Source organism: Elaeis guineensis, chromosome 9, assembly GCF_000442705.2.
Source record: "Elaeis guineensis isolate ETL-2024a chromosome 9, EG11, whole genome shotgun sequence".
Lineage (NCBI taxonomy): Eukaryota > Viridiplantae > Streptophyta > Magnoliopsida > Arecales > Arecaceae > Elaeis > Elaeis guineensis.
In genome coordinates, this window is record NC_026001.2 from 13,152,792 (window position 1) to 13,224,514 (window position 71,723).

General features: G+C 34.9%; 6 protein-coding genes and 1 non-coding gene across 10 annotated transcripts; 3 read left to right on the plus strand and 4 right to left on the minus strand.

Moving 5' to 3' along the window:
• The first annotated feature begins 5,864 nt into the window (after positions 1-5,864).
• Positions 5,865-29,174, plus strand: LOC105051528 (2-dehydro-3-deoxyphosphooctonate aldolase). The gene is made up of 14 exons (XM_010932017.4): positions 5,865-6,019; positions 6,611-6,667; positions 7,602-7,699; positions 7,791-7,887; positions 9,424-9,489; positions 21,899-21,958; positions 22,060-22,134; positions 24,588-24,672; positions 25,539-25,597; positions 26,091-26,135; positions 27,308-27,406; positions 28,630-28,677; positions 28,758-28,805; positions 28,905-29,174. Exons 2-14 carry the CDS (start codon positions 6,632-6,634, stop codon positions 28,959-28,961), a joined length of 873 nt encoding a protein of 290 aa, XP_010930319.2. The 5' UTR covers positions 5,865-6,019; positions 6,611-6,631; the 3' UTR covers positions 28,962-29,174.
• LOC140851607 (uncharacterized) lies at positions 12,849-20,075 on the minus strand. Its single transcript, XM_073243535.1, is given in 2 exon segments — positions 12,849-16,816; positions 17,101-20,075. Coding segments are annotated over 2 exon segments (4,008 nt in total). The 5' UTR covers positions 19,310-20,075; the 3' UTR covers positions 12,849-15,017.
• LOC114913593 (small nucleolar RNA R71) lies at positions 18,729-18,835 on the plus strand. The gene has a single exon (XR_003799518.2). It is a non-coding gene; the product is annotated as a small nucleolar RNA R71 (small nucleolar RNA).
• Positions 29,175-29,419: 245 nt separating the features above from the next.
• On the minus strand, positions 29,420-32,476 carry LOC105051527 (adenine DNA glycosylase). The gene is made up of 7 exons (XM_010932016.4): positions 31,737-32,476; positions 31,588-31,647; positions 31,201-31,317; positions 30,981-31,078; positions 30,060-30,610; positions 29,849-29,955; positions 29,420-29,673 (listed from the first exon to the last, which is right to left on the minus strand). The coding sequence occupies exons 1-7, from the start codon at positions 32,142-32,144 to the stop codon at positions 29,581-29,583; spliced, it is 1,434 nt and encodes a 477-aa protein (XP_010930318.3). The 5' UTR covers positions 32,145-32,476; the 3' UTR covers positions 29,420-29,580.
• Positions 32,477-33,819: 1,343 nt separating this feature from the next.
• Positions 33,820-41,317, minus strand: LOC105051526 (6,7-dimethyl-8-ribityllumazine synthase, chloroplastic). Its single transcript, XM_010932015.3, has 8 exons — positions 41,092-41,317; positions 40,900-41,015; positions 38,340-38,435; positions 37,253-37,348; positions 36,341-36,419; positions 35,644-35,690; positions 34,297-34,356; positions 33,820-34,181 (listed from the first exon to the last, which is right to left on the minus strand). The coding sequence occupies exons 1-8, from the start codon at positions 41,225-41,227 to the stop codon at positions 34,143-34,145; spliced, it is 669 nt and encodes a 222-aa protein (XP_010930317.2). The 5' UTR covers positions 41,228-41,317; the 3' UTR covers positions 33,820-34,142.
• A 106-nt stretch (positions 41,318-41,423) lies between these two features.
• LOC105051525 (ubiquitin-like-conjugating enzyme ATG10) lies at positions 41,424-44,032 on the plus strand. 2 transcript variants are annotated; one of them, XM_073242968.1, is made up of 7 exons: positions 41,424-41,565; positions 42,081-42,262; positions 42,364-42,420; positions 42,501-42,560; positions 42,961-43,060; positions 43,142-43,239; positions 43,622-44,032. In XM_073242968.1, the coding sequence occupies exons 2-7, from the start codon at positions 42,113-42,115 to the stop codon at positions 43,814-43,816; spliced, it is 660 nt and encodes a 219-aa protein (XP_073099069.1). In that variant the 5' UTR covers positions 41,424-41,565; positions 42,081-42,112; the 3' UTR covers positions 43,817-44,032. The 2 variants fall into 2 exon arrangements, with proteins under 2 accessions (XP_073099069.1, XP_010930316.2); XM_010932014.3 differs by having other exon boundaries at positions 41,426-41,565; positions 42,358-42,420.
• A 272-nt stretch (positions 44,033-44,304) lies between these two features.
• Positions 44,305-55,800, minus strand: LOC105051524 (uncharacterized). 3 transcript variants are annotated; one of them, XM_073242965.1, is made up of 9 exons: positions 55,665-55,800; positions 55,269-55,353; positions 54,322-54,401; positions 52,388-52,490; positions 52,124-52,280; positions 48,630-48,758; positions 46,635-46,721; positions 46,132-46,176; positions 44,305-44,721 (listed from the first exon to the last, which is right to left on the minus strand). In XM_073242965.1, exons 1-9 carry the CDS (start codon positions 55,750-55,752, stop codon positions 44,584-44,586), a joined length of 912 nt encoding a protein of 303 aa, XP_073099066.1. In that variant the 5' UTR covers positions 55,753-55,800; the 3' UTR covers positions 44,305-44,583. The 3 variants fall into 3 exon arrangements, with proteins under 3 accessions (XP_073099066.1, XP_073099068.1, XP_073099067.1); XM_073242967.1 differs by lacking the exon at positions 52,388-52,490 and having other exon boundaries at positions 52,124-52,275; XM_073242966.1 differs by lacking the exon at positions 46,635-46,721.
• Positions 55,801-71,723: the final 15,923 nt, after the last annotated feature.

The following is a 71,723-nucleotide window of genomic DNA, read 5'->3' on the forward strand; positions in this document are numbered from 1 at the left end:
ATTTAATTGCAAGCATCCAAAAAATTGTTTAGGTGCCTGTAATGGCAACTGCATTTTTTTAATTGAACTAAAAAAACTAAATCTTATAATACATTATTATATTTATATAATATACATGTAAAATATATCATATTTTTCATTTTATAAATATACAATATATACCGGTGATGACTTTGAAGGGGAGAGGTGGTAGCCTTCAACCTATTCTCAATCATTTGATCTTGGTTAACTGGTCCGGGTTCTGCTCAACCTTTGGATACACAGTTACATGGCTTGAGATGGATACGTATAGATGCATACTTAACCTTTGGATATACAGCTATATTGCTCACTCTAAATTTCAGGCTCAGAATATACACCTACAAGATAATTCTACCACAGTTGTAAATTGGGTGAATTCAGTGAACGGTAGGCAATTAAAGCAGTCTCCTATACTAAGGGAGTTACACCATTGGTTAAGGAGCTCCCCTAATTGCATGGTTTCTTACGTACCCTGAGAAGATAACTGTGCTGCTGACTGCATGGCAGGGATTGCTGTGGATGAGGATTTTGACTCTTATTCTCATACTTAATTACCATCACAGCTCTATGACATATTACAAGCGGATCGCCGGAGAGTGGAGTATTTCCATAGCTCCTAATATATATCTATGTGCTATGGATTATTCTGTATGCATTATTTTGAACTCAATTGCAGATGTTCTTGGGAGCTTGTTACTTTTAGACAAGCTCAGAGTATGCTTCACTTTTGGTATCGAATTCCTCAAGAGAAGTGTGCAAACGGATCTTGTAACTGTTTATTACATGACTGCTTTCACATCATTGTGCTCCACTTGATACTGATATTGCTTAATTTGTCGATTGATGGTTACACTCTTTCTAACTCAAATATTTGTGACCTGCTAATATCTCGAGGTTATTAAATTTTAACTTAGTGGCTCACACATTGATTGACAGGGGATTATTCGGCATCAAAGGTCTAGCAAAGGAGCACATTGCCAAACAAATCTATTCATCTTGCTCACTCTCAAGGATGGCTTGGTTTACTATCAGGTGTTTGCATCTGTTAAGACTGTTATCCTTCACATCTTGCATCTCTGTCCAGTAGTTTCTAAACACATGAAGAAGTGGTCCTTGCTGTGCATCAGCTGGTTGTTTGATCTATTTCTTTGGAGGATTGAATGGCAATGTTTGCATTATACTAACAGGAACCTGGAGATTTTAGTATATCCTCTGCTCTATTTGATCCTGTGCAAGTTCCAGTCTATGCACCAATGGTATGGCAGTATGTTAGATTTATTTAGGGTTGAAAGTGGGCTCGGACCGGCCTAAGACCCATCGGGCCAGGTCGGTTTTGGGTCAGGTTTTGGGCTTAGCCCGAAACCATTCAGGTTGGGCTCGGACCAAAAAAATAGGATCCGTTTTACTTTCGGGCTGGACTCAGGCCTACCTTTGGTTTGGTTCGGATCCGATCTGGGCCCAAGTCCAAATTTTAGCCCAATCATGAGCTCAAATTTTAAGGCTTCTATCTGACATTCCATCCTTCAATCTCTTTTCCGAGTTCCGATTTTTTCCATCGAAATTTTATCTCGAAGAGCCCTAGCCCCGTACGTCGACCATTGCCGTCCTCACTCCCGATCCTCCCTGCGCTCTTGCCGGCCGCCGGTCTCTGCCGTCGCTCTCCTCTCGATCTTCAGCGGCGTTGGACTCCCCCTTCCAATCTCCCGTAGGTGCTCTTCTTTGCACAGGTCCGCCTCTGTCATGCCCGTTCTCTGTCGGAACGCCCTCGGGCCTCGACTGTCGCTCCCAAGCCTCCGTCTCCCTCCGACTGCTGCTCCCAAGCCTCTGTCTCCCTTCGACCGCCGCTCTCTCGGGCTTAGATCGTCGCTCCCAAGCTCCAGTCTCCCCCCGACCGCTGCTCCCAAGCTCCACTGCCCAGTCTCTCCCGAGCACCTCGACCTCTCTTAGAGAGTCCGACAAACTCTTCGACAGTGTCGGCGAGGTCTGCGGCCGGTATCGCCGCCCACACCAATCTTGACAACAGTTGCTGCCGCCTGGCTCTTCACCACCCACACCCATGCCCTTGAGACTGGCGTCATCACCGAAATCGATGGCGCCGCCCAGACCAAGCTCGAGCTCCGGGAGCCAGGAGGTCATCGTCGTCACCGGAGGCCTAACAGGCATCATCGTCATTGTGGTTAGCCATCGGAAAGGATTAGGGCTTATAGGGCTTTAGATTTTTTTTTTAAAATTTTTTAAGAGAGAATCGAGAGTGATTTTGGCAGTGGACTAGCCCAATCTGCTCGGGCTAGGCTCGGGCCCGGTCTCTGGTCGGACTCGGACCTCGATCTTTTAAAAATTTTCAGGCCTAAGTCCGGCCTGAAGTCCGATAAAAAATTTTGGACTAGGATCTGACCCGGTCCGGCCCGACCCACTTCCAGCCTTAGGTTTATTATATTGGAATGGGTTCCTCTGCGGTACTCAAAAAGTACTGCAGAGCGCTGTACATATATTAAGACATCTATCAAAAAAAAAGATGATTATGTGATGTTTATCTAAATTATTCAAATATCTTTAAAATTTTTTTATTTTTTTTTAGTATTTTAATGTGCGTGCGTAAATACGTGCGGCCATCTCTCTTTTGATGAATATTTTCGAAGCATGCATAACATCCTGCAGTATTTTTTAAGTATTGTAGAAGATCTATTTCCTATCATATTATGCTACTGCCTGTCTTGTGCTACTTCCTGTGATACTCTCAGATCCATGCTGGTGAGCCAGTTGATGCAGCATGGACACTCCTAGCGTTTATTCAACCGCTGTGGGCTCTTTATTGTCACATTGTCAAATGTTTCTATATCCAGACCTGTATAATGCTATACATTCATCATCTTTGGGATCCTTACTTTACTAGCAGCAGCAGCTCTGATCATGGGTTCAACTCTCAATCTTCCTTAGCTCAATGGCAGTTCTCTCTTTTATCCTTTTATGTTAGAGATTATTTTATGTATTTCCTTTTGGAATCCTGTGAAGGTCGTTACTATCCTATGCTTAATCTTTGTCTTAATGTCGCATTAAGCTTGCTGGTAGAGTCTGAAATAATACTTTTTTTATCGTATAATAAAGTTGCCTCCTTATCTCAAAAAAAAAAAAACAGAAAAAAAAAATAAAAAAAAAAAAAGAAGAAAAATAGAAAAGGAAAGAGAAAAAAGAAGAAAAGAAAAGAGGAGAAAAAAAAAATAATCGTACATAAATAAGTATGCGGATGCCCTAGCCTGAGATAGTACAATATTTTTAAAATTACATCTGATAGCTGACAATCAATTTAGATTTCTGATAATTTAATATGGTAATCTAGATTACTGCACTTGGTATGCTTTTTGGATGGTAATGTAGATTGCCTCATGAGAGATAATCTGAATCATCTTGGAGAGAGATAACTATTTAAGTTACCACTTCTTTACAATATTACAATAAAAATTTTGAACAAAATTATCCTTCAAAAAAATCATACAAAACTTATTGTCCAACTGTCACCCTTCCTCCATCCTCCTCCGCATACGCCCCTGGCTCGTGGCTTCTCCATCTTCCTTTGTCTGCCTGCGGCTCCTCCATCCTTATCCCCCACCACCTCCATGGCTCCTTTACATTCATCCCCACTACTCTCACGGCTCTACACGTGTCTACCCCTAGTGTTCGTGATTTCCCACATCCTCTAACTCGTCATTTTCTCGTGCTATCACTATATTTATATCACTTCCACCACTTTTCATTATAGAAAAAGAAAAGCATCTGAATAAAATTATTAAAAATATTTTAAAAATTTAATTTTATATTATCGATAATTTAATTGTCATATTAAACGTATCAATTAAAATTTTTAATAATTTTATTATAATATTATTTATGTATAACAAATATAATAATCAATATTACTGATAATTTAGTAATGACAATCTATAGTGAAGATAATGTGCATTATCTTTCAAAATTATTTGGCGATGCACCAAATATAACCTTAAAGAAGATAGGCTACTCAGTGATCGGTCACATGGAGCTTCGCACATAAATTATTTATATGAAATATAATCCGTACAGAAACAAATATGCAGATCATCACAACCGTATATCCGAGGATCAGTGCACGGGAACTATCTTTTATAACTCGATTGACAAGAATACCCTCAAAAATCTTCCGAGATGACAAAGCAATTGCTTGGTCGAAACGTTATTACGCCAACTTTTAAGGGCGTCATCGTCCTTATAAATCTCCCACGTTCGCAGCATTTTCTTCTTCATCGCCATCCCCGGCCCATCGACAAGGCTATCAGAAAAGATATTTATATGTGGATGGCCAAATATTAGTTGGGCGTAGACATAACATCAAGCTATCATATGCTTTGCTTTTCCTTACAAGCTCATACAAGTTCAAGACTAAGATTAAAAATATCTTCCAAGTCCAATTCTAATCCAAATTTTGCTTTGATCCTATTCTTTTCAATCATCATGTTGAAAATATTTGCTGAAAATATTAGCTAATATATGTCTCCCCACTGATAATCTCTAAGGCTTGGACATATTTCACAGTACCCTTTCTATCAGTTTTATCTCGTACGCTTGCATGTGAAAGGTCAATTTTAGCATGCAAAAAACGTTTGGCATGGAACCAAACAATTCATTAATGAAATTTATAAGTGATGGGCCCTCCAAGCGACAGCATTGCCAATCTCCCTCGTCTGTAAGCATAGTATTATAGCATATACTATGGTGTCCGTTTGTATGTTTGGGTCCGCAGCATCAGTACATGATGTGAAAATATCAACAAGAGCAATTATTGGAATGTCCAGATCTGAAAGCCAAGTGATACGCCACATACTCAACAGTTCCCATTTCAGCAAGGAACCCACTGAATTTGACTTCGAAACTTGGTTCAAATAAGATTTCAATTTGGTTAGCTTTGAGCTAAATTGTTTTAAGAAATTTTGATGATCATAGGTGGAGCATAAATTTGGTTCGATCATGAAGAATGTCTATTAGAGATCGAGAGACCTTCGCAAGAGAAATTATTACATCCACTGTGTCCATGGCCACGATGGTGCATCATTATCGTGGCATAAACATGCCAGCCTACTTGGTAATATTTTGAATATTTGTGAACATTTAGTTGATTTAGTATGATTAAAATTAACTTCAGTAGAAATGCAGTAGTAAAAAGGAAATTTCTTACAAGAATGTTGCATGACTGACGTGTACAACACTTTAGGTTGTCCAAATGACCAATTGCATATGCTCGCATCATAATGCATTAATAAATCGATTATATAAGGATTTATACTCCGAGAGTATAGTTTTTCTATGTGAAATTTATATGTTGCCATAAAATTGTAACAGTAACACCTAACCATAATAAAATATGATATAATAATAAAAAAAAATCTCTTACAGTTGTATTGTGTTTGAAAACTTATACTTATCCTTTTGAAAATTACTTTTATCCAATAATTTAATTCATAACTTAGCAGAATAATAATCAATCCATAAATGAATCTAAATATCACATCAGAAAAATTTTAAAAATAATTAAAATAAACTTAAGTCAAGGATATCATAGATGTATTCTCCTCCTCACTCAAAAATAATTTTAATTTTTTATATAAAACAAACATTTCATTAACTTCATTAATTTAATTGGATATAAGTACATGTTCTACAAAATATTGGATGCAAGGGTAATAATAAGCCTTGTTGGGCTCCCCTGCTTTCCCTATCAATCATCATCATACACATACATCCTGCATTATTGTTCCCCAATAATGCCTTCGTCAATGGAGTGTCCAAATACCTTCTCTATATTTCTGATTCATTGTCCTTAAATAGATCTGGTTTGTATACATGTATATATAATATTAAATTTCCAAAATCCCCTTATTTATTTGGAGCACTCAAAACTAGTGGCCACTGCAACGGCTCTTCTTTACCTCTCCTGTGTCTCCGAGCTCGCGGGCGACCTCTGGAGAGAGTAAGCATGTGCTTCTTGCGGTTTTTTTCACATTAATTCGAGTATAATAGAGACCTAGAGCTTGATCTGTTGCGGTTTTTCTCTAAATTTTCATCTACATTGTCACCTAATTTATCTGCAATGCCGAAGATCTTAAAAAATATGATTATATTCAAGAAAGGGAAGTGAATTCCTGGCTAGTATTCTCTCTGGATTCACTAGCTGAGAAAAGACTTAGCTCATCTTGAGAAAGAGGGGGAAAAAAATCCGATTTTTATGACTCTCTCTCTCTCTCTCTATCTATCTATCTGTTGTTCTCGTTTGATTTCCAGATCAAATACGTAAATGTCTGATGTGTAGATTACTTTATCTCTTAATTAACCACTGAAATTAACGATTTTACTGATCTTTTAATTTGTTTTCTATATATTACTATTCGAGCTGCTGATTTTCCTATCTTATTGTCCTGCTTGGCATAGTTGTTGTTTTCTAGAAAAATCGTAAATCAGCCATTGGTTTATAAAGGAATAACTTTTCCTTTCTCAATATGCTAGATTCTCATATTCTATGATATTCTCTTCCGTGCATTGATATGTTTATATAATGTTACAGATCTCTCCTATCACATCTACCATGGAGTCTCCTGTGGCACTCTACAACCAGCTCAAGGTTCTTTTCTCTCACTATAAAGCATGCATCTTTTTCACTATTTTTCTTAAAAGGATCACCTGAACACAGATGATCATTTGACATGCTTTGTATTGGACTGAGGGTGAGTCTTGGCTATTGTGATCTGGAGGTCACGGGTTCAAAACATGTAAATAGCCTCTCTGCATGCAGGGGTAAGGCTATCCCTCCCCGGACCTGCAATGGTGGAAGCCTCATGCACTATGCTGCCTTTTTATCTGTGCTTTGTATGGAACCAACTGGTTTTAGTTATTCTTTGTTTAGTGGGGGAGAAAAAGGATACTCTGTTCTAATTAGATAGATATGAAGCACTTCACTTATGCCTTTTGATAGATATGAACCACCAGCCTGATTTTTGCATTTGCCCACAGTGATTGAATGTTACCCATTTGTTCATATGTCCGAGAGGGGCAACTTTGTATAATTTTACTGAATGACAAAGTTGTCATAATGATTATCACTTTCTTTATCTTTAGATGTGTGGGCATTTTAATAATGGGTTATACAGCAAGCAGTCAAAAAGAAAAAAAAATACTATGCCATTCAAATTCTGGTTGTCATTTAAGACAAGATGCATCTGTTTCTCTTTCATGTAAATACAAGTTGGGGGAAGCTGTGCCATCATATTTCTGCTTTTGTGCAGAAAACGACACAAGGTGGTTAAAACTCTAATAAATATATCCTGTAATTAGTTTTTTGAGCACTTAATTTAAACGATTTGTATATCATTTGATGCAATGCTGTTCAATTTCCATTTATGCCTTATGTGAAATGTAACTTACAGTACATTATAAATGACATATCTCTGATTTTGAGATATGAAAAAATCACCATAGTTGACATTAATCATGTCTATGTTGTCTGCAAGCTACAGCTTGTCAATGCCATATATTCTGATTTTGTGGTCTCTGAGCAGGCTGCAGAGCCATTTTTCTTATTAGCTGGCCCGAATGTAATTGAATCAGAGGAACATATTCTCAAGATGGCCAAACATCTAAAAAATGTCACGTCTACGTAAGTAGCTGATGATCCAAGCAATATTTGTGTAAATGAAATATGAACCCTATGTATAACTAATTTCTGATTAATATTTTGAATGACACAGGTTTGGCTTACCACTGGTTTTCAAGTCCAGCTTTGACAAAGCTAACCGAACTTCTTCGAAATCATTTCGCGGTCCCGGGTTGGAAGAAGGCTTGAAGGTAGCAACTGCTTTTATCTTGTCAACCTAAAGTAAAAACTTTGCCTCTTAGACATCAATATGCTTGATGGCTATGAATGATTTTTGTTGAAAAGGAAAAAGGATTGCTCCTGAAATTTGCACCTTTTCATGAAGAATATTGTAATCATGCTATTTTCTGTTCTTATTTCTTTAAAATAAAAAGTAAAACATGTTAGTTGGATTAGTTAACAACCAAGGAGATCATATTCAGCTTTTCCGATTACAATTTCCAATTCTATAAACAAGGCATGCCAAAGCATTTCTTCTCATTAGAAACTACGATAATTTCCCAACAGATATCTCAATAGTCAATTTTAAAGAAAAAATGAGGTCTTCCTACATGCTATTTCAAGCATGTGTCTAGAGCAAGGAAAGCAAGTTTTGCCGACCGATATCGAAGGTTGTACCAGCCAACAATTGGTTCAATATGGATTGGGTCTGCACCATACCATGCCAGGGCATACCGAAACAAGGAGAGCTAGAGAGGGAGGGGAAGAGGGAGAAGTAGAGGGAGGAAGAGAGAAAGAGGGAGGGAAAGGGGAGCGAGACTTACCTTGGTGTCGGTTGGCATTGATCAGCATTGAAGAGGAGCCCAATGAGCAACTGAATGAACAGGATGAGTGATCGGGTGAGTAGGACAAGTGATCGAGCAAGTGATGGAGCTTCAAAGCTCCAATCATGCTGTGGGAGTGGGGGGAAGAGACAGAGGTAGAGGATCTCGGACGGCATCATGGGGAAGGGGGGATTCTCAAGAGGCTTTAAGGGGCTGAACTAAACTGACCATCCAAACCATTCTAGTTCTTGCCAAGTTCAGTATGGTATGATCCAAACTACCTGGTTCAGGTCGGTTCGGCCTTCTTTGGATGTAAGAGTGAGGGCATAAGGTTCCACATCTCAGTCATGCAGAGGCATCTCCTCCCAAAGGAAATTCCTTCAGCATATCATACTTGAGAAGTTTTGTCTTAACTCTTTCAGATGATGTAAAAGCATTCTTATGCGTTTTTTAGATTGATGTGCTTAAAGAAGTGAGAAAAGTGAGAATATTTCCTGCTGTGTACAGATGCGTATCAAATCAATTTATTAACTGTTTCAGGAATAATACATTGTTTTCAACATACCTTGTCTAACAATCTAAAAGGTGTTTATCAGTGAATTTGGTTCCACAGGATAAACTACTCGCTAATGGATTTAATCTTCAAGTTTTTCTTTTCTCAGAAAAATCAAACTTCTGTTAGAGGCAACTATTAGCTTTCAATAGATTCCCTTCTTATTTAGTTATTTTTTGTTTGGATAAAACTAAGATTCTGACTAATGGATTTGACAAATTTATCTTTTCTGTAAGCATTCACACTTCATCAAGATTTATTTTCTACATTTCATTTGATTCCCTCAGCTTTCAAGCATATCTTTTTATGTTTACCATCCTCTGCCTGTCCAAATTCACAAATGTTAACACCATGCATGCTAAAGTTTACTCAGAATTCATCTGGCTCACATGTTTTTATCAAAATTGCAGATCCTTGAGAAGGTGAAACTGACATATGATCTTCCAATCGTAACTGATGTGCATGAGAGTAGCCAGGTAATTTATTGCTTCTTGTATTTATTGTTTCTATGAGGACGTGACCATATTTGACAATGGACATTGATTTTACAGCAAGTATGATGCTCTCTATATCTTCATTGTTTTATTCCTGACTTGTTCTGATTAACTTTTCGAGATATCTATGGGCAGCACAATATATTTGAGACAAGGATGTATGAGATGTTGAGGGTTAATCTTCAATTGTAAATCTAGGTTGAACATTTACATAGAGATGCACAAATCAACCATCCAAGAATTTGCCAATATCTTCACATTAATAACCCAAGCATTCATAGACTACCATCCTAACTGATATGCATTACCTTACACTGCTCAGTTCAAACCAGCAAAAAAAAGTACGCTCAACAATCTGCATGGCATAGGAGAAAAAGAGGTTCAACAGAACAGAGAATATCACCTCAATCTTGAAAATGCTTTCTAATGGCAGGGCCTTTTGATTGATAGCTTATTACATAAAAGCGCAAACTACAGATAACTAGATCAATTGTCTTTGGTAGCTAGTCTAATTTATAGCTTAATCTGATGTGTTATAATCTCCTGTAGCTAAAACTCCGGCAAAATATGTAGCTTGTTTGATAGCTTATTAAATAAAAGCGCAAACCATAAAAATTAGATCACTTGTCTCTAGCATAACTAAAAATCACAACCAATTGCAAATATCACTAGTTCAAGTTGCAGTCACCAGAAATCCAGAATTATCCATACTACTAAATGTTTGCTATCGAAGAGTGCAAGTATATTACTTCTCCTTGTAAGAAAATTTTAATATGACTCCTCTGTGTCCTCAATCCAGCTCCACCCCTAAGTCCTCCCCAGAAAGTTGATACTCCAACTAGCATTGTCCATAGCTTTAAAGAACATGCGTTTGTATTAAACTGTTGTAGTAGGCCTCTCCAACTTTGGGCTCTGATGAATTTTCACATCTCAATACCCATTCTGTATTCTTCTTTTAATTTGGTGTACTTTGTTCTATCCGCTGTCCACTATCTGAACATTGCTCAACTAATCAATTTCTTCTATTTGACATGAGCCTCTTTTCATTCCTTGAAAATTAAACTGAGATGAGATGATTCTTGTCCCATCTCATAATTGTTTTTTTAGACTTTCAATTAATCATAAAAGTCTAACCGCCCTCCCTTCCTTTTCCAATCCATCATTCATGTGATTATATTTTTGAATGCCAGTTTCTCAATTTACAAATTATCAGACTGGAATAGTGTACAACAAAGACATGTTTTTACATCTTCAAGGCAATGCAAGTTTGTTTGGAGGTGGGCCTTGGAAAGATGGTGGGGATATTTTATACGAGGATTCTTTTCCTCTGGAAACTGCAAGAAACCAGATACTTAGAAATACTCAATGAAATGTGAAGCCTTTTTTACACAAGTTGATATTGCTATCTCTCCTTTTTCAAATGAAAAACATTGGACATCGAAGTCATGGTGAATATTATCCATTTTCATTCAAAAAAATTATTCTTTGATGAGGACTGTGAGATCCATAAACATTTGCGACTTGTGAGGATGTCCTAAACTGGGCAATATGTTTTCAATTTATCATCTAAAGCTTTTCTTGCTGCATTAATTTCTTTTTTGCTTAATCACATTGATGCATATGAGCATCCCCTATGCATGTCCGTTTTATGAGAAATTCTGCTTACTAGTCTTTATGAAAAATAGCTAATAGCTGCACTTCAAATGTTACTCATAATCTTTGTTTTACTTTGTTACTTTCCTCCATGAATCCAACCAAGAATTGTTTTTGATGCTTCATTCTTGTCAAGTGATGCGCGTTGTCAGGGCACCAAAAATAAACCTAATTCTAACTTACTACATAGCTAGGGTGAATCAGGATTGTTTCACAGGCATCTCGGACAATTGTTTATAATTAATAAAAGAAAGAGAGGATTGATTTTAATTAATTACTAAGAAAATAATAATTTAAGTTTAATTCACGGAAGGAAATTGAATAGGAAAGAAACCTCGGAAATTCAGAATCTACCATGTAAAACAAATTCTATTTTCTTTTACTTTTATATCGCAATGATGAGATTTGTAATTAAGAAGCAGCGTAATTTACCTCGGATAGGTACGAACCGTATCCTTGGATTATGGCTCGTCCGTCCAGAGTATAGATTACCTTAACTCAACTATCAGTTAGAAACTCGAACTTGAAATGTAACGATCTATCTTTCCTAGCGCATACCGTATCTGTAGATCACGGCATGTCTGTGAAAAGTATAAGTCGTACACGTCGACTCCAAATCTCTAAAGAAATAAGAAAGAATATTAAATGAGCATGCAGCATAAAATAATTCTTTATTTCATTACATAGAAAATAAATACAAGATAAAAAAAATAAATCTGTGTTGCAGGCTTCATCGTCTTTTCGAGTTGGAGGAGTCTAGCCTTTCATGGAACTCTTGCGTGCTGACATCCTGGGGTTGAATAGATGGATTGTTTGGAAGGTTGGAGATGGAAGAGGGGGGGCTGGTATGTGATGGATGGTGGAAGCTTTTGGGATGTTTGGAGGGTTAGGCTAGATAAAATATGGAATGAGAATGATGGGAGAAGAGACGAAGAATGGCGGTGTCCAGCATGTCCCCCCCTTTCGTTCCTATGGTTTCTCTTTAAATAAAAATCCAAGCCGCGTCCGTATCACATCAAAACTTCCACACTGCATTCTCGTGTCTGTTTCGCAGTTCACGCATTGGTTCTGCATTCCAGGTGTGTCCGTTTCAAGTTCCGCATGAGTTTATGCATCACGCGGCTCCCTTTCTCCCATATTTATTTGAATGCTTGCAGCGTCCGGTCAGCGTCCAAGTATTTTTGTGGGAAGAAGCCATATAGCTTTTGTTGGTACAGCATGGACCACGTGGAGGAAAACTAGAAGCCAATTAAATGCTTTGTTTGGAACCAGCTCACAGCACTCACTTTACTCCTCCTTGAGCATTAAATATACCATGGGCTTTCTCATTTAATGTTATGGTTTTCACTGAAGGCTAGCTTCAAGCCTTGAACGGCATGCACCCATGTTAGCTTTGGTGGAGCTTTGGTACTTGAGTTTTGACTATTTGGACATATTTGGATCTTCATTAATTTCCTGTAAAATAAATTAAATAACATCAATTCTCAACTAATTAATTTAATTCATGATATATTTAGGGTCTCTAATATATTAATTCTTATGTTTATCATACCTCCCAGCTTAGCTTTTGCTCGTCCTCGAGTAAAATAGAAAAATCAGTAATGGGTACCGACTTGTCTTTGAATTAAAAGTTATATTAAGTAGTTCTAAAGTCAATTGATACCCGACTAAACAATCAAAGAAGTATTTCATTGGATTATTAATTTTACCCATTCAGTGGTTGAGTGAAGTCCATAAAAATTCTTAGAGATCTTCTTTTACCGACTCCCAACTCTACTCTTCAAATCCTCTAACTTGATGTAAGTTGAGTCTATTGTCTTCTTACAATTTAGTCCCCTTTATTATCTTCTATCTTTCTTTTTTTTTCTTTTTTTTTTAAAAAAAACTTTCTTGCTGACCCTTGTAGCAAGTTTTCAGCTAATGACTCCCAAACCAGTTGGCTTTAGGGCATTAGGTGTAGAACACCCCTCGGGCTTACTGACTCGAGTCCAAGAAAAGATATAATTTTATACTCGATTTCTTGCATCCTCACCTTTTGACGCGAACCACAACGCTTACTTAGGCGAAGGGGCCTGGTTACTCAATGAGACAATGCTAAAACCCTTTTTTTTTTTAAGCATATAAGCAAATACTAAGGGGAACTTTTGTATACTTCGACCTTTCCACTCAACTCCCATGAAGCAGATTCTTCATTGAGATCAGTAAGAAGAGGTTTTAGAATCACTCCAAAATTTATTCTGGTCTAAACCCTACCATTTATTGGGCTTCCTTAATAATTTGTCCCTCAATATCTCTAAAATTATCTAAACCGTTAATCATTCATCAATTAGAACACCTGATTTATTTCAAATCAAGACAAAATTTGGTACACAAAACTGATTATGGTCATACTTGAGGACTTGATTAATTTAATTATTCTCTCCCCCCAACTTTATTTCCATTGCCCCCAATGGATGAAGAAAATAACAAAGTAGAATAGAGAAAGAAATTACAAGGAAAGATACCACCTGGATGTGATGTGCTCGTTCATTGTCAGGTGAGGGATTCTTCCTTTGTGGGCGTGATTAGTTCATGACTCCATCTGGGCTTTGGATGAGATGCTCCCCCCAACTTGGCTGATTGTCTTTCTTGAATTTTTCTATGAAAAAAAAAGAAGCTAGATAATTAAAAAAATGTATAAACTGGATTGCTTCCCAGGAGCACTAAGTTTAAAATCTTCAGCCAGACTGAACTGAGTATCATGACGGTACTAGATCCATTAGATCAACAGATTCAATTAATTCTCCATCGCTAATTCTATTTATGTAAGGTTTCAATCGCTGACCGTTTACTTTAAAGGTATTCCCCTGTTTAGGATCTCTAAGTTCTACGACTTCATAGGAAAATACTTGAGTTACAATGAAAGGTCCGTTCCAACGTGAATGAAGTTTATCAGGAAAAAGTCGCAACCTAGAATTGAAGAGCTAAACTTTTTTATTGGGCTCAAACATTTTTCGTGCAATGAATTTATCGTGGTACGCTTTAGTTCGAGCTTTATAAATTCTGGCACTCTCGTACGCTTCATTGCGTAGCTCTTTAAGTTTATTTAGTTGAAGTCTCCTATTGGAACCCGTATTTTTCATATCAAAGTTAAATTGCCGTATGGCCCAAAATGCACGATGTTCCAATTCCACCGGTAGATGACAAGCTTTACCGAATACAAGTCGATAAGGAGACATTCTTATGGATGTTTTAAAAGCAGTACGATAAGCCCATAATGCATCATCCAAGCGTACTGACCAGTCTTTTCTATCGGGTCTTACCGTTTTTTCAAGAATATGCTTAGTCTCCCTGTTGGACATCTCAACTTGGCTACTTGTCTGGGGGTGATAAGGTGTGGCGACTTTATAGGTTATTCCATATTTTTTCATTAGCGTGTCGAAGTGCTTATTCGTAAAGTGTGTACCCCCCTCACTAATTATGGCTCTTGGGCATCCAAATCGACTAAAGATGTTATGCTGAATGAACTTGATCATGACTTTATGATCATTGGTTCGGGTTGCCATAGCCTCTACCTATTTTGATACGTAGTCCACTGCTACCAAAATATACTCGAATCCAAATGATGAGGGAAAGGGTCCCATAAAATCAATTCTCCAAACATCAAAAATTTCTACTACAAGTATAGGGGATAGGGGCATCATATCTTTTCTCGAAATATTTTCTGTTTGCTGGCATCGCAGGCAATTACGACTGAATTCATGTGCATCTTTGAATAGTGTCGGCCAATAAAATTCACTCTGCAACACCTTTGCTGCAGTTTTCCTTCCACTAAAATGTCCCCCACATGCTAGCGAGTGGCAGAAGTTAAGAATACTTTAGACTTCACACTCGGGGACACAACGTCGGATTACTTGATCTGAGCAATATTTGAACAACTCTGGTTCTTCCTAGAAATAGTACTTTACTTGGAAGAAAAATCTATTTTTTTCTTGTTGGGTCCAATGTGATGGCATTTGTCCCACAGCCAAGTAATTGACTATATAAGCGAACCAGGGAAGACCAATGGAAGACATTGAAAAGAGTTGTTCATCCGGAAATCTATCTCTGATCGTTTCTCTATTGTGTTCTCCCAGAATCCTAGAAATGTGATCTGCTACCAAGTTTTCGAAACCTTTTTTATCTAAAATTTCTAAATTGAATTCTTGTAATAGAAGGATCCATCTAATCAGCCTAGGTTTTGTATCCTTTTTGGATAGCAGATGTTTTAGCGCTGTATGATCGGAGTATACTAGGACCTTGGAGCCCAAAAGATATGATCTAAATTTATCTAGGGCAAACACAACAGCGAGCAACTCTTTTTCAGTCGTGGTGTAATTCAATTGAGCATCTGAAAGAGTTTTGCTTGCATAATAGATTACATGCGGTTCTCGATTAAACCTTTGCTCAAGGACTGTCCCTACAGCATAATCAGAAGCATCACACATGATTTCAAATGGTAGGGTCCAATCTAGAGATTTTATGATTGGTGCAGTGGTTAAGGCAGTTCTGAGTTTATTGTAAACGGTTAGGCAATCTTCATTAAAATCAAAAGAATTTTTCTTGGCAAGCAAGTTGCACAAGGGTCGTGAGATCTTGCTGAAATCCTTAATGAAGCGCCTATAGAAACCTGCGTGGCCTAGGAAGGATCGCACTTGTTTAACCGAGGTTGGGGGAGGCAATTTCAAGATTACTTCAACCTTTGCTTTATCTATTTCGATCCCCCGCTTGGATACAATATGTCCAAGCACGATTCCCTCACGAACCATAAAATGGCTCTTCTCCCAACTTAAAACCAAATTTGTCTCTACACATCGTTGGAGAACCTTGGCTAGGTTTTGAAGACAGTCATCAAAGGTAGAGCCAAATATTGAAAAATCGTCCATGAAGACCTCTAGAAATTTATCGACCATATCAGAAAAGATGGCCAAAATGCACCGTTGAAAAGTGTCTGGTGCATTGCAGAGACCGAATGGCATACGTCTAAATGCAAATGTTCCATATGGGCATGTGAAGGTAGTCTTTTCTTGATCAGCAGGGAATACCGGGATTTGGTTATATCCCGAATATCCATCTAGAAAACAGAAGAAACTTTGTCCTGCTAGCCGTTCTAAAATTTGGTCAATTAAAGGCAAAGAAAAATGATCTTTCCTAGTAACGGCATTCAGCTTTCGGTAGTCCACACATACTCGCCAACCAGTTGTTGCCTGAGTACGAATTAATTCACCCTCGTTGTTCTCTACTATGGTAATACCTGACTTCTTAGGTACTACTTGGGTTGGACTAACCCATTGGCTATCTGAAATTGGGTAGATAATTTCAGCATCTAGCCATTTCACTACTTCCTTTTTCACGACTTCCCGCATATTCGGATTCAATCTTCGTTGCATGTCCCTATATGGTTTTGCCTCAACCTCGCAGTGAATATGATGCATGCAAACAGAAGGATCTATACCCTTCAAATCGGTAATCGACCACCCTATAGCCTTTTTATGCTTTTTGAGCACCCCTACAAGTTTGTCTTCCTGGTCAGTAGTTAGGTCAGATGCAATGATCACTGGAAGGATATCATTGGGTCCAAGAAATGAATATTTCAGCATGACAGGAAGAGACTTTAGTTCTAGAGTAGGTGGTGCTTCTAAGGATGGTACCAGAAGACTTGATTGAGTTGGTAATTATTCATACTTTACCGTCCAAGAGGGAGCGGTGCTAAAATTGGGAGGTTCTAGCAAAGCATATATTTCTTCAGTGTATCCATCGATATCAAAATTATTCATTCCAAAATGTGTTAGACATGCCTGTAAAGGATCTGAGTTGAGTAAGGCAAGAGCTTTATCTTCTACAACTTCCTCTAATAGGTTGATCTCATTATGGTTGTACGTAGGTGGTCCCTGAGATGCATTGAAAATATTCAACCTCAACTTCTTATTTCCGAAAGATACATCCTAACCCCGGTCCTACAATTTATACAAGCATTAGCGGTTGCTAAGAAGGGTCTACCTAGGATGATCGGTATTTGGCTAGGGTTGCTGCCAGATTCCATATCCAGCACAAGAAAGTCAACAGGAAAATAGAATTCATCTACTTTCACCAACACATCTTCCAGCATTCCATGGGGTACCTTAATAGATCGGTCTGCTAGTTGTAAGGTCACCGTCGTGGGTTTTAACTCTCCAAATCCAAATAGGTCATATACAGAGCTCGGGAGAAGGTTGACACTTGCACCCAAATCTAATAATGCCTTCTTAATCGTGAGGTCCCCTATGACACAAGAAATAATTGGGGTACCTGGATCTTTCAGTTTGGGTGGGGCAATTTGCTGAAAAACTGAGCTGGCCTGCTCAGTTAGATGGACTTTTCTTGGTATCTGTGCCTTTGATTTTCGTTTCTGTGTACACAGGTCCTTTAGAAATTTGGCATAGGTCGGAACTTGCTTAATGGCATCGAGAAGGGGTAAGTTTATCTGGACTTGTTTAAATAGTTCCAGCATTTCATTCATTTTTATATTCTTCTTATCAAGAGGCAGAGGGGATTCTGAAGCATTGGGAAATGGAGCCTTAGGTGTAGGTGCTGGGTTAACAGGTTCTTTCCTCTCTTCAGGTTTCTTCTTTTCTGGTGTAGCTGGAATTGGTTGCTCTTGTTGTTGGATTACTTCAGGTTGATTTAAGGTTTTCCCGCTTCTAAGGGTCATAATCGATTTGGCATGTTCGAAAAAAGTTTCAGGACCAATGGTGCTTTCAGCCATGTACTGTCCTTTTGGGTTATTAATAGGTTGACTGGGTAATTTGCCTTCTTTCCTCCTACTGAAAGCTGTTGCTAGCTGACCTATCTGAGTCTCTAGCTTTGCTATTGATTGCGTATGGGAGTGAAGGAGTTGGGTATTCATTTCTAGTCCTTTAAGTGCTTGCAACACCTTTTCTTCGAAAGCCGAGTTATGAGTACTCAGGGTGGGTTGAGGAGGGTTCTGGTATTGTGACTGAGATGGATGCCTATAAGCCGCATCCGGATAACCTGATCTTTGTTGCACTGGAGGAACCACTGGTTGTGATTTCCATGAGAAATTCGGATGGTTTCTCCATCCTGGATTGTACGTACTAGAATAGGGGTTGTTCTCTGATCTATGAGTAGTTTGGGCTTGATGGACTTGTTCTTGTACATATTCAGGAAACTGTGGTGCAACTGGACAATCATTCACACAATGAGTGGGGCTCAAACATAATGCACATATATCTTGCATCTGACAAGATGGAGAAGAGGAATGTCCCATACTTAATAATTGATCTAACTTTTGGGATAATTCATCTACCTTATGATGGATATCTATTGAGTTTTCTACTTCATATATTCCACATCTCTTTGGGATTAACATGGGTTTATCTCTAATGGAGGCAGACATATGATGTAATGAATTTTCACTTAAAATTTCAAACAGTTGCCATGCCTCTTCCTCACTTTTGAGCATGAATGTTCCACCGCATGATGCATCGACCATTTGTCGATGTCTTTCAGATAACCCATCATAAAAATATTGGATTAACTGCCACTTGGGTACAGCATGGTGGGGACATTTTCTAATAAGGTCCTTTAACCTCTCCCATGTTTCATGGAACATTTCTCCATCTAATTGGGAAAAATTAGTTATGGCTTTTCTTATTTCATTAGTTTTTCCTACGGAAAAATATTTCTTGAGAAACTCTCCTTGCAGCTGGTCCCAGGTTGATATAGTCATGGAATCCAAGGTATGTAGCCAGTATTTGACTTTGTCCTTGAGTGAGAAAGGAAATAATTTTAACCTAAGAGCATCATCGGAGAAGTTGTGAATCTTGACAGTTGAGCATATCTCAAGAAATTCTTCAAGATGTTTATAAGGGTCCTCATTACTAAGTCCATAAAATGAAGGTAACATTTGGGTTATACAGGACTTAATTTCATATTGGGTGGCCTCCACAGGGGGCACTTGAATAAAAGGAGAGTAGGTATATGTGGAAGGAGTAAAGTACTCCTTCAACTGCCTAGGTGGATCATTCTCCTGATTTCGTTCCATATTTTTATGTCTGTTGGCTCTAAAGGTTCTTTCTATTTCTGGATTAAAAGGTTGGATTTTTGGTCGTAATGATCTACAACCGAGCATACACCCTACAATTATACTTTAGAGCACACACGAAAAATTTTAGTTTTTTTTTTTATTTAAATAAAGTGAGAAAAGAATGAAGGAAATCTAAAGAGAAGAACCTAAGAATCTTAAACTATGAGAAGGAAGAAATTAGTTAATGTTTAGGTGTTAATTACAATCAAATTAGACAAGCATGTACTTTCTATCCTAGGGTTAATCTAGATCTAGACAGCTCCTAACTTCCAAGGCCGCCTTTGAGCACTCCAAGCTCAAGACTGACTAACTGACTCAGCCAGGTAAGTATAAAATGTGGGAGGTTCTCTGCTCGTTGCTTTCCTTAGACACTAACTGAGTTGGCCAGATCAGTCAATGGAACCAATTGAAAACCATTTTCTTTAACCACTTGCCTTAGACACCGAGCAATTAACCAATCCGCACTCGGTTCAACTCTAGAGCTTTTTTGTCTTGTTGAGCTCGAAATTTCTAGGGCTGCCGTCTAGTTGATTTTAAAATTAAGGCTTGGTTTAATGCAAAATGAAGGATATAATTTTTGGGCCAAGGAAGGGTGATCAAATCCCCACCTTATCTGATTAATGGGTTATTGCCCTTAAGATTAATTATGGAGATGGGATGCAACAAACCAAGATGTCCAATCTTCGTAATTAGCATACAGTCAAGACTAAATTAAATCAATTTATTTCTCTTTTTAGATTTTATGATTAAGTCTCTAATTTTCTAAATGGTTTATGAGGTGTCAATGTAGAGATTTTTTTTTTATTTTTTTAAGCAATTAAAATAAAAAAAATTAATTATATTAAAAGTTTACTCAAGAATATAAAGAAAATAAACTAAAGCAATTCAGCAAGTAAGCAAATATTTATATATTTTTTTTTTTATAAATCAAGAGAACAAAAAGCAAACAAGTATATAAAGTAGTTAACTAAAAAGACTATAAATTAAAGAAAGTAATAAATAAATTATTTTTTTTAAAAAAAATATCAACCGTGCCAAGATCTCCGGCAACGGCGCCAAAATTTGATGCGCGTCGTCAGGGCACCAAAAATAAACCTAATTCTAACTTACTACGTAGCTAGGGTGAATCAGGATCATTTTACAGGGATTTCGGACAATTGTTTATAATTAATAAAAAAAAGAGAGGATTGATTTTAATTAATTACTAAAAAAATAATAATTTGAGTTTAATTCACGAAAGGAAATTGAATAGGAAAGAAACCTCAGAAATTCAGAATCCACCATGTAAAACAAATTCTATTTTCTTTTACTTTTATGTCGCAATGATGAGATTTGTAATTAAGAAGCAGCGTAATTTATCTCGGATAGGTACGAACCGTATTTTTGGATTATGGCTTGTCCGTCCAGAGTATAGATTACCTTAACTCAACTACCAGATAGAAATTCGAACTTGAAATGTAATGATCTATCTTTCGTAGCGCGTACCGTATCTATAGATCACGGCATGTCTGTGAAAAGTATAAGTCGTACACGTCGAATCCAAACCTCTAAAGAAATAAGAAAGAATATTAAATGAGCATGAAGCATAAAATAATTCTTTATTTCATTACATAGAAAATAAATACAAGATAAAGAAAATAAATCTGTGTTGCAGGCTTCATCGTCTTTCCGAGTTGGAGTCTAGCCTTTCATAGAACTCTTGCGCGCTGACATCCTGGGGTTGAGCAGATGGATTGTTTGGAAGGTTGGAGATGGAAGAGGGGGGGGCTGGTATGTGATGGATGGTGGAAGCTTTTTGGATGTTTGGAGGGTTAGGCTAGATAAAATATGGAATGAGAATGATGGGAGAAGAGACGAAGAATGGCGGTGTCCAACATGTCCCCCCCTTTCGTTCCTATGGTTTCTCTTTAAATAAAAATCCAAGCCGCATCCGTATCGCGTCAAAACTTCCACACTGCATTCTCGCGTCTGTTCCGCAGTTCGCGCGTTGGTTCCACATTCCAGGTGTGTCCGTTTCGCATTCCGCGTGAGTTTATGCATCGCGCGGCTCCCTTTCTCCCATATTTATTTGAATGCTTGCAGCGTCCGGTCAGCGTCCAAGTATTTTCGTGTGAAGAAGCCATATAGCTTTTGTTGGTACAGCATGGACCACGTGGAGGAAAACTAGAAGCCAATTAAATGCTTTGTTTGGAACCAGCTCACAGCACTCACTTTACTCCTCCTTGAGCATTAAATATACCATGGGCTTTCTCATTTAATGTTATGGTTTTCACTGAAGGCTAGCTTCAAGCCTTGAACGGCATGCACCCACGTTAGCTTTGGTGGAGCTTTGGTACTTGAGTTTTGACCATTTGGACATATTTGGGTCTTCATTAATTTCCTGTAAAATAAATTAAATAACATCAATTCTCAACTAATTAATTTAATTCATGATATATTTAGGGTCTCTAATATATTAATTCTCATGTTTATCATCAAGCTCCCTTCTTCTTTGCCTGTTGTGTTAGTTGAAAGGTTTGAATGTTATGTTTCACATATTGGTGATTGTCGCCTTTTCTATAATATATAAGAAGTTTAATCACATTATAAAACACAAGCAGTGCTGATAGCTCTAATCTGATTCCTTGGGTCCAGTGTGAAGCTGTTGGAAGAGTTGCTGATGTTATCCAAATACCTGCTTTCCTCTGCCGCCAGGTATATGTTGGCACAATCCTTCATCTCCCAGGCAGAATTCTTATTTTGGTGATCTAAGTGCTTCCCCCTCTTGTTTAATTTAAGGCCTTATGTTGTAACAGACAGATCTTCTAGTTGCAGCTGCCAAGACTGGGAAGATAATCAACATTAAGAAAGGCCAATTTTGTGCTCCCTCTGTAAGTAATTGGTGAAATTTTGATCTGTTGTCTCTCAGAACTTTGTTGATATTTCTTGGATGCTAGAGAATATAGTCAGAATCCTGCACTTGATGCATCCATAATACATCAGTCTGTCAGGAAAACTTATCCATCTTTCCCAAACAAACGGACATGCAGTGGCATTTTGCTCATGTTTTCTATAATCTATCACTCATATAATTGATAAATTTGTGATAGCAGCTTTTTTTTCTTTATCTGAAAAGAAAACTGTAGAGTGAAGATTAGTATGGACTGTATTCTGGTTGAAATGAAGTTCATGTGGAATTCTATCTGATATGATGTTACGAGAGCTTTCATGGTTCCTCAAAATTTTTCAAGAAGGATATGAAACTGGTTTGATCTGCTAACCAGGTTATTCTTCAATTTGTTGACCAGATACTTATAGTTAGGCTTTTTGGTTTAACCAGTCAAATTTCGTTGATGTATTCTAGAAATAGCAAGTTTTAAAGAGCAGCATTTAGCTGCTTGCTTTTAAGAATCTATCTGAGACAACTCTACAAGACTTAAAAACATGGCTCCTTCCTTCTTTCAACCTTAAATTAGGTTTTATTATCACCTAATGCCATAAAAACCATGGGCAACTAAATATGCCAAAAGTGTTTTTACAATGAAATTGTATCATGATTGTATGAGCTGATCAAAGTTGGGCACTTATTGGCATTACCTCTTCCCTAATATATTGTATGGCACTTCATTTTGTTCTCATAATCTTATCTTAGTATAAAATAGGAGTCATGATTATAAAACTACAAAGATCATTATGGATTATAAATAACAAAAGATTTCACCGAGCCAAACTATTGTTACATGCAACAACCTTCTAATTTACTCTTTCTCATTGCAAATTATTGGAGTTCAGGTCAATAAAATTTGTACCTTGTGCATCCTAACTAATTTTGTTAAGTGGTGACAAAATAATGCATAGCAAAAATGCATAAATCATCAACACATAAATGGCATTTGGAAAATAAATTAGTGTCAAAAATTAGAACAGTTTGTGGCACTTTATAACAGAATTCCTTTCTAAAGTGGATTTCCCATGCAAACCTTCTGTCAATATGCTGACAATGTCTGCAATGCTGTCTCATGATATGTTAATATCTCCAAATGTCTTTTGGGCTTAGGAGCTACATAATTCTTTGTCATATTTCATATTTTTGTTTAAGTATGCTTTTGCTTCTTGCAGAAAAAATTTGATCTTATACCTCACAAGCTGCAATTCCCTTCAGAGTGTGGGTCTGTCATCTTTTCTGATGCAGCCTTCCTCAGGGACCTTCCAATCAGCATATGCATGTTTATCTTAGGAGAGAATTTTCCCAACCAATTGCAGATCCTATAATCCTCACTGTCAAAAAAATGTAAAGCTAATTAGCCAGATTGCATTTCTTGTACGAAGATTATGGTCCCTAACTAGCTCACCAATGAAACTCCCATTCATTCAGTTATGCTTCTTTGCACCATTTACCTTCTCATGATGAGTCATTTGCAATCCTTTTCCACATAAATGAAGCTTCAATGCATCAAATGATTCTTATTTCTGTCACTATCACCTTCTCAAGAAATATCAGCTTGCAGATTTTCCATCCTTTTTCTACTTTCTTTGGCATGTTAATTGGGAAATTCTGGTCAGTTAAGTTTTCTCTGGTGACACAACAGACAGCCTGAGTTTAATAATATGAAAGGAAATGTTCTGTTTATTTCTGATCTTAGCCCTTAATCTCACATTATCATTGATTCATAAAATTGAACTCTCTCATGTACATATTCAGTCCATGAACTCCTTGTTCATATCAGTTCGCTATATTGTAAAATTTGAGATCCCCCAACCTACAATTTTCATGGGGTAAGTCTTTTGCCAAGGTATAACCCTTGACTGTTCTAGTTATGATCTTCTGTAGAGATTTCATGAAAATGAGCTAAACAACCATTACAGGTAGTCTTTGAAGTTAAATATTTTATGGTTGTAATCTTTTCAAAGCTTTCTTATTATAATAAATTCACTTGTACTGCATAACATGTATTGCTTTCTAATCTTACCATATCATAATCATTTTCTCTGCTAAATAACCATTATACCAGATTTTCCTTTTTGAATCTAAACTCTAGACGTTAAGAATTTCATTGTCATGAATAAGAAAGAAAATGATCTCCCCCTTACTCAAACCAATTATTTCCTTTTTCTTATGATAAGTATTTCTTTAAACAAGTTTTATACAAGTAATTCAGTTTCGCTCTGTGGAGCCCCATTACAAATTCGGCAGAACAAGTTTAGATTTTTTGGCAAAAATTTCTTCACTTATATGTAGTAGGAGTATTAACTCCCTGTTTTTTTTCTTACATATTGCTGCATGCATTTGTATTGTTTCATTCATGCATGCATGTACGATTTCAGTGACTCTTTAGTTTGGCAGGTTATGTTAAATTCCGCAGAGAAAGTTAGACTTGCTGGGAACCAAAATGTGATGGTTTGTGAGCGAGGCACCATGTTTGGCTACAGTAAGTTTCCATTATTTGTCTAGGTTCTAACTTCCTACTTTGTCCGATAGACTGCATTATGATGCCCATCATCAGTTTAATACCATATATCTATTTCTTTGTTGCAACCTGGGTTTCACCTCGTGTTATATGTGAGTGGTAACTCCAATGGATGCCTCCTTTGGCACTCAGCTACTGTGGCTTGACCTGTAGTTGTCTTAACCAGGTTAATTTGCAGCATATGGGCTGCTTTTGAATCCAGTTTTATGTGGATCTGCAGTTACAAGAAAGCAAAGATTGAAAAGGAATGTTGCAATGATTAGACTTGTGGGAAGTCCAGTAGCTTGCAACCAAACACATGATGTATGTAGGACTCTGCAGCTATTAATTGTATTGTTGTAGTTAATGATACTTATGGAACTGTATCAGTTGGACCTTGAGATGAAGTACACCTTGGATACAGTTGTTCTTTGTTGTTGAAGTTAGGGATACTGCAACACAAGTTAGGGTCCAACAATTGCCAAAAAGGGAGACTTTTCCGATTTAAATTAGATGACTGTGCAGCAAATTCTGATCTTGAAAGCAAGAATGTTGTTTGAGTGGAGAATCCCCACCTTTTAAAGATGGTCATAACTTGAATTTGAAAACTGATTTTTATCATTTAATGGTCAATATCTGGAGGCTTGATTTTAATGTTGCCTTAGATTGTTGTCCATGAGAGAATATTCTACAGACCCTTATTGACCTGCACCAACAAATTATAATTCCTTTAGTTGACATGCATGCTGATGGAATACACTACTAGTACCCTATTAAAGTTTACCAACAACAGGTCAATCATGTAGTAATCTCTTCTTCTAAACTTTTTATAATTTTTAAATCTGCAGATGATTTAATTGTTGATCCACGCAATTTGGAGTGGATGAGGGAAGCAAATTGTCCTGTTGTAAGTATCTCATTCCTGTTTGGCACTGTGTAGCTTCCTTTAGTGTAATTTTCTGTGAGAGATCATCATTGCTGTATGAAGAAATCTATAGAAAGCAAAATTTTTGAGGAATATGGTGCCTAGCATTACCAAATCATTAATGAAGTGATTAATTCTTAACTATCTATTTGTTGTGGGGAAATGTTTTCCCTTTCTCATTTGGCAGGAAATTTCATTCAAACTTAATTTTCTTCATATATGCTTTGAAAATGAAAAGTCCTACCTTTTTTGGTTGGAGTGCTGTAATGCATTAAAGTCATGATGCAATAACTTCAAACTAACTGCAAAAACTCATGACTCGCAGTCAGTTCTCTAGGGTGATCGTCTTGTATTATTATTTATTAGTAAAAAATATAACATCTAAAACAACCATAGCCATGGGGTGCATGTCATTTACATTAACTGTTTTCTATGTCTTTGAAGAAGCTGACTGAAGGTCATTGTTTTATCACAGGTTGCAGATGTTACACATTCACTGCAACAACCTGCCGGAAAAAAGGTGCATGCTTGTATAACTTTTAAGTGATTCTTCTCTCTAATTGATTTGCAACAAATTGTTAAAGTATAACATGTTCATGTAAGTCTGTGTTTCCATTATTTACACCTTGAGATATGGAAAATTTCCTTCCTAGAAGACTAAATTGTCATCTTATTTTAGAACTCATGCAACTAGTGCCAAGGGTAAGAGAGGACCGTTTGACATGAACATAAAGTCATGTAAATTAAATAATAGTTGACACTTGGTAAAAAGGTTCGTTGAACTAGTACCAGAGGAGGTACCAGCTAGCGACTAGTTCGGCATAGTATGAATCCATACCATGCCGTTCCAAGGCGTATCGACGCAGGGAGAGCCGGAGAGGGAGGGGAGAATGAGAGAGGATGGGGGGAAGAGGGAGGGAGGCAGGAAGGTAGGGTGAGGGAATCCCTAACTCGACCCAAAGAGATCAAGAGAGAGGGAGGAAGGGGAGGGCGAGGGAAACCCTAACCGTAAGCCAACCTAGAGAGTTGTGAGTGGGGCCCATGCGTGTTTAATAGCTTCTTTTTTTTTGGGAGGGGGAGGGGCTTGTTTACCCAAACTAATTTAATAGCTACAATCATGTCGGTCCCTGACCAGTTAGGTTCGTTTACTCGGACAGGGACAAAACTAGAATGGAGTTATAAATTCTTAGGAATATTATCTTTGCATGGTAGAACATCTAGATTTTTCCACGCAATGATAAAAATTGAAGTAAGGTGAGACACTAGTCTCGTAACAAGGAGAAAAAGTGTTTGATACATGAGGCATAGTCTTCATGCATTTTCATTGGTTACCTAATTTTGGTAAATGGGGGATATTTTGGTAAACATTTCCATGTTTTAGTACCTAATTCAAGTGCACTAACAATTCTTTTAGTCACTATACGTTTTCTCTCCTTTTTTTTTTGGCTTTTTTTCTTTGAGTAAAAGGGCTGCTACTTTTTTTATATCCTTCAAATATGAATGAGGTGAAAATCATGTCATTTATTATCTTGTTGGTAATTTTTGTTTTGACCAACCTGTAAAATCCAAGGCTGTACAATGTTTCTAATGTGATTGAAATTTTTAGAGGTTATTCCCCCAAAAAGAGAAATTATTTAAAGTTTTGAGGATTTCCTGACTTGAAAAGGAATTTTCATTTTTCTCCCCATGTAGCTGGAAGGTGGAGGTGTTGCAAGTGGGGGTCTGCGTGAACTAATACCATGTATTGCAAGGACATCAGTTGCAGTTGGCGTTGATGGAATATTCATGGAGGTAAAAGTTAATAAATAATTATTTTTTGTTGTCCACAAGTTCTGTTACTTTTATTGTTGCTTAGCTACTTGGTTGGATGGACTTGATGCTTGGGATTTGAGGGAGAGCAAAAGATCATTCCTCATTTTTTCTCAAATAACTCTATTCTTATCTATTCTTTTAAAAAACCTTCAACATGCTTTACCTCTACTTGAGTGGTTTAGAACTAATTAATAAAATTACATGCTTATTATGGCCTTAATGATGCCTATGGAAGTTGCAGTCTACCATCTACGAATGTTATGTCATAACCAGAAGAGAGATTATATGATATTAATTAGTATCTCGATTCATTTGATTTGAATTTGAAAAGATAATTTCCCTGCTTAAGCTTGAGCTATCAGACCTTGATCTCAGTTCATTTTGTCACTAGAAGAGAACATGCTTTACCTCTACTTGAGTGGTTGAGAACTGCTCAATAACTTTACATGCTTATTATGGCCTTCATGATGTCCATGGAAGTTGTTGTCTACCATCTATGAATTTTATGTGATCAAAAGAAGAGAGATTGTATGATATTAGTTATAGTCTCAATTCATTTGAATTGAATTTGAAAAGATAATTTCCCTACTTAAGCTTGAGCAATCAGACCTTGATCTCAGTTCGTGTTGTCGCTAGAAGAGATTATGTTGAGAGAGAGAGAGAGAGAGAGAGAGAGAGAGAGCTTCAATCATTTGATTTGAATTTTAAGATAAATTCCCTGCTCAGGTTTGACTGATCAAACATCAGTCTCCTACTCTCCATTTACAATAGATTATTTAGTCATGTCTGAGTAAATGAACCTTGATCTTCTTACATTCTTGCTAGAATAGATGACATATGATGTTAGTGCCAGGCTTTCTAGGCTATTTTTGCATTAGTGGAGTTATTAATGCTATAAATGTACAACCATTATGTGCCCAGTATGCTTGATTTTTCTTCAATCTTGTCCTTGAGAACATCATGACAGTAGTTTATACTCGCATTATTTTGCTTGCTGAAAGAGAAAATTCTTCAATAATCTTTATTTGCATATCATAAGTGGTACAAGCTTGTGAGTAAGACCCTAATTAAGAAGTTTTAGGTGAATTGTTCTTTCATAATGAGCATTGGGATGAACCTGCATTTGTTCCACAACTTTCCAGGAAACTCTTTATAGTTTATACCCCTTTAAGTTTCTGCTGACCGTTCTTCTCACATGGCAGGTGCATGACAATCCCCTAAAAGCACCTGTTGATGGCCCAACACAATGGGTAAGTCCCTTTTTAATGACATTTAGCCGACTTAATCTTCACCAAGCATCTTTGATGATTTGAGGTACTTAATATTGTAGCCTTTGCACCACTTGGAAGAGCTACTAGAAGAGCTTATAGCAATCGCAGTATGTATTTGCATCCTTCTCTAACACTGATTTACAAAATTGTAAAATTCATATTATAGTCTATTGCAGGTGTCAAATCTTTTTTGTTCATGTGTACAGAGGGTCAGCAAGGGGAAAAAGCCATTCAAGATTGATCTCACACCCTATGAAGATTAACCTGAAGCAACCAGGATAATAACAGTGCAAGTTGCATTGCAGTTTATCCACAACTCCTATGCATTAGCCATGTATCTCTGGAGTCTGAGGGTTTTTCTTTATCCTTGTTGCTCTCTTTTTCCTTTGGAGTTTGATTGTATGATAGTATAAAAGTACATTGTCAGGCCATATCAATTTGTTGTCAAATTTATGTTTTTGGTACTTAAGCTGTTACTTCTGGCTCTCTTTTGCAGCATAATTTTTTTTCCTTTTGTCTTCTGTTACTCTTTCTTTTCAGAGTAGATGGGAAAACCCTTCTTAAAAAGCTTCCTATTCTATACTTGCATTGCAGACATCTAATTGCAGAGTTATGGCCTTTAACAGGCAATTCTACAATCAAACTTTTTTTGAGGGAAAATTCTGGCCTTTCACCACCTTGGAACAGACTATCTTCTGCTTGTTAATTTCACACAAATATATATAGACACAATAATCAAGATTTTTTGTTATATGACTGACAACAATTAGGGACAACAATCAGAGGGATAGCATGAGAGCCATATTTGGCAATAAATATATCTAGTCCAGTAATCAAACAGATTCTAATCAATTCACGCTGTATCCAATTAGATGGTTGCTCTCATGAAATTGATCTTTTTGCCTTCTTCCTTGGTACCCTGATTGGATGTTCTGACATTTGTTTCTGTTTAAAATTCTGGATCATTTTGTAAACCTGCATAAAAAAAATTCTCCGGTTCAGTCACCGGATTATGGGAATAAATCTAACAGACCGAGGGGCTGGATATTCAAGCTTAAGCCTTCCCGAACAACTCAGTCTCATATACTGCTCATTTATAGGACTAAAAATTTAATCGCAAAGCTACAAGCAGCATGCTCAAAGAAATTACCTTTCTTACTCCAGATGTTAGTCCCATGCTATCTATGGAACTTCCATCCACACATTTCCATGATATCTTGCTATGGTCCTCATCGTCTCCCAATAGGTTCAAACCACCTTCATAAACAACATAAGACTGTATAAGCAAACGCATGCATGATACTACCAACATCTGACAAAAGCAACAACATTATTGTTATAGGGGGCTGGTATGTTCAAACCTTTCATGGACAAGACCAACAACTCAATGTACATTCGGAGCCGAATGTGAGAGAAAACATGAACATACTCCCCAATATCTTCTCTTAGTATCACATTGCAGTTTCTTCCAACATCAACATTAAATAACTTCTTCAGGTACTTATCCATTGCTTTTCTCCTCGTACCCATATCCATCCTTTCTTCATCTAATAAAACTGATGGGAACTCCCAGAGACCAGCAAGCAATCCTTCTTCTGGCCTTTTGACGAGAAGAAATGCATGTTTTTTGTTGCTATCTTTCAAAACCTCCCTATCCGAACCTTCTACTATTTGAACAACACAAACAGCAGCAAAATCATGCCGCTGTTTGGCCTTTGCAACCTTTGTTGGATAATCTGTGACCCTGACTGTTTCACTGTTTCTGGAGAGCAAAAATGCACGACATTGATCAGAAATTGGGCATGTAGAACATGCAGGGTTGGTGGTGCTGCACAAGGTTGCCCCGAGTTCCATTATGGCTTGGTTGAAATCTCCAGGTCTTGAAGGATCAACCAGCTGCCCAGCTAGCTTCCTACAGCATCAGAAATGAACTTAGATATACTATTCTCAAGTTTGAAGTCCAATCACAGAAGAAAACAAAACTATATTGCTAAAAGCAACAAAATAATATGACCAACAACAACAGCTTTCATCGCAAGCATTAGATGTTGAGTACATTGAACTTTATTCAATTATCAAATGTTTAAGAGAACTATTAAAATTAACTCATTGGAATTCTTGCTAATGTTTAAGAGAAGTATATGTTATAAGCAAAATCAGAAAAGTTATTCAGTATATCACGGAGGCATTGCAAGGGTTTGATGTATATGGAAAAAAGAGAGCAGGAATTGGCATCATGTTTGTTCCCATCCATGAACAATGCAAATAGCATAGATGCTCACCAGAAACTCTTGACAGTAGCAGCTTCTTTTGGGTTTGCAGAGATGGCTTTAAGCCTGCTGATCACCCTTACTACATTTCCATCAACCACAGGGACCACCTGACACCATGGAAACCATCTTAATCTGAACAGTTCGCATCCAATGTTCTTGAGCCAGCGTCTAAAAATCAGATAGCACTGAAAAAGAAAAAAAGCAAGAAGCACAAAGCTTTTAAGAATACCTCATTGAAAGCTATAGAAGCAATTGCCCCTGCTGTATAATCTCCAATCCCTTTAACCCCACGAAGCGCAGCAACTGTTCGAGGAAATTCTCCTTCTTGAACAATGGACTTAGCCCCCTAATTCACCACCCCCCACACCAACGCATCAGCTATCTCAGAAATCTAGACATTAAGATTGTTTTTTCTTATCCAATGCTTCCATGTAACCAAACAAAAATTAAAATAAAGGACAATAATTTAGAAGATGCCAGGCCAATTAGGTCACCAGGCTTTACGAAGCATTGAAAGACCTCATTTTTTTCTGTCAGATGGTTTTCTTTCTTGCTTATTTCGTTGTTTATCATGGAAAATGCATCAAAATTATAAAGTAAAAAAAAAATGATGAACCTCCAATAGAAAGCGCGCCCTCCTGTAATACCCCAAGCCAGCCCACATCTCATTTACTTCCTGCGAAGAAAACAATCATATGTAGCTTAATGATGAAATGGTAGTGAAGTCAGTCGATTTTTTTGGAATTCCTTTTTTTAATTAATTACCTCTTGGGAGGCGGCGGCGAGGTGGTGGAGGGTGGGCCACTTGGCCATCCAGCGGTTGTAGTAGGCGACGACGGTGGGGACTCGCGTCTGCTGCAGCATCACCTCCGACACCCACACCGCATATGCTCTCGCCTCATCGTTGTTTTTCCGGTGATCGCTTCTGCTCGCCGTTCGCCAGGGCAAGACCCGGTGGTTCTCGTCGTACCACCGGAGGAGCGAGCCACGGATTCTTTGGGATTCCTCCATGGTGAAGTCTTCCACATCCTTGACGGCGGCGGCGGCGGCGGTGGCTTCTTGGGCTTCTCCTTTCTCCTCTTCTTCTTGTTGCTGCTTCTTGGCCCCTCTGTTACTACTTCGCAGTCTCTTAACTTTCCTATCTTGGCCTTTACGTCTCCCTCCTCCTTCCATTGATGATGATGTCGAGATGGGAAGAGAGAGAGTAGTATTTAAATTTAAGCTGGGGATTTTTTTTGCCGCCAAGAGGATTCGGTGGAGACGAAGTCCCAAATTGGAAACCCTTCTGCATCCTGAGATGACGAATATAAGCCGTCGATCTCTGTAAACAACGTGATCTCTCTATCTTTTTGGAAATTGCCTGTTGGGCTAGCCAGTTGCTTGGGCTATATATATATATATATAATTTTTTTTTTCTTTCCTCCAATCGAGGAAATTCTATAGCAATGGAGAAATGGGAGAGGAGCCAGAGGTGCCTTTTAGTTGCCTATAACTGGAATTACAAGTTGTAGAAAGGGATTTGTTTGGTTGTCTGCCATTGAAAACTAAACTACAAATGCAATTACATTTATCTGGTTGTTTGACATGGAAAGAAATATGATTGCTCTATAACTATGCTAATGGAGCTACGCTCGAAAAACAATGAATTGTTCATATTTTTTATCATATTATTTATAGTATAATATTTTGATGATTATAACAGAAAAATAATATCAATACTAAATTATTATTTGATTAGTACAAGGATAATTACTATATAAACATGAAGTAATTTGATATTATAGTAACTAACCATATTATTTATCAAATTTATACATATATTATAATAGTATATTTATATTATTACTTTAATATTATAGTATTATTATAATAATATCACAATGAGATAATAAAACAATAATAAATTATCTTATAAGATAAAGATATATTATAGCACAATAATGTATTATGGTATATAAATATACTATGACATTAGAACATAATAATAGTATAATATAATACAACATTTATTATCATCATATTGCAATAACATCATAATATTACTATTTATAGTAATACCATGATGGTATAAATTAATATTAATTTATTAATAGTATTATAGTAATATTACTGTTATTATTTAAATTACAAGGAAGAGGAATGATTGGAATCATGAGTGATCCCCCAAAAATTTCTCAATTACAAGATTCCTTGTAGTTGGATCTGTGACCCTTTTTATGTAAAACTTTGAGCATTTTTTTACTGCAATTAGTCTTGGAGGTTTTTTTTTTTTTTTTTTTAATTATAGTTAAATTGTAGCCTACAATTGCAATTGCCCACATCCAACCACTTTCTCAGGGTGGCTGAAATACACTTGCAGCCAACTGCAGACTGGAGCTCTAAGTTGCCAACCAAATAGCATAGAGGGCCTATTGTGCTGAGCTACTCACACAGAATGCATCAATTGCTCCTCCATTCTCTCTTGCATGGCCTAGTGCACATATGCAGAGGAAAGAAAGTGTGCAAGCAAATTTAATATGAAGATGGCCTGTGTGAGCAACTGAAACTATTCGAACTTCACCACATGTTGGGCAAGTTAGACAAGGGAAAGCCAAATGCATATGTAGGAAAGAGCTGCCCTTATCATCTATAGTATCAATACTCTTTCAGTTAAAATATAGAGAAAACAAAAGTTTGCCCATACCTCGGAAAGGTGTGAAAAAAATCATTAGGAAGCACCAAAACAGTGTATTACAGTCTGATCTAGATGAGAAACAGAGTGCAATCTCTGCAATAAGGACCTTCATTGGTGGTCAGTCAAAGGCACATAGATGACAGGCAGAGAAGGCCTTCTCAGTCGAAGGGCAAATTTTAAAAGAAAATGCATCATTGATAATACAACAATTTTATTCAACTGCCAGTCAACCAGAACAAGAAAATTTCTTCATAGGATCAGCGTGTCGCAAGGTGCCATCGCTATCAAGTCACCACTGCTTTTCCAGAATTTCAAGCAAGCAACACTAGCAGAATAGAATTAAACTACAAAACTCTCTCACATAGATTATGACTGGAGGGAAGAAACATCAGGCTGTGCATTAGCCTGCAATTACAGTTCAACTCTACTGGGTACATGGAAAGAGATAATGCCGACTGCCGTGCAGTTTGGATGGGTTTCTCATGATTACCGATTTATCACTTCAAATGGTCCCTAAACAACGAAGCCATCTCGATCTACATTGAGCATGAAAGAGCTCATCATTCATTTTGACAGAGAAACATTGACTTGGAGAACAATAGATTCTGCTAAAATAGTCGAAAGTGATATTAGTCCAGAAAGAAAACTTACTGCGGTCAAAGCTGCCTCAGCACCCTTGTTTCCAGATTTACCACCAGCTCGATTTATAGCCTACACATGTTACATTGGATCATCAAACCTTATGAAAATAATGATATCATGTAGGAAGGGAAAATAATTTAACTTCACACATTAAATTGATGATGACACCACCTTTCCGTGCAAATGCACCATGTTTCAAATGTCCAGCATCACTTGAAGACTAAATTTACTTCAAATGATTTGGTCAAACAGATTCTACAGTATGCACTTCTATACATTGTAACAACATATATTATATATTCTCATGTGAGCAAATTTACAAGAGCTGACATGTTACAGCATAACCCTTTTAAGGTTGTCATGCCAGGTTTTGCCAACACTTTGTTCAGTTAACATTAATAGTAATAGAGTTAAACGACAGCACCCTGTTTTCTGCCTTACTGTTCCTGAACTCAGAACACGATTGAAGCCCTGTTCCAATCCTGATATGCAAAATGAAGACCCTCTCTAATGGTCCATTTGTTTGGGATTATTCTAGTATTGGAAAATAATCCTATACCAGATTATCATGTTTGGTGTGAAAAATAGAAAAAAGCGATAGTAAAAAAAATTAGTGGATCTCATGTTTATTTTTTAGAGAGAGAAGGTAAAATAAATACCATGGGGGTTAGTATTTGATAAATTCCCAAGTAGTAGTAATCCATACTTGACAAAAATACCCCTAATAAAGTATATATGTAATCATTGAATTTGTTTTGATATCTTCCTAAATTTATTTAATAAAGAGCTTTTGTAAAAAAAAAATAATATGCAGATGGTATTATGCAAAGGACTATGTGATTATTGTCATTATATAAAAACTGACTAGAGATGATAATGCTATCCTAACATTAAAGAATTATTTTATATTGATGGGTATATATGTAAATTTGGCCTTATTTGTATATAGGATTACCCCCAATCAAATATAATAATCTTTTTTCAGTTTCATTTTTCAAAATAATTTTTTCACCAACCAAACATAGTAAAAATTATTTTCCTCTACAATCATTTTTTTCAGATAAATGATTCTTAGAAATCGTCAGATTATCCAGTAATTCAACGTACCCCAACCAAATAGACCCTAAATGTTTAGAGTTAAGCTAGAAGAGTCCCCAAGGGCACAACAAAAGACTAAATTGTAGGGTGAGGATCCATGCATCAAGTGTTATTGTCACATAATTTACTCCAATGCCTACCTAGTTCAAATTAAGCAATCTATATAACATAATTATTAAAGAGCATGGTTCTTGTAAAATAGATCAACTCTAAGCTTTAGAAACACTTTAAATAAACTAGATTTATATGATCAATTACCTGGTCCATGTCATCACATGTCAGAACACCAAATATGCATGGCACTCCTGCAACAATATTAACAGAAAGCTTTTATTTTCTATCCTCCAAGTAGTTGGTCTCCAATGTTAAAAAGAATAACAAGATCTATCAAGATATAACTAGTGCTACCGGACTGGAAAAAACAAGTCTGATAACAGTACAAGTGCAGAAAGTGATGTACTAACAATTAATGTCACAAACTTGAACACTGGATGAAGATACAAAAGTAGACCTTATTCACCCAAATCATATATTACCATGCTGTGAATATTTGTGAGGAAGGGAACATTTAAGAAACCTGAAGACGCATTTTGGTTGCCTACATCCTTGAGATGATGAATCTCTTTCGGGGAAAGAAAAAGGGCTACAAGCCCTAGCAGTAGAATAAACACAATAAGATCCTATGATGCAATAATAACATGACATTTTAAACTATAAGTACAGGGAAACCATTGCCAAGAAAATGCACATGCAGAAGCAGTATAAAGGTCCTTTCTACAGTAAGGACTGTGCAAGATAATATATATTGAGTAACTAATCATCAAAAAGCCAAATGAGAAAACAAACAGCAAGGAAATGGAAGATTGATATTCAAATACAATACATGGGGGATGTAAAATAAAATCATATATAATAGGATTGATTAAAAAAATTAATATAATAAAAGCACATGAACCTGAGTTTAATCCAGCTGAAAGAACTCCAGATGCCGCTGAATTTGCAACAGCATCATAGTGGGTAGTATCTCCTCTAATCTACAGACAATGACATTAAATAATGGATCAGGGCAGAATGAAAAGATGGAGAAGTATTGAAAGAATTGCAGGAAATAGGACAAACTCTAAGCAATAATACTTAATGAGTTATTTGATGACTCACATGCACATGCATGGACCTGGCCAATGGCCTGCCTCATGCACGTATGTACACCACACACAGAGATACCACCTCATGTATATAGCAACCATAGGCAAGCAAACAAACAATTGCAGTTCTAGGTACCACCTCAATTAATACCTAACCACTGGAAACGACGTCACCATGAGTCCATTCCACAATAAATAAAAATTTTTCCATTCGAATGGAATTGGCATGAAAATGGTCAACAAGTACATGACTTTCCATATTCAGACTAAAGAGTACATCATCATGAAGTCCAACACCGATTCAGACTTCCTTAATGCGAGAACTCCTCCACACTGTCAAGGCTCATGGCATTCAATGGCAGAACCATGAGAGACAGAAACTAACAGATTAAGCTGGCACAATTTATGTGTGGATAAGATTACACTGTCTAATAGGACTCAAAATTTTTTGTCATCAAAGCTTCTAGAATTGAATTTCAAGCAGGTTAAAAACCAATCCGTATAAACTACAAATTGTACTTCTAACAGTTTGTCAATATAATTAATTAGCTGCCAACTTGCTTAGAAGCCAAATCCTCTGTTTGTTGCAAAACAATAACTTTCAAACTCCGTTAGATTTTTAATCCAGATACAATAATGCAGTTTAACCTTCAAAAGAAAAGATAATCCAAAGATAAATATATGATGTAATTTAGGTGGGAACATAAAGAGATAAAAGTTACCACAGCACCAATGCACAAAACTGCATGAAAGTCTCCTGATCTCCCGAGCTGTTGTGCGACCACTGGAATTTCAAAGCTACCAGGAACCTTGACAACCTAGATGGCAAAATTAAAACTGTTACTTCATATCGACAAGGAAGAAGGGTATAAGTAACAACAACCACCTTTTTCTGAGGAAAAATAATAGTATTGAGAATTTTGTTGGCTTAGAAATCATGAAGAAGAGTTAAAATGACTAGCATGTGCATCAACAAAAGTTGGATGGTCAAATATGTTGCAGACCATAAGGCTAGGTTAACAATGATAGTTTTTTCAGAGTGGGGAACTCATAATCAATTGCCAACCTAGAAACATCAGTAGTGGAAACTAGCCCAAACAGCTATACTCATCTATCTATTTTTCATGAACATGATATGCACTAGTCGGTTGGTTTAAATGTTTCCAATACTGACAATAGCCCATACTTTAGTGTCACTGAAATGATGAGCAATTCACAAGAAAATTATAAATAAATCAATGAGACTATTATAATACTTCAAGTTAAAGCATCAGGTGATCATATCAGAAATCATTTCTGATGTAAAAAAAGTCATAGGTAAAATATCGATAAGCAGAGAAAGAGTAATAAAAACAAGTTCAATCGAGGCACAAGCAGTAAGAATTACTGTACTGAATATAATAAAGATGTCTGAAGCAATCAAGTTAGGAGAAGATATAAGGCAAAAGACCACCAAAAAGAATTCAGACTAGCCAGCCAAAATATATACAAATTGCAGGTAAAGATCATTTTCATAACAGTTCATATCTGGAACAATGATTCACTGTTACAAAGATATCAACATGAATAACTACATAAGCACAAAATCTTCCAAACTATAAACAAGGTGATAGAGCACAACTATGACGTTTAAGAGCCAAAAGAAAGGCATGATAGAGTGGACTAACAATCTCAACATATCAATTTCTTTTCATCCTTATCATTATTTGCACCATTAGGAAAACATCTTGTCACCATTGCTCATTTGGGGAAAATGCATATCCAGAAAAGAAAACTAAGATGCTCCAGTTATAGTTCATACTGACATACTGTAATGTTTTCTTCTGTGACTGAATATCGCCTGAAAGTCTCTAAAGCTCCCTCAAGGAGCAAGCTTGTCACAACCTCATTAAATCGGGATACAACCTGCATGGCCAAAAGAATTTACTTAGAAAGTAAGTTGAGAATAGTTCTTGAAATAGATAATAGGCTTCAGAGAAATAATGTGACAATCATCTTTTATAAGATAAAAAAATTGAAATACGCAACATCAGATCTTAAACCTTCCAAAGATTTGACTCTAATTTAACAAGTAAACCACAAGATTGAATTATATCACAGCACCCAAAACAAATTAAAAAAAAAAATCATTCTCTTCTTCATGGATTACAAAAACAGATCTAAAAATGGAACTGGATTCTAACATTCATTTCTATTTCTTGACATGTGCTCAAAGCCCAAAGACAAATCACTAAGAATTATAATCAAACCACTAGAACAGATGTGAAACTTGTTAAGTAGTCCTATGTTGGATATGTTAAGGATTCTAGTGGTGTTTATGTACACTCATAGGTCCACCCCCTTACTAGCTTAAGCTTTTGGGCTAGATCTTAACATGGTATTAGAGCCCACGATCCTTTTTGCCTACCAATATCTCCATGCTCCCACTTACTAATCCACATGTCACCCCTTGCTCTATGTCCATCGCTCTAGAATTCCATCCCTCAAGCTCTACACAAGAGGGGGGAGTAGTTCCACATTGATTGATTAAGGACACCAATGGTGTTTATATACTCACGGACCCATCTACCTACTAGCTCAAACTTTTGGGTCGGTTGTTTACATGGCCACTTGTGTCTGGTTCCAAGAATGTGTTGGATGCATGCCAAAATTGTATACACATTAGGCACTTAGATACTCATCTCTTTTTGCCCAGCTTTTACAAACAGGTGGATAATTTGACTCTTACAGTAATGAGTTCAACCATCATAAGAATTTTAAAAGTGATTTTTTTTCTTTTTAAAGATTGGTCAAGAATATAGATATTAAAATAACATTGCAAAATCTCTCTTTTCTTGTACCCTCAACAAATGAAGAAGTTTGAGAAACACGTATAATGAAAGAGCTGAAAAAATGGTATCTTCCAATATTTTTCTTTTATACAATATTCAAAAATAAAAATATAATTTAGTTAAAACAATTTTTATATGTATCCCCATATCCCCTTTTTTTCTCTTCTTTCCAAGCCTAATATTTAGACACGCATTCAAATCCAGTTCCTGTATCCATGTCCATGAAATGCTAGAACTAAAGCCAATCTCATCCAGCTTTGGAACCACATGATTCCATTTTCGGCTAAACATTTTTTAACCATGTAGTGAAGCTAGGAGAGAACTATGAAGATAACATGAGTATAAGGGAAATAATTCATAAAAAAGAAAAAGAGATTTTATGGAAAATTAGGAATTATAATTGAGGAAATAAGACATGTTTATGTGCAATCCTGCAACACAATCACCTCACTACCGTAGTGCAGGTTATCATTTTGATATAAGTAATAGATATCAGAAAAATTGAGTTTTGCCAGACTTATTCCATTTTTCAATCTACAGGGAGAATTGACAGATCATCTTTGTTCATTTTTTTTTTCTTGTTCAAAACTTCAAAAAAAAGTCCATAGTTTTTAGTTAACACCAATTCCATATAAAATTGAACATCTTTCCTTTGAAACTAGATTACATATGCTTAAAACTGCTATTATCTTATATTGTTTACTTTATTTTTTCTAAAAAAAAATCTTAGGCATGCTCAATTACATGGATGTACTCCTCATAAATAAACTTTTATGTAAGAATGAAACTTCGGTATGAATTGCATCCAAATCTTATTCTTTACCGAATAGACCAGTGTCAATTTACTCTCTTATGAGCACAAGTAACATAGAAATGGCAGCAGTCATCTCCAGCTGCTGCTAGATAGAGATAGTTTTTAATTTCCCTCATGTGCAATCAGTACGTTTTTGAGGTTTTTATCAACAGTATATTCGAAGATTGGGATGTTTACTATCTGATGCTGCTGGATAGGGGCTTGTGAAACCATACCAAATGAAATTGGGATTTAAGAGAATGTAAATTTTAGATTTTTCTTAGTTTACCTAGAAATCTTTTAAATGTTCTCAGTCAGGAAAAATTACACCAAACTACAGTAGGACCTAAATGTACTTTTGTATTGGGAGGTTTGCTGTTCAATGCTGCCGCTGCAGGAGACTCTTGCAGCCATGTCAAAGGAAAAAGGAAGTTGAACCTCCAATACGATAGTCAAAGAGACACCTCAGCTGACCTCCTCCGCAGTGTGATGCTGGAAGCAAACGCAAGCACTACTAAAGAAGCAAAAATCAAACAGTTCCAGCCCATGCTGTCCCCGCATATTCATATCTGGAATCATACTCACCCCTCAGTGACAAATCATCAAACGAGTTATCTCCACAATCTAATCGCCACTCCAGCAGCCTTTAGGCCGCTAAAAGATCAACTTGAAGAAACCATTGACTAATTCCGCAATTTCAAACAAAAACTAGAAAGAAAAAAAAGGGATCGATAAAAGAACTCACAACTGCGAATCGCATGCCTTCGGTTTTCGTCAGCGATCCCATCAGATGCTTGGTGCCCGCGGCCACCACGACCGGCCCCCGTCCATTTCTCGTGCAGACCAAGTCTCCGGTCGGCGCTGCAGGATCCCAAATCAAGATATATAGATCAAGCTGAGATCGAAGTAATGGAGAGCCTCAGAGGGCGATACGTACCTCGAATCGACGAGGAAAAGGAGACGAGGGTCCGATGAGAATTCTCGGGATGAGGCGGAGCCAATCGAGAAATTCTTGGTGATCGCGAGAGCGATGGGAGGAGATGGCTGAGCTCGGTCGCGGCGGCGGAGGCCATCGGCTCTCTTTCACTTTCGGGGGAAACGCTTATAAAGTGGGAAACGGTACGAAAATGCGTACTAGATTTTGACGCAGAACGTGAGGGCGCTTAAAGGAAAGCCGGCCGTGAACCACAACCCACCATGGAACAAAAATTATTTTTTAATAATAAGTCCCCGGATTCGGATTCATATAAGGATCCGGCCCGAAATCAAAACCCTTCCCGTGTCTTTCCTCCGGTTCCCTCACGGTAGTCCGTCCATCCCTCTTGCTTCCTGGGCCCGAGGGTTCCGGTTTTTTCCCTCTTTCCTCATCTCCGGTGGCTTTCTCGAATCCAATCTATCCGCTTGTATCCCGGTAAATCCCGCACAACTTCGACGATCCCTCCCTCCTAACCACATCTTCTTTTGATTCCAATTCATCAACGAGAAGAGGAATCTCCAATCTTTTATCGTCACCAAGACGTTTATCCCAATATTATTTAGGGAATGCTCTCTTAATTTAAAACAATTAAGGGAAAAAAAGAGAAAGAAAACTAGAGCTCTCAGAAATTTCATCTACTTGTTTTCTCATGCAGAATTTTTATCACCTACTATAATCTTTCAGCTCTTATCAAAAAGAAAAAAAAAAAAAAGAAAAATTATAATCTTTCAACCCATGGTATCTTGACATCTTGATGTCACCTTCTTGACACTCTTAACAGCTAAATTATGGTTAATGAGGCATTTCATGTTCCTTAGTTTTAACGTTAGAGGAAGTTTAACCAAAAATGTTGTATTAGATATGTGCAGTTCTATAGAATCTAGTATGATTTAGTCTTGAGTTGATAGCTTTATTGTGTAATGAATTTCCCTAATTAATCTCTACTGCAGAGGAACTGTTGGTGCTGTCCACATTAGCCATCATGGGAGGTCACTGTTTGTGGGATGGAACGCTCTCGCCTAATGACTTTATTGCTTCAGCAGATGATCTTACCAAGAAATGGATGGCGATCAACCCAAATCTCCCCCAGTGGACATGGATTCCTTGTCAGAGAATGGATGTTTCGTGTAATGTCAGTGATTCTTTCTCTTGGAAATATCTACTTTTTTTTTTCTGTTATTGAATATTTCATTGCTTAACTTTAACTGTGATCTTGTTTGTTAATAGACTCAGGCAGAAGGATACTTAGCACTTGAGAACATGTATCAGCTAAGCGCAAGTGAGGTCAATGTAAGTGGTAAATTGTTGCTTACAACAAAGAAAATTATAGCTTGCAATCTAATCTTATTAGAATTTTTTTTTCTCTTCAGGCACCTACTGATGATGAAAACTACTCTGCAGAAGAAGCACCATTTGACAATGCTACCTTGGTATACTTTGATGCATCATTCTTTCCTGTTCCTTTGTTATCTCCTTTACCTGGTTTTACCTTAAATGTATATTTAAATATGCACATGTGCTGTTTGGTTTGTAATTGCTGCGAATTTAGGTACAGATCTTATTTGCTAAGTTAGGATGATACCTTGAGTCAAAGGTGGATTGCTACTTATTATATGTTAGCAGAGAATTGCTCTTCTCTATCACCTCTATTACCATTTCTTGTATTATAAAATTCTGTAATTTTAAATCTTGCTATATTTCTTGTAGGGATCTGTTTCTTTGGCATGCGCTGCATCTCATCTACTTCTATATCAGTTAGCATCTTCTGTCTTTTGCTTATTATACTTGTACTTATTAATGTTTGAATCATGTTTGTTTTCTGTCTACTAGATCCAGAGCTACAATGATGACATGCACATCTATGATTTTCACATAGTGTACAGCTTTTCTTACCAGGTTCCTGTACTTTATTTCCGTGGATATCGATGTGGTATGTATTTTTTAGACTTTATTGAGCAAAATTTTTGCATCTATTTCTGAACTGAGATGTTTGGCTGGTTTACTTCTGTAGATGGACATCCTTTGCACTTATGCGACATCGAAAAAGACCTTCCTCCCTACTCTTCGAAAATCCGGAATGAATCAAAGTGGACATTTATGACCCAGGAGGTACTTGCACTTATTTTCATGGTTCCTTGGATTTAGAATTTCTTAGTCTGTAAAATGCTTCCTGCGAAATATCGAATAAATTAACAATGAGAATTCATCAATGTAGTCTAAGTGATGAAAGTTTCTAGAACATCCAAGAATTAATGACCAATAGGTTTAGATAGCACAGGAATATTTGCAAATTCCTTTTCCATTTGGCACTTCATTCTCTGAAGATTTGATACTCTAAGAGCTCTTGCTCCACACATTTCTGTTAGCCGTTTTTGTTAATTGAAGTGTTAATTTGAAATTTCATGAGATCAAGAATTGAACCTAGATTTTCAGCACTCACCTAATTCTCTGCTTTTTGCTTTTTAAAAAAAATTGTGAACATTTTGTGCAGGAACATCCCTACCTATGTTGTCCATGGTACACTTTACACCCCTGTGGAACCAGTGATTGGATGAAGTTGCTGCTAGGAGGCGATCTGCCATCAAAGAACCCTGATATGCTGCATTACTTATCGGCATGGTTATCTGTGGTTGGCCAGACAGTTGGATTGAGGATTCCCTTGGAACTGCATGATAAGTCTATCTAGGATTGTTTTTGTGCATCTTTCACGCATAAAGGTTAAGAATTTTTACATGGAAGTTGTGGCCATCATAAGTATGGTAATGCTAGAATCATCTTGTCTCTGAAAGTTCAGACTAATGGAATTATTTATTTTTTGTAGTCAAGTCCTATTGTATATATTCACCAAACCAATGTAAAACTATCATTTGTCTTTATGAGAATTTTGTAAAGTTTTTATTGATAGGAGAGTGCCAGCAATCGGACACCGGATATGGAGTAGATCTTTGCATGTATACTCATGAGCCCATCCACCTTCTAGGTTAAGCATTTAGGTTGTATTTCAATATGGTATTAAAGCCCTCGATCCCTCTTGCCCCCAATCTTCTAATACTCTCCCTTCAAGTCCATGTGCTGTGCCACTTTGTGTTCCATCTCTATTCAGCCCTTTTATATGAGAGGGGTGTTGAGAGAGTAGCAACAATCCCAGAACCATCAAAGCACATCACAATCTCATATCCATAAGCAATATTGAATTGGAATGATCTAAATAATGTTGTTAAAATACAAAAGTTGTTCCATATCTTAACATTGTTGCAAACAAATAAGCCATATCATCACAACAGTTGGTAACATTGCAGTGTATTCTGGTTGAATATGTTGAACTCGCAGAACATTGAGACTGATAAGGAGGACCCTCCCCAGATCTTCTTTGAGGGCTTTCGCCATCTCACAGGTAGCTGACTTGTCATCTTTCAGATGCAACAGAGAAAATTAGTTATTAACATATTTAGGTCATGTTTTTTCCTTGGATATTCTCTGAAAGCAAGCCAGGAATTCAGTGTTTCCTTCAGCACCCTTTATAGGAGACTCTATCCAACCGTTGCTGCAGAATCCAAAATCTTCAACACCCGTAATTATCCTCTCAAGAACCTGTATTCAGGAACCATATCAAAAGGTCAGCTTTCTGGGATGAATGAGATACTTTTAACCTGTCACATACAGCTATTAAAGCCATGTTTATATGAAAAAAAAAATGGAATAGTTTAGCTGTTTGGAAGCACAACTGCAGATCTGCTTGCTGTCTCCTCACACTGTTGTGAGTTGTTGAGCAGATAGGATCAGGTAAAGAAAAATTTGAAGGATCACCAGTGGCTGATGCACCCAAATCCCTAAAACATTCTGATAATGGGATCTATATTGGCTGACCCCTCAAAGCCATCCACCTCATCACTTCCATTCAAGGCTTCATAAAAGAAGCACGCGATATTGTATGAAGAGTCTAATGCAGAGCAAAAAGAAGCCAACAAATCATTATTCTAGAACCAAAGATATTGAAGTTGGGTTATCTATCATAAATAGCATCTTGATCAAGGATTTGGTACTCTGACACATGACAATCTGTGCCATACAGCATAATACTGTGTCAGTGCTGAACCAGCACATGGCACTGCTAAATGCCAGTACGACTACAAGTGCATGCCAAGCATTGGCACAACACAACATGTACCATGCCACTCCTATGGCAGAATGTCACCAACATAAGAAAAAAGGGCAGCCTAATGCACGAGGTCCCACCATTATGGAGTTTGGGAGGGTCAGACATCCGCAGCCTTACCGCAGCCTTACCATGCTTGCAAAGAAGCCGCTTCCATGTTTCAAACCTATGACCTCTAGGTTATGCCAAGGCTCACCCTCAATGTCACCAGCATGTGGCACTTAAAAAATCTTGATCTTGATCATCCATCATATAATTCATTCATACTGGATCACTTTTAGCAAGAACTTTGTATGTTTCACATTACCATATTTAACATCAAAGCCTTGTCAGGCTATGCATATATTTATCAGTAATATGCCAGCCAAATCACCAGGCACAGATTTCTATTAATACAAATCTACAAAGAAGCCTTATTATGTTTCGACATGATTCTAAAAGCCATTGAGTGTTGTTTTACGAGCTTAACTCTCAGACATCAAGTATAGATTACTAGATGTGTAAGCTTAGAAATTTTTCAAGAAGTATGAGATCCATCATAAACATTTCAAAAAGCTAAGGTCTGCAATTGCTCAATGTTGTAAATGAAGTGATCTTTAGCAATTTTTGTGCTGGCATGATCAGGGCCTTTAGTGCTGCACCGAGACTAAGAATTCAAAAACCACCTGACCGAGAGATGACGATCTTTTTTGAATACACTGGCATGCTGAAGGATGATAAAGATTTAAAAGATCAGTGAATGTAGTACAATGGTATAGGCAGCTGCCAGGAGGTCAGAGCTGTAGTTTATCATCCTAAATTTTTTTTTCATAAAACTTCGATTGTGATGGGAAAAGACTACATACTTCTTGATGTACTAGAGGATCTCTCACAATTCCACCGCCTCCCACCTGAAAAACATCAGAAAAAGAGGACTTTCAGAAACAAGGAAACATTCTAGTTTGCATTAATCAACAAAAATATGAAGCGATGAGACTGCATTGGAATCTAAAGTTGCAAAACATAGTCTCTTATTGAAACTCACGTCCACCACAATAAACTATTTCATAAACATCCCAACAGGCCTGAACTACAGAGTGTCTACAGATTTAAGCAGCTCTGGTATCATACTGTAGAAGAGGAATTTTTTTTGGCTGAAAGTTCAATCAAGCAGAACTTAATTACAAGTAAAAGAATAGAATAACTTTAGGCTTCTAACAGATGCATTATAGCACTTTAGCATATATACATTAAGCCATTTTTTGCAGGTTCTGAGAGTTCAATTTTAGGAATCCTCCAACTTTTTTGCTATCAATTTTAAACCATTTAGGAAACTGTCGTATGATTTAAGGATCTTAGAACTGCAAACCTGTGATCTACGAGCCTCAAACTGAGGTTTAACCAGTGTTATCAATGTAGACTCCATCTTCATAACATTGACTACAGCAGGCATCACCTACATTCATGTGCATAACAATTATGCAAGCTAAATTAGGATGCATTAAAATAACAGTCAGAATTTCAAAATAATGATCAGAAGAGATTATCTGAACTTATAAACAGATGTTCATGTCAGATACTTTTCTAAGTCTTATTCTAACCATGAAGAATTCAAGCAGAAAAGACAATGATTAGCATGACGTACCATTTGATTTTAGGTCATGGCAAATCACAAAAGACAAGGAAAAGGGAAAAAGGTTTATATTGCAGAAAATCAAAAACCGGTGAGGCATATTGGAAAATAAGAGAGAATCAATTTCAAGCTCTATGCCCCCTTGGCTATTATTTAAAATATTCAAGCACAAGTTTCCCGCTAACACTGTGTCATGTCTCTAGAGCTGAAACCTATAATATGTAAGCTAATATAAGAGCCATTTCAATACTCATAAGAGCATGGGACATAGAACTAAAAGAACTCAACAAAAGAGTACAGATATCTCCTTGAAATGCATTATTTTTTGCATCTAAATAGTGTATGAAAATCTCTTAACAGTTTTAAGCTAGCCCTGTGAAGCCAGATATTTTCCTATACATGTTCAGCCAAATGGAGAACTTGAAGCAATATGATACTAGCTCTTTTCCTTCCTTTTGCAGCGATTAGTCATGACTACAACCTATTCCATATCTGATTCAATGCAGACATGGATCTATCATCAACCATGATCTGCTCAATTGTTGATGCTGCTTATAGCAGCACCTAGGTCATCTCTCTTTATTTTCTACACTGATACTTGTTAAAATTAGCAAATCAAATATCACATCAAAGATCATGTATTCAGCCCCAAATTTCTTGTCAAGGTTTTTTTAACTATCCGCCCTGCATGTCATAGGCAAAAATTGTCATAAATACTAACACGCATCAGCTGAAACAGTCCTCAAAAATAGCAAGTGGCAATACATTCTCTTCCACCAGACAATAAAGGAGAACAAATGAATATTTAAGAGCACAATCAAAAGCAGCCCATTCTCCCAAGGAATTGGAAACTACAAGGCACCCACGTTTCTATGTGAGACATTGAGATTATCGCAGGCGAGATCTGCTGATAGTCCTAGACCTCCAGGAACCTGAGTCTCTCCCAGTGGATTCCACAAGAAAGATAGCCAGCTATTATCATTCCACAATAACTCTGCCTGAAGGGAATTATATACATGTTCCAAGGCTTGGGCGATCATCAATAACACATGAGATGACCTAGGTGCATCCATCATCATCAAATGTGCAACATGGTAAGCTCGCAACACAAGAAATATAATCAACTAATTCATCATCCCTGGTGCAATGGTTGCACATGTTTAAAAATGATATTTAGACATGACATGACCATGAAGATTCCATCATTATCCCATCTATAGCTTTTAGAAAAACAAGTTTGAGAAAAGGTGCCTTAACCATTCCAAGCTTCCACGACAAGCACTCGAGGGTATCACCTCTTACCACTTGGGCAAGGGGACACGTTTGACTTTGGTTGGAGTCAACCCCGAAGGAAAGGGGTGGGTAGATCTACGGCAGAAATGATGGGGATTAGCCCCTCCTGAGCCCAAAAGAAAATTCCAAGTCTCTACATCCATGTACCCTTTATTACTCTTACAAATTTTAGCTAACATAATAGAAATCTGATAAACTCTATTTTTCATTAACCATGCCAAGCCTCTATAACCATTTACCCTTCTCTTGAATTCACAGATAATAAAATATTGTCAAATACCAATCCATAGTGAGACTTACACCCTGGAGATATAGATATGTTGAAAGGGGGACAGGAATGTAGAATGCATTCTTTAAGAGAGGAACAGGATGACGCATTCAGCAGTAACATAATGCAAAATTGCATGGCATTTGGCTTGTCATTATCCAAAAGCATACCAGAAGTATAGAAATGAAAGATAGGTCCAGAGTCACCACATCAACTTGTTGTGGTAGCCCAGGAAGATATCTTAAATTTGTCCTTTCGATTACGCAGACACGTTCATCTCGACGAATTTTATCAGCCACCTACAAAATCATTAGGACATTAGACGTAAAGAAAGTGTATACCACAAGAACCAACCAGCAGGAACTGGTACAAATCAAATCATAGTTAAGCAACCATATATCAGATGTTGTTAGAACATGATAATGAGGCATTCCTCAAATCAAATGCCACAAAAATAACAGGATTTATACTTTGTTAGAATACAATCAGATAATTGGTCAGGTTCAACAGAGCAATGCAATTCATCTTTTAATCCATTTTTAAAAAAACAAAATCACCATCTACTAAAGGGGAGAAGAACCTTTAATGTTACAAAAATTTGATTTGTTCTAGAAATTATATGCCAAAGTTCCAGGTAACATTTGGAATTCCTTAATGTCCATGACTTATCCATTGGTTTCTTTCATATAGATAAGTCTTCTGATATCTTTCCTTGTGTTGATAAGTGAATTAACAAAATACAGCTAACTGATTGACTGCAACATGCACAAGAAGAAGAAGACATACCATCAGTTTTTCAAAGAAGATTAGAAAGCTGAATATACAACTAAGATTCAAAGGTCAAAATGTGAGAAGACAAACTTTATAATAGTTAGATGATGGTCATCAAACTTTATCTTGGTTGATGACGTTCATCAAACTTTATCTTGGTTGATGACAGTCATCAAACATCATCAAACTACAAGAAGACAAACCATGATTAAAGCTTCGTGATGGCCACTTAATAGTGCTATAGATCACTTAAAGGCAGTAATAGCATGGCAGCCATTCTAAAAGGCTGCTACATTGACAGGTCAACCCACGCCAAATGATTGGTGAATCCCTCATGAGCAGGCTGCAGATGAAAACTCATGTTATTGCATCACATGCCCATAGGGCTGATAAGCTTTAGTAGAAGCATTTCCATAACTCTAAACACTTTTACACAAAAATCAAATGACTTTTTTCTGTCCAATAGAATGAAATTCTTTTTTTTTTTTTTTTTGACTGAAACCAGAGGTAGCAGGATGCTACCCCTTTTTTATTGCTGGTTAAAAAAAAAAAATCAAAGTTGGGATTCAAAGAGAAGCAAAATATAGAAAGAACATTAGACATAGAAGGAAGAAAAGAAAAAAAAAATAAAAGGAAGATTATCTGCAATTTGTTGCAGTTGTAGCTAAAGTTTCTAGCTTCATCCAGAGTCTCCTATGGTTGTCTTCATTCTTCAAAGAATAGAGGTGTTCCGAGCAATGAAAAGTATGAAGAATGTTCTGCAAAATAGAGAAGACAGAGCCTTTCTTCCTTAGAAATACCTGATTGTTCCTTTCCCTCCAAACTACCCAACATACCGCAGCTAATAATTGATCACCTACCTTGCTCCCAAGTTTGTTCTTGTTTTTTCTTCTCCAAGTAGTCCACATGTCAAAGATCGAAGAAGGTTTACCACTTAAATTCAGCTGTAATTTTATAGTTGTCCACAAACTCCTTGAAAGAGAACATCTGAAAAATAAGTGGGTGCCCAACTCCGAACTCCAACCACATAGTACCCACCCGGAGCTGATATTCCAACCTTTTCTCGCAAGGACTTCCCCTATATGTAGCTTATTCCTTATTGTCAACCACAAAAAAACCTTCACTTTTTCAAGTGTTGGCACTTTCCAAAGAATTTTTCAGAAGAGATATTTAAGACCACCACAATTAAGGAATTTGTAGTAGGAGTCAACAGTGAACAAACCGTTCTGTGTAAGCTTCCAAACTGGTACATCTGCAATACAAGACAGCCTAAGAGGGGCAAGAATGGATAGCAAAGAAGACAACTGGATCTCTTGAAGAACAGTCAATGGCCTTTGAACTTTGATACACCATCTCAAATTCCTTCAGGTCCAGTACGATGAAATCGGTCTATTCGGTTTCAATACACAATCATAAAGCTCTTCCATAAGTTAAGACTGAAATTCCAAAATTTGCTTTTCCATAAGTTGGCAAATCATTGACAAATGGCCAGCCTTGACCATAAAAATGAGGAGCTAATTCTACTAAGTCCTTCAAAGTTCAGATTGGATTACCGTAGCCTAAAAATTGATGATATTAAACATTAGCAATGCCTATCAAGCATAGCAGAAAAGTAGGTATCAGTACATTGCACTGGAAACTTTAGGCAGCAATTAGTAGGCTGAATAAATTTTGAAAGCTTATACCTTGTACTATGGAGGGATAGGACTTATACCATGGAATAGGTATATTTTGGCATTTGGTGAGGGATAAGTGCAGGGAAATAAAGAACATTAGATTTCCTTAAATTTTTGGATTCTATCATAGAAACAATACCCTCCCACCTTTTGGTTGGATTAAAGAGTGAATAGGGTAAAAAAGCAACAAGAGGGAACAAGTTTCCCCTATTCCATGGTATAACTTTATTCTGCCAGTTTTGGTGGAATATTCCATTCACTCCATTCTGCCATTTTGGGTGAATAGAGTTATACCGTCTTGGCCTGCTTATACCTCTATGCTGTATAACTCTATTTCTTGGCCAATTTTTTTTGCTACTTAGCAGTATAATCATGAAATGTGGACCTGTTTTCCTTGTTCCATGGGTTATACCGCCTGCCAAACATGGCCGTAGAGGGAGGATGTTGATTAAAAACAAGAAGAAACAGGTACAGCTGAAGCTACAAGCTGAGAACGGTCTGGCTATGTAGCAAGGCATCAACAAAAAAAGGGCATGATGGATGTTTAACTAATGAGTAAGATAGGGAACAAAACTTTTTTCTGTATTTAGGACACAATGGAATGGAAGCATACAATCTAGAAGCAAATGCCTGGTGGTGGGTTGAAGCTTGCATATATTAGTGGCCATGAAGGAGCAAACTAGAACATAATTTCAGAAAAGCATATATAATGATATAGCGGACAATTTGGAAGCAAAAAATACTGAAAACCTAGAATTTGAATTAAAATATTGATAATCCACAGCATATGTTATCGTGCCACAAAGCTTTAACAGCTACCTGGTTGCTTCATAAGTGTTTTATATCTAGATAACACTAGTTAGAACATAAAATTTAATAATAAACAATATTAAGAAGACATTACTTAAAATACCAATATAAAAAATTAACCTAAAAAATATTGAAACAGTAATCATGTAAATCATGGCGGTACAGTAATTGCAGTGACATTGTAAAGGTAGCAATGCATGGAGCCATCCACTACATACAACTATGCAAAGGTAGCCAACCCCAGATAGCTGGGACAAGGCTTGATGATGATAATTATGTTTTTAGTTCCATCAAGAAGGGCCAAAACCACTATAACAGACACTATAGGCATTGAAACTGCATTATTTAAAGCCATAACAAAATGTCAAACATCGAAAAAATAATTCCTTGAGAACAAGTAAACATACTTGTCCATAGCCAACATCAACTCCATACACACATGATGCACCCTGCTGAAGCAAACAATCAGTAAAACCACCCGTGGACAACCCTGAATCAAGTGCTACTTTTCCAACAACATCAACACCAAATTGTTCAATAGCAGCCTCTAGCTTGTATCCTGCTCTGCACGAAAGGAAAATGAATCAGATCATAGAAAAATGCTAAGCAATACTTTTAGAATGCAATTAGAATATGAAATGCTAGATAGGTGGTTTCTATTGAAGCATCACCTACATACGTATTTTGGAACTTGAGCCTTTATCTCTACAATTGATTTATCAGATACAGGTGTTCCAGCTTTGTTTACTACTCTTCCATCCACAAAAACTTTGCCTATAAAAAAAATGAAAATAGACAGGCCACAGTAATAAACTAAGCTGTCTCTGTAAGAAAAAATTGCAATGAGGCATCGAAAAGCCAACATGACAACAACAAAGAAAAAAAGAAGATTGTATCCATGAAATGCCTATTGATGCAGTTTTGCATCAAGTATTTTATATACCTATGAATCTATATGCCCCAAAACTATACTTCTACAATCAAAATCAGTTATGCATGCCAAAGAGTTTATAAGTTTTGACCAAGATATATGATTTTGAAAGATTCCATAAAATTTGCCCATTTTGACAAACAAGTTTTAGTTTCTCACCATACTGCTCAGCAGTGAAGAAAACTGAACGACTCACCGAAACTCAAACCTTTTTCTACTAAATTTTTATTTTTCCTTTTTATAGAAGGACATGGAGAATGTGGTTTAAGGTCATGAGTAAGGTTAACAAGCTTTTCTTCTTCTTCTTTCTAACAATTTGGGCAGAAATAACAAAGTTATGATTATCAAAGTAACAGATTACTGAATTTGTTTCTAGCCTCAATGAGGTCTAAGCTCCTTGACATTTAGTTTACATTGTTTTGCAACACCGTATGAAATCACCTGGCCTATCTAGCAGAATCTACAGGAGGCTGGGGTGGGGAACTTAGGTCATATTAATAGTTTCTTCATGATAAAATTAACCTATTAACCTCTCTTTTGACCTTCACAGGATTATGAAACTATAATTTTGCATTCTAACCCAGTTTTAATTGGGGAATTAGATCACAGGTCTTTGCTCTCATAGATTTTTCCTATGTTAATGTCTTCCTTTAAGGAAAGGTGGGAGCATTCCACCATTAATATACTAAGGTGGCATTTGGTTTCAAGGGAAAAAATAAAAAAGAAGAGACAATCCTTAAACATCAAAGAAAAGAAGGAAGAAAAATGTTAACCTTTTCTAGGGAAAGAAAAAGAAAGTAATATTAGTAGTGGTTGGTTCTGGTGATGGTTGTTAAAACTAACTTATTAATTGTTCAACTCATGGTTTGACCCCTTCATGGTTTATAATTAATTGTTCAACTCAATCATGAGCATGATGACCAATTTAGTCTCTTTAATACATATAAGTGAGGATAATGTCCTATCATCCTAGCCCACTTCAAGCATGCCATAAACAACATCATCATGTCTATCCCTTCTTCGAGTCTAGTAAGATTCCATTCTATCAATTCAAATTTCACTAGACTAACTTGGTTGATCATGCCCACACAGCTAAATCTAAAAATAACTATAACTAATTATTAGCCTCCAATCCTTTTTAGAATGAATCCTTCAATAACACTAGTCAATACCAAATTATGAAACTCCGAAAGGAATGGGCTTATTAGGTTTACAATTTTAGTTAAAGATCATCCGAGGATATTGTATCATTCTAGCGCATTATTATATCTACCAACATGAGAAGAAACTAGGAACGTTTCGCATGAAGATGAAGATAAAGAAGGGGTACAGACGGAGTGAGAAACAATGAGATGAGGTTTCAGATTAGGGAAATTAAATGAAAATAGAGTCTCAACCATAAAATACAGGAAAGACTTTTCTTTTAAGAGAAAAAGATAAATAACACTACACCAGAAAAGCAACTGCTTGTACATGCAAGTTCCATAAAAGGCCTAGAATGTCTGCTGTTATGCATATGATGACTTAGATTTCAGATCATTGGCAAGTAAATGAATGAAATATTAAGCAAAGAGAGCTACCTACTTGTCCTTATATAGTGCACTTATGGTACTAATGAAGTTAGGCAGTAATTTAAAAAATAAATAAATAAATAAAAGTTGCAAAGCAACCAACCTTGGATGATCCATGATTGAATGAATGTCCGGCTATATTGCTGAAACCTTTCAAGACATACTTCATCTAATCGCCTCCTCCTGAACAGGTCACAGTATTCGTTACAACTTTGAGTTAAAATAGTACTTATTCAACAACATTATAACAATTATATCATCGTATAACTGCAAAGACATAGGTTTACTTTCTTGATTTGTTAGCATACTTGATGACAGTGCAAGTTGGCCAATAAAAGGATAAAGATTAAATTATCTGGAAATTATTTTTACATCTCCAGGGTACAATGGCAAGGTCATGAGAGTTGTAAAATATCCCCTCCACCAAAATTAACTTTTAGCTCCTGGCCTAGAAAACTGTGCTCAGCTTGAGGAACGTCCCATTTAATTCTTTCACTAAGCCTCGAATGTATAGCATAGTACAAATGCAAGGATGACAAGCACTTAATAAAGGATTTTAAAACCTTGTCCACATGAACGAAACAAGAGCAACACTCTAATTTTTAAGGTCCATGCCAGATCAGCACTGCAAACCAGACAAAGATTATCGAAATCCTTTCAAAATTCAGTGCCATAGCCTGTTAGAAATGAACCAGTGAGGGCCTTTATTGGGTCATACCGATTTTCTGTTTCAGGACAAAATTCCCACAGAAAAAAAAATATTGTGCTTTGGATAGAAAATACCAAGACGCAAACTAGTTCCTAATTATCCATTTTAAGAACCAAAAGAATGATCTTGCAATCTCCAAAGTTCAAAATCCAAACGAGTTAATAATGATCTGAACTGTAGTTTATTCAAAACTAGCAAGAATGAACAGATATTGTCCTATCGTCATCACAATTCGAAACCATTTAAAGATCCTCCCTACCTAAACTATTTCGCCAAAAATTCGCATAATTAATAAGGACTTTAAACATCATCAGATAGAAAGGGATTAACAGGAAGCTTACTTCTTCGTCAGTTGAAGCTTTTCGGCTTTTGCAACCGCATAGCATCTGACGTAACATGATTGCGATTGGCCACTTAGCCAGCTCACTGAATTCAACCAGAGTATTATCAGAAAACTGTCGAGAAATTAGCACAAATAGAATAGGAAATTAAAATAACAAAGAAAAGAGAGAAAAAAACAATGTGGCACATGAATTCATGAGTTGAGAAGGCAAACTTATGCATCACAAACTAATACATGAAAAGGAAATCCAGTAGAATCGTTGAGAAAGTTGAAGCAAACAGACTGCAGGGGCAAAATAACGAAGCAAAGTCTTCCAAAACCAAATTGAAAAGAGAGAGAGAGAGAGAGAGAGAGAGAGAGAGAGATGAGGGTGAGGAAAGAAAGAGAATTGTACGCCGAAATCGCCGGTAGAAGCCGGATAAAATGGAAGAGGAGAGGAAGGATGCGGCAGAGGAACGAGAGAGAGGAACGCTTGGAGCCATCTCTCTTGCTCCGTTCTCTTATCTTTGTTCCTTCGGTCGGCTCTCTTTGGCATTTGGGTTCCATAAATCGCCGCATATGGCTATAGACCCGGATCCAATTGGCGTCCACGCCCGATCCGGTATAGAGGCTACCCGCACTGTTTTTTTTTTCCCTCCATAAATAACCTCTGGATATTCAAATTTACATAAATATTTTTATAAAATTATTATTTACATATGTATCTTTATAAATTTTTTTTTATACATCTACTCATAAGGATATTTTGATCATTTTAATTTCAAATCATTAATTTTTTATGATATTAGATGATGTGGATACATATGAAAAAATAAGAAAAAAATAAAATGCATACAAAATAAGTATTTTATGAGATTATATATGTAAATATTAATTTTTAAAAAAAATTCATGTAAATTTGAATGTTTAAGGGAGTATATACATAATTTTTCTTTTATTTGGCTTGTGTTATCAGGTGGGTTAAATTGGTCGGATCATTAACCAGTTAGATTTATCATTCAGACTACCCACCGATCATCTGATGGTTTGTTTTTTTTTTTTTCCTCCATATATAACCCCTAGATATTCAAATTTATACAAATATCTTTATAAAATTACTATTTGCATATGTATCTTTATAAATTTTTTTTTTTTATACATCTACTCATAAGAATATTTTGATCATTTTAATTTCAAGCCGTTAATTTTTTATGATATTAGATGATGTGGATACATATGAAAAAAAAGAAAAAAATAAAATACATACAAAATAAGTATTTTGTGAGCTTATACATGCAAATATTAATTTTTAAAAAAAAATCATGTAAATTTGAATGTTTAAGGGAGTATATACATATATTTTTTTTTATTTGGCTTGTGCTATCGAGTGGGTTAAATTGGTCGGATCATTAACCAGTTCGATTTATCATTCAGACTACCCATCGATCATCTGATGATTTTTATTATATAAATTTTAAATTATTTTTATGTTGGATAAAAGGCTCATTCAAATTGGATACACAAATAATTTTTATTTTATGAATTACTAGCAAATCGGCACACACATTTAATAAAACCATCATAAATATAATATATAAAATTTAAATAAATGTAAAATAAAAAATATATGGAAAACATAAAAATTTATATAAAGAGAAAGAAAATGAACAAAATAGAAGAACATGGAAAAATAAAATAAAAAAATTATAAAGTAACTCTGGAAAGAATATATAACTTACAACTACATAACTGGGGCAAAACAATTAAATTGATACTATGAAATATAGTGACATTAAACTAAAACACATATAAAAAATTAATAACATAAATAGAATTGACATATAATATATAGTTACGCACAAAATAGATATTTAGATAAAATTAGAAATTAAAAAAATAGGTAGAAGATAAAAATATAAAACAAAAATTAAATAAAAGTTTAAATATGTGCAAAGATTAAAAGAATATAAATAAATAAAAAGGATATAAAATATCAATGAACATCTAAATAAAAATATAAAAAAATAAATTTATATGTGAACTTTATAGATACTGATGTGTTCTTGGGATTAATAGGGTGCGAAGAGGTAGAGAGCATGGGAATATAAAAGGAAGAGAATGTTTGGTTTGGAATGACCAAGGGAATCAATAATTGTGGGAGAACAACGAGATAGAGATACAGAGGGTAGTCAAAAAAGATAATACATGAGATGGTATATTTAAAAATTTTGAGATATAAAATTTATTTGATTAGACAAGAGAATTTTTAAGTAAAGATAAAATTTATAACAAAGATGTAGGAAATAGAAATTTGAGAGAATTTTTGAAAAAAAAAAATCTAATCTTAAGAAGTTAGTATATGGGAGATTAGAGAGCGACATGTGGAGAATATAATTAAGAACTCACTTTAAATTTAAACATGGGAGATTAGGATAGTTTGGATTGGGAGAAAGGGAGAAAAGAGGGAGAGGGGAGAGTTAGAGACAAGAGGATAATAATTAATAATATATAAATATTCATTCATAACTTAAGTGTCACAGATAATATTTTTGACAACTAAAATCTTTGTGGTATTTGTCTTATGCAATAATATAGCATAGATTTTGCCGAATAAATTTTTAATTTGTTCCTGTATAAAATGAAATGTCAACTTTTACTTTTATCTTTCCACAACTAATCAATATCTTAAAAATGATTCTTCAAATTTTATTGGATCATTGTACTTTATAAATTAAGTTTTTATTTGGCATATCTCTGAACCTATGTAACACCTATATTTCCAAGGCTATTTCTATATATGTCATAATTTAGGACAAAAGCAAATGGTGTAGTTGGATATCCACCAATGAAACTCTGACACACTTGTGACTTACAAATACTTCAAAAATAAAAAATATATAAAGTTAGCTAGAATGCATTTGAATGTATTTGACTCCAAATGGTTCTTAGCGAAAATATATAATGAATATTTTAAGATAAAAATCAATGCCATTAAACATGATCTACATTGCATAAAATATCTAGAAACAAATAAAATTCACAGTTGCAAGAGATTTTTTAGCATGTATTGAATCAATGAAAACTGAATAATTTTAAAGACATAATACCATATCTTTATTTGATCTATAATAAGCATCCAAATCAATTTAAATTTGATATATCTATGTTTTAAAGTATCTATATCAAGATCAAAGGCTTATAACTGTAAATTATAAAGTGTATAATATACTTTAGTTTATTAGCTTTATTTTATGCTTGCTTAGTGCATAGATAAGAGATTTTTAAAATAAATAATTATTAATCTTGAATTACTTTATATATCATAGATCATGACTAATGATGTTGATCTTTATTTAAAGAAATATATTAATAATTTTCAGCAAAAAATATTTATGACTGGAACTCTTGAATACATCATAGCTTAACTAAAGAATTATACATGAATTAAATAAAAATATATTTAGAAAAATCTATCCATATGATTAGTATATATATTTATCAAAATATACTTCAATACTATTAATGATGAATGAAATCACAGCCAGACATAGAACACTCCAGTTCCATGAATAAGCCACCTCTACATCGCACATGCGAAACAGTAGTCTGCAGCAGATTTTACAATCGTCGATTTCATGCAAAGTCTCGTAATTTTTAATTGCCGACTATAGACACCAAGATTCCTGCTATGTTATATGAGGTTTAGAGAATCCCTGCTTATAATATACTAGTGAAACCCCCCATGCTTCGCGCGGCTGTGAGAAATGAAATAAATGAATAAATATGGGTGTTTCAATTTTATTACTTGAAGAATTGAATTATAGGTATCTAAATGAAATTGAAATAATTTATATTAACTCTTAAAATTCTTGCATATCTTCTATTCGATAATTAGGATAATTTTCTATGAATTGTTGAAGATGGAGGGGACACTATCCAATGTTCGATGAATTTTTTGAAGTTATAATTTTTTCATGACTTAAAAATAGATTATAATAGTGATTTCTGGATGTACTTAGGAATCTAAAATTTAATTGCACCTGATAAGTCATAATGATCAAATCGGAGTTGGTATATAAATCAAAGTTATTATATAAATATCAGTTTTGAATCTTTTTTATTTGCAAACACTATGTGTCAAAGAAAAATAATTTACATATATCAAGACTGTTATTTATTTGTATTTTTCTTAAAACTCCTAATTAAATATTTTTTTTTGAAAAATATGAAAAGAACCTTTTACTTTGCATGCAGCTTATTTATACAGGATTGGAAAATAGAAAAATAATCTTAGAATCTATTTCTGCTGCTTGTAATCTCCCATCCAAGGAATAAGCATCACTAAGTATACTCTTGAAGGCTTCTATCAGTGGCTCAGCCTGTCATGAAAAATTAAAATAAAATTAAAAGCCACGCAGCTAAAGAAAAAAATCAATGAAGCACAATAAATTAATTATATTTAGCTGTAGCTAAATCACTGATAATATTAATTGTTCTATTTGTATAGAAATATTATAAGTTAAAATAAAAAAATATCAGTTTTTCAGCAATTACTATAGTAGATTTACCTTCATATGAAGATTTATGGTAGTGGCAGAGGAATTAATGAAATAAATTTTCTGTTTAGAAACTCTATGAAGCTGCTTATCCTCTTCTTGATCATTGAAGTCCTCTATCTGATTATTCTCAATAACTATTTGCTGATTATGCTTTTATTGATGATTTTCTTCCTCTTCATTTATGCAAGTAGGGAAAAAAAACTTTTACAGCATATTATTGACGCAATAGGAGCTAAACCTCAATTGTCAATCCCGTAAAAGGAATTGCCATATTCCATTATAAGGTATTAAAAACTAAGAGAATTTTGTACTATTTGATGAAAGTTTTAAAAGACCTGTGCAAGTGAAATCCTTTAATTCAACTTAAAAGAATAGGCACCAATTTTGAATAAATCTTGTTAAACCCTGTAGTGCTAGGTTTTTACAAAAATAAATTTATGAATCTAATACTAAAGTCTGTTAAGGTTTCTCCTTTTGTTATAGAAGCAAAGATAATTAGATTTCTCAAAAATAGAGTCACAGAAATAAATGAAGCCGATCAAACAAATGTGAAGTGGAAGTGATTAGAATAGAAATGATAACTATGACAGAGAGCAAAATAAGATAGAATCCTATAATTAATCTTCTTCTTGAAAATCATTTGATCTCAATCTCCATTTACTTAAAAGTGTAATAAGATTTTAGAAAATTAGACACTGAAGCAGATAGTCTCAATGTAAAAAAATCTTATTTAGAAAGAAAATCGAGTATATTACAATTCAACAGAAAGGATCATATTCTTATTATTGTGTAGTGGTAATTGATAGGAATGAATAAAGTTATGAACTACTAGATATATTCAGATTCATAAACTGATAGCCAATTCTAAAGGTTATGAACTGCTAGACATGTTCAGATTCATAAACTGATAGCCAATTCTAAAAAGATTTAAAATCTTAAAAGAAAGTGAAATGGGGAAGAACTAGAATGCCTCTTGAGCAAATTATTCGTAAAAATTTTCACAAAAGTTGTAAAGTATCAAGAGACAGAGAGAAATATGGAACAAAATCTCTTCAAATTGGCTAAAAATGGTAGGATTTTGATGATTAAAAAATTAAACAACGACCTTTAATTTAATTTCAAATTAGATCTTTTACAAGTGAAGAACCTAAAGAATACAAAATAAATAAATAAAAAATTAGTGGAATTCAGCAAGAATTTCATTCAATCAATTGAAGAAATGTAGAAAAATGAAGAAAGACAAACTTATCATGGATTCATGTTTCTTTAGATCTTAAACTGCAATCTTTCTTTTATATCATTTGTGTCATTCATTTAAATATAGTAAATTAAATGATTTCTTTAAAAAATTAGAAGAATGCACCTGCAATAAATGAATTTGATCATGGGAATTCAGCATGATTTAGCATAAATAGAGTAATTATTTTTCAGTAGCAAGATTAATTGTGCAGAACTAAAGGATAAGAAAAGATGAATTTGAAAAGAAAATAATAAAATTATAGATTAAAAAAATATTTGATGTACCTTCGTACTAATAAGTTGCTGTTGATATATTGTTCAAAATTTCTTTATAAAGTATATTTTTCACAAATATTGGATCCTCTGCTTCATCGTTTGTATTTAATATGATCAATCCTTCTCTTGTAGTCATTCGAGATACAGCTACATATAATTGACTATGTGTAAACACTTGCTTTGGAAGAAATAAGCCTACACATTTAAGAGATTGTCCTTGACTTTTGTTGATTGTCATGGCAAAACATGGTGCCAATAGAAGCTGCCATCTTTTTAGCTTAAATGGCCATCTTGATTTATTAGGTGACATGATAATTTTTGAAATTGTGACTTGCATACCAACATTTGTTCCAGAAATGATATCAACACTAACTGACCATTTACCAAGGTGTGTTATAATTAATCTTGTGCCATTGCACAATCCTTCTATCTGATTAAGGTTTCTAAGAAGCATAACAGAAGCACCTATTTTTAGTCGTATATCATGATTAGGAAACTCTATAAATTTGAGACTATTGAGAAATTCTGTCGGGTATAAAAGATCCTCATTATTTGTGTTCGCACTTGCTTTGCAGATACTGTCTGAACTGAAATAAATTCTTCCTTCACCTGGTATTAGGTCCATGTTCATTTCATTCAGCTCGTGAACCATTTCATTTTTTGATGTTAAAATAGCTCTCTCTTTCAAATATGCAGGATCATTATATTTGTCCAAAAGTGATAGATAAACAGCTACAATAATACATTTCATAGGATCTGCAACAGATTTTAGAGTGATATCAGATGAAAGTTGAATTAGTTCTCTATCAATGTCATCATAAAAAGAACCATCTCCAATTTGCAATAGCCATCTGTCAAAAAAAGCTAATTTAGCAGCCTCAGAGTTACTAATTCTTCCACTATAAAGTTGCATATTTTACTTTAGCTCATAGATTTTGAAAAATGACCACAAATAAGAAGAATTAAGTGAAGTGTCAACAATATCAGCTCTTATACTCTTAGGAACAACTGATAGTATTTGACGAAAATCACCACCACAAACTACCGTAAGACCTTCAAAAAGTTTTTTACAACTATTTTCATATCTTGATTGGAGAATATCTCTCAAGCTCTTATTCAAAGCTTCAAAACAAAATTTATTCACCATAAGTGCTTCATCCCAAATGATCAATGAAGTCTTGCAAAGAAGTTCAGCTAATTGACTATCTTATCAGATTTTGCAAGAGAATTCCACTGTGACGTCTAAAGGGATGCAAAATCGTGAATGAGCTATTCTATCATTAGGTAATAACAAAGCAACTATACCTGAAGTTGCAACAGGCAAGACTATTTTTGACTTTGATCTGAGTTTTGCTATTATTGTTTTCCATAAGAATATCTTATCAGTACCACCATGTCCATTAATAAAAAATAATTAACCTTCTTCGTTGTTAACTGAATGCATTATTGCTTCATAAGCTATCTTTTGATAAATATTCAAAGCATCAAAGGATTTTTCATACAGTATCTTCAATTGATCACGATCATAATCAAGTTTCTCATTCACCAAATGATTTTTTGAATCTTTGATCAAAGAAAAATCAGGAAGAAGAATTTCATTTACATCTCTCAAACTTCTGTCCATTTTTAATAAGATATTTTCAATCTCAAACAATGTGTAAGCCTCAATTTGTTGATCAGTCAACTGTAGATGCTTGAATTGAAATTTTTTTCTTTGCAACAAACTTATATCCTCTGATAAGAAACTATAATTAGATTTTCAAAGCTGGTATACATCAGCAACTTGACAATGAATAAGTATTGTCACAAAAAGATGTTTTAATTCATTTTCTGTTGTCCACAATGCAGCTTCAGTAAGATAATCATTCTACTTTTTGTCATCATCCAATAAACCCAAAGCATAACATGCAGATTTAAGTGTAGGATATGTCACTCCATTTACTATTCTAATACTTTGAAATAAAGTGCTTTCTTTCACAATATTCAGCAATATTCTCATATAGAATCCTTCATCACTTGAAGGATGTGCAAAAAATATTCTCCTAATGGCCTTGCCATTTTTTCTTCTGATCCAAACTTTGTCTTTTCCATTCCACACCCAATGCATAGAAAAATCAGAATATGTCAACTCTCTCGCATCACTGTATTTTTTATTTGTCTCAAACTATTCAATGAACTTTATTTTTTCTATACCAAGTCTGTCGAGGATATTTGTTAGTGACTTATTTTCTTCAAAAATGATCGTATGCTCCCCTGATAAGTGAAATGGCAATCTTTCAACTACTTGCTCTCTATAATGTATATCAAACTGAAAATTCTCCAGCAAGCTTCAGTTGCTGATATATATCTACAGTCCAAATATATTTTTATTTCATTAATTTTTGATAAAGCATCAATGGATTCCATAGTCACCATTGTCCTATTAGAGCCTTTATGCATATATTTAAATAAATATTTGATCGATCTCGAGTAGTTACAAAGCTCAACATTGATATGCATCAAATCTAATAATTAAATTTTATTGTAAGGCACCACATATTGATTAATTAATAGTATACCCTTCTTCTCAACTTGAATACCTGTGTTTTTTCTTTTATAAACAGAAAAACCATCTGCATCAACTATTGTTTGATCATTGAATTTCTTAGGAAAATATTTTGTGCATTTATCTTGGAACATACACGACGAATCTACATTAAATTTTTCACATAATCCATGAATCATGAACTTGTTGACAGCATTATATCCATCAGGATCTATTTTTGAATCAGGGATTTCTGCACTGATTAACTTGTCAATGTGATCTGGAGAAGGATTTTTCAAATTTGGATGCAAAAAAAGCAATATATGTGCATATGGCAAGCCTCTTTTTTGGAATTCAATTGTGTATAAAGCTGTAATATATTAAAATAAAAGTGTAGAGTCAATAAAATTGATATGAATGATACAAATATTATTTTAGTATTCATTTTTAAATGATAAACATGAAATATTGTATCTAAATATAAGGATAAGAGATTACTTACATGCGATTGTTTCTCCAAAAAAAATTTCTTTTCAAATCTTGCATCAATTGATATAATTTTATTTCAAAAACTCTGCATATGATTTCTACTCGACTTTCGTCATCTTTCTGTTCAATTAAGCACAGCATGCCATTTATTTCTAGCTATTTTGAGTTGCAAGTAAAAGTGATGAATAAATCTGAATAGCCGACCCATCTATAGATTGCCATAGCATCTTGATAATTTTGAACTTTATATCTGAGCCCTCCAGTGTGTGTTGAAGGCAAAATGATCGATTTTTCTAACTTATTACAGTCAAAATTACCTCAGTAAACAGCATCCATCAACCCGTTATAAAGATCTGCTCTGAATTTTTTTGATTACTTTAAATCCAATGAAATCTTTCTTCTTCAATTGCCATGTAACAGTCAACTATATATTATTGTAGAAGCCTCCCTGCTTGAAGAAGAGTTTGACCCTCATTTAATCTTTGTTGGAGTCTAAAGCAATAATGTTCTCTCATGCTCAATTTCTGCCTTTTGGAAGGGCTGATAGAAATTTTTCTCAAGAGTGCCAAGTCATATCCATCCTCACCATAAGGATGTATTAATGGGTATGTCATAGACATAAAATTTGGATGAAGATCAGTGATTCTTTTGAGGCCCTTTGTTCTATGCTCCATTATAATATCCTGCTGAAAGTTCTTTGTATTAAAATCACCAATTATTAAACCTGCAACTACAGAGACTGTGGGTAAATTGTATTATTGACAATTTCTATTTCTGTTACTTATGAACTGCAAATGAAACTCAGAATCTGGATGATTTTTATATCGATCCCTTGCCATTCTAAAAGATTTGACCAAATTATTGTTCTCATCTAACATATTAGATAAAGCTTCAACAATTTTCGAATCAATATCTTTCTGCATATCATTCTTCTATAAAGAACCAATCCTATTCTTTGTTTCATTTTCGGTATCATATATATAAAGCTGAGCAAAATTTGATTTTTTTTCAATTTCTAGCCACAAAGAATCGATCCTATAAAAATTTTATCCACTGATCCTAAACACATAAAGGCCCTTTGCACGGTTGATTGCAGTATCAACTCTACCTCCCATGGATGTGAAAGCAAATATTGAGTTGTATGCTCTGATATTTTTATGAAATTTCATACATTTTTGGCCGGATGCTGGTCCCAATAGATATTTCAGCAAAGGGGGCGGTTCTTTTAATAATGAAATCTGCATATGTCCTTCCATATAACAAAATAAGAATTTTGATTGTAATATTTTTTTTTGTCTTATGAGTTCATTCCTCATACCATAGAATAGCACCGCAATATTGGCATGTGTATGTGGGTGGGCCAAAATTCCAAAGAATTGTATGATAATCTGCCAAATTTGTAAAATGAGTTAATGATAATAAGTATTTGCATTGATATTTATCTAAAATAATGAAAATATAGTAAATACAAAAATAGAATCGAGAGTTTAAAGTATAAATATGATTGTACTTGTATCATGAGTTTTTTGTTCGTCAACGATTGGAGCTTGATAAAAAATTCTACAATATCTTTTCTTCTGCCTTTCATTGTCTTCATCTTTTGATTCAATATAGTTTTGTGCTGGAATGTTGGCCAATGCAGAAAATAAAAGTATATTATTTGTAAGAAGGCAATAACAGAAAAAATCTACATAAGTTTTTACAATATTTATGATATAAAATTTTGATAAAAAGTTCTACAAATAATTGATACCAACCATAAAGTAAGTATATTATTAAGCATAAATCTTTAAAATAAACTTCAATTAGTTAAAGATGAATATCAAAATACCTGTATTGTCACCAAAATGCTCTCTATTTTCTATGATTTCAGTAGTAGTTGTGGAAGCCTTTTTTTTCTTTCTATTTTCATGAAGAGTAGTCCACTGTTTCTTTTTTTAGTATTCATTATCTATGTATGCTATATTTTTTTAAAAATATAACAAAAAATTGATAGAATTATGATATTGCATAGATCAAAAGCAAAGTATGAAAATAATGAGTTTCAAATGAGCATAGCAATACCTATATGATGAAAAAAATGTTTGCTCTTTTTTGTACTCTTGCCAGTTACATTGTCTGACTCTCTATTGTCCTTATCTTTTTCTTCATTATTTGTTTGAATAAAACTTTGATCTGAAATATTATTAGAAATACATATTTATTAATATTATAAGTAGCATCTAATATTTTTTCATCCAATAGTATAATAATTTTCATAAAGTATAATGCTTTGACTATAACTTCATAAAATAAAATTATTTATTAATGCATTAGTTAACTGAGTTTTATATGGATCAATTATGAAATAATTTTTTTAAAAAATTTAAAATAAAATAGTACTATTATGTATTGAAAATATTTTACAATACTAGTAATGACAATAATAAACAAATATAAATTTGAAATTGAAGAAGCAAAAATATTCTATAACAAATATAGCTCCACTTAAAAACCAATATACTATATTTATGAAATGATAGAGAACAAATTTATGAAAATTATTTTAAAATTATAAAATTCACATATCTTTTTGATGAATCAATCCATGGCGGTGATAACTCCCATTGAACTTCATTGATTGCTTGAAAAGGTGGACAAATTACAATGTCAATGCATCTATTTTATGAGGATCATGTTTATTGTTCTTGCAAATCAGTGCAATCTTTCTTCTCATCCTAGCATAGCTGATCTTCTTTTCTATAAATTATGAAACTCCTCATTCTTTCTATTACATCGTAGGTTAGTTGTATATCTTCTAGGCTTCATTTTCAGCATTCTTTCTCTTCAGACAAAATCTGTTAGCTCATGATGCTGGAGAAAAGAATCGGTGAAATATTCGCTGAAGCAATAAACTCTTGCAGGGATGCAGCAATCAGATCCATTCTGACTCTATAGCATAATTAAATTACAATGAATATTATTAATTTGCATATAATCTAGTAATATCTTCACATGTATCAAAAGAAAAAATGAAGAACTAACTAAGCATATAGAGACTACAAACAATTATAAGGAGAGATGTGCAATCTTGCAGAATTTGTAAAAGCTAACCCAAGAGACGTGAATAAAGACGCAGGTAGAAATTACGAAGAAAAAAAAATATCTCCTCAGTAGTTGAACAGACAAATAAAAAGATAGCTAAATTATTAATTTTTTGGATCCTCTATTAATAGGTACAAGTTGATAACTAATCTGTGTCTTTTCAAATTCATTCAGCATGTAAGAGAATACACATATTGAAAAAATGAAGGGTTCAAGTTGGATAATGGATAAATAAATTTAGATGGATTTTGAAATATAATGGTATTGAAGGTGGTCATTGAGTAAAGGTATCTTTGATTATTTGTCATCATTTTATTTTATTGACGTTTGTGTTTTATTGATAAATTAATTGATATATCTGCTATTTAGAGGATATGTTGAAACTATAGAAACCTGATTTTTTTTTGCTGTTATAAATTTTGATATTTCTATATATCACGATGGAGGATATCAGTTTACATGAAGGATTTTCATTGTATTTTTTTTTGTATCTTTTCAAATTCATCCAGTATGTAAGAGAACACACATATTAGGAAAATGAAGGGTTCAAGTTGGATATCTGCATTTTTGTGGGTAAATAAATTTGGATGACTTCTGAAATGTGGATCAAAGATCGATGGGTGCTTAATTGATGGGCGAGGCAAAATTGTAGGAGCGAAATAGAATTAAAATAATTCCAAACACTATACAAACTTAATTTGCTCTTCTAAAGAATTTGGGCTAAATTTTCAAAGTATATAAAAAGCCACTAGAATGATAATCTCTATCATGATTTGAGAATTCCCTGTCCTTTATGAATTATGCTTGTGACATCTGCTCAATCCTTCATTTAATATTTATGTCTACTGGACAATCTCCACAACCAAAAAGAGAATTGACTTCACTCTTTTCCTTTCATTAACTCTAACCTTTATGTGACAGTCTTTTCTGGGTGCAAAGGTATGAGAATGTGGATCGCGGTGGTTGACGCAAATCTATTATTAAAAACCTACAAGAACTCTTTCAAGGAAGTAAGAGCTCCACAGATGTTGCTGAGTTCTGTTCTTGAAACAGGATAGCTGGCATGCAACACCTTTGATGTCGATGTATGTTAGTCATGGATTAGCTTGTTTTAATTATATCATCAGTTTCACTCTTAAGAGATGTCTTATCTGTGAATTTCTCATTCATTTGAATTCCTAAGTATCTTGAAGAAATTAGAAATTAATATCAAGAGTTTTGAATCATATAATAATTAATATATTCTGTAGACTTACATAGATTACGTCAATGTTGCATCTGTGTTACCTCATTACATTGTGCATGTGTTTGCATAAGTCGGCTAGTTTTATGTTTTGTATATTCAGTGATAGTATGTAGTATTGGTTACATCTTTGCTATATGCTGGTGTGCTATTTTTTCGCTCATGATGTTCACAGTGGTTACGGCGGTCAGGAGAAACTACATGGCAAATGAAATGAGAGCCATCAAGTATTCAACTTTCAATTTTGTGTATATGGCATACAATGTCCAGATACTGGCAAATCAGGTCTAATTTGTGGATCTGACTGAAGGATGGTAAACAAACAACAAACCAATTGCGACTCACTGTTTGGAGTAGTGAATAACGTAAAAAAAAATATTTTCACATGAATAGACTGGTTGGCATTTAGATTTTATAGGATTTTAATCAAATTCCAATGAGACCAGGTTGTCGCTTTGATTTGCTTGAAAGACTGATCAGGCTATCTGATCATTCTGGAAAGAGAAAGAGCTGGCTGTCAACGGGATAGTTTCTCTTTGCTGATAGAATTTATTTTTAGGTTAATATTTTAGAATGGATTAGTGTGGGTGTTTAGTTCAACTCTGGAGGCTTTAACATGATAGTGATTCAGAGTTTTGTAGTTTTTATTTTAAGGGTAATTTTAAAATTTTTTTGTTATTTTGGACTTGTTTGGTTTGCAGAAATTTTTTTTTTTGTCTCTCACTAATTTTTTTTTTGAAAATATAGATGATATTTGGATAATTGGTTTTCACATATTTGATTAATCATAAAAAAATGATACATTTAAAATAACTTATATTTGGTTCACCATCTATTTTTCTAAAAAAGTTATATAAAATATTTATTATATCCTTAATAAAGAAAAGCTCTCATTGCATTCTATTTAAATTGGGTATTTTTGAAAAAAAAATACCTCAATTCTTAAAATCATTTGAATTTCCAGCTATAGAAATTGGATTTTTCATCTGTCATATAGATTTTTTTTTCTATAAAATGTGGCATCCTATTAGCATAGGAAAGTTATTTTCTTATCTCTCTTTTAAAAATTCCCACCAAGCAAATATGACATGCTTCTTCTTTTTTTTTTGTTTGTTGACCATACTTTCTAGGACTGAGCAAATAACTGAAATCCTAAGAAACCCATCCAATCTGATCTAATAAAAATCAGTTTTGGTCTATTAAAAAATATAAATTGGATGGAATTAGATTGAAATTTATAAAAAATCATTATTTACGATCGGATTGGTTTTACAATTTTAACTTGTCGAAATCAAACACAATCGATGTAGTATTTTACAAACTCACTTTCATTTTTGGGACAATATTATATGACTTCAATACTTCATTTTAAAATATATTTTATCTTCTTCCATTTTTGGGGCTCCAGTAGAAGGTATAGCTGATGGAGAAAAATAGATGCTAATAAAGATGAGGCTATATCATTTTTGTTTAAATAAAAAAATCTCAAAATATAAATATTATTCATCAAATGATTAGGACAAAGAATTATTTGTGGACATTGTTAATAAGGTAATATCATTTTTGTTTACATGGAAAAAAAACCACGGAATATAAATATTACATCATCACATAGTTTAGGAAAAGAATTATTTGTATGACTATTGTTAATAATGCAAGGTGACATAGTATAATGCTCCCACTATGAAGTATTGTACCAAAAAAATATTGTGTATTTATCGAAATTATTTGAATGATATTGTCATTATTAAAATAATATTTATAATTATAGAAGATGTATCATTTCTTTCTAAAAATATATGTACTCTTTTCTAGCAGCACCTATGGGATAAAGATGATTCATTTGATTAACATCAGATAGAATCATTATTCTAAATGCTTCTGGTTCAAAATTAATATGGAAACTAATGTTTTTGAACACATAACATAAATATTAAATGAACTAACTATTTATGAAAATGATATTTATTAATATCTGTAAATGACAACAATCAAAATAGCACAATAATTGATCAATACATGAATTGCTTTTACACTAATAGGATAAACACAATTTTTATTTCATAAAATTTAACATAAATAGAGTCACTTTTCCTTTCACTCTTATGGTAAAATCATCCTCAAATAGATATATCATATACATCATGTACGACAGCTTCAACTCTTGAAAGTAATCTATGAAATTATTCCCGTCTGCCATAAAATTTCTGACTCTAGTCAATTGCATAGCACTCTCAAATTTACACCATTAATGTCTTTCAGCTCATACAGATTTTTCATTTCTATGTCTTGATTCGACAATTTATAGATTTTTATAGTAAATATTCTTTTCAAAAATCTATCTTTATGGATCTTACACTTCAATTTCCTGTGTGGACAATTTGCAGACTAAAAGTGCAAAAAAATAGCCTGCAGATGAAAGAGCTTACGCTTATTTATCTGATAAAATTATCAAAGGATAAAAATAAGAGAAATACAGAATTATATAAGAAAAATAAATGAACAATCTGAAGGTACCATAATTTTTTTTAAAAAACTTGATACCTCTTTCTGCTACGATGCAACAGCCATAAATGAGTAGCCAAAAAACATGAAAGAACTGCTGATGCACGAAGCTAAGACAAAGAAAGAAAAAGAGAAGTAAGCAAATAGATCTTCAATGAACTCGATAAACAAACAAAATAAAAAATTGACTAAATAAAAAAAAATATAATAAAAAATACCTTCACTATAAATGATATCCTCCATTATGATATACAGAAATGTCAAAATTTATAAAGCAAAAAAAATCAGTTTCTTATACTTTCAATATGTCCTGTAAACATAGAGACATCAATCAATTTATCAATTTAAAATATAAATATCAATAAAATAAAATGATGATAAAAATCAAAGATACCTTCACTAAACGACTACCCTCAATACCATTATTTTTAAAATATGGATGAAAAGATATACAGCAAAAAACTGAAGAAAGTTATGATTTCAAACTTACCTATCGAAAATAAATACCTTATCTTCACTAAATGACTACTCTCCATATCACGACGCTTCAAAATG

Coding starts and splice junctions, on each gene's coding strand:
- LOC105051528 (XM_010932017.4), top strand. CDS start 6,632: ATGGAGTCTCCTGTGGCACTCTACAACCAGCTCAAG. Junction 6,668..7,601: donor CACTCTACAACCAGCTCAAG/GTTCTTTTCTCT, acceptor GTCTCTGAGCAG/GCTGCAGAGCCATTTTTCTT. Junction 7,700..7,790: donor CTAAAAAATGTCACGTCTAC/GTAAGTAGCTGA, acceptor TGAATGACACAG/GTTTGGCTTACCACTGGTTT.
- LOC105051527 (XM_010932016.4), bottom strand. CDS start 32,144: ATGGAAGGAGGAGGGAGACGTAAAGGCCAAGATAGGAAAGTTAAGAGA. Junction 31,648..31,736: donor TCGCCGCCGCCTCCCAAGAG/GTAATTAATTAA, acceptor TTTTCTTCGCAG/GAAGTAAATGAGATGTGGGC. Junction 29,674..29,848: donor TAACATCTGGAGTAAGAAAG/GTAATTTCTTTG, acceptor TTTTTTATGCAG/GTTTACAAAATGATCCAGAA.
- LOC105051526 (XM_010932015.3), bottom strand. CDS start 41,227: ATGGCCTCCGCCGCCGCGACCGAGCTCAGCCATCTCCTCCCATCGCTC. Junction 36,420..37,252: donor TTTTGTGCATTGGTGCTGTG/GTAACTTTTATC, acceptor CATTGTCTGTAG/ATTAGAGGAGATACTACCCA. Junction 34,357..35,643: donor CATGTGATGACATGGACCAG/GTAATTGATCAT, acceptor TAACATGTGTAG/GCTATAAATCGAGCTGGTGG.
- LOC105051525 (XM_010932014.3), top strand. CDS start 42,113: ATGGGAGGTCACTGTTTGTGGGATGGAACGCTCTCGCCTAATGACTTT. Junction 42,421..42,500: donor TAAGCGCAAGTGAGGTCAAT/GTAAGTGGTAAA, acceptor TTTTCTCTTCAG/GCACCTACTGATGATGAAAA. Junction 42,561..42,960: donor CATTTGACAATGCTACCTTG/GTATACTTTGAT, acceptor TCTGTCTACTAG/ATCCAGAGCTACAATGATGA.
- LOC105051524 (XM_073242965.1), bottom strand. CDS start 55,752: ATGGCTCCAAGCGTTCCTCTCTCTCGTTCCTCTGCCGCATCCTTCCTC. Junction 46,722..48,629: donor CTTTCATTTCTATACTTCTG/GTATGCTTTTGG, acceptor ACATGAATGTAG/GTGATGCCTGCTGTAGTCAA. Junction 44,722..46,131: donor ATCCTCTAGTACATCAAGAA/GTATGTAGTCTT, acceptor TCCTGAATACAG/GTTCTTGAGAGGATAATTAC.